The following is a 72,089-nucleotide window of genomic DNA, read 5'->3' as shown; positions in this document are numbered from 1 at the left end:
GGACTTGACAGATATATTTAGAACTCTGCATCCCAAAACAACAGAATATACTTTCTTCTCGAGTGCACATGGAACATTCTTCAAGATAGATCACACACTGGGTCACAAAACAGCCCTTCATAAGTATAAAAGAATTGAGATCATACCATGCACACTTTCAGACCACAATGCTATGAAACTTGAAATCAACCACAGGAAAAAGTCTGGAAAACCTCCAAAAGCATGGAGGTTAGAGAACACCCTACTATAGATGCTGGAGAGGACATGGAGAAACGGGAGCCCTCTTGCACTGTTGGTAGGAATGCAAATGGGTGCAGCCACTCTGGAAAACAGTGTGGAGGTTCCTCAAAACATTAAAAATAGATCTACCCTATGACCCAGCAATAGCACTGCTAGGAATTTACCCAAGGGATACAGGAGTGCTGATGCATAGGGGCACTTGGACCCCAATGTTTGTAGTAGCACTTTCAACAATAGCCAAATTATGGAAACAGCCTAAATGTCCATCAACTGATGAATGGATAAAGAAATTGTGGTTTATATATACAATGGAATACTACTTGGCACTGAGAAAGAATGAAATATGGCCTTTTGTAGCAATGTGCATGGAACTGGAGAGTGTTATGCTAAATGAAATAAGTCATACAGAGAAAGACAGATACCATATATTTTCACTCTTATGTGGATCCTGAGAAACTTAACAGAAGACCATGGGAGAGGGGAAGGGGGAAAAAAAAGGTACAGAGAGGGAAGGAGGCAAACCATAAGAGACTCTTAAAAACTGAGAATAAACTGAGGGTTGATGGGGGTGGGAGGGAGGGGAAAGTGGGCGATGGGCATTGAGGAGGGCACATGTTGGGATGAGCACTGGGTGTTGTATGGAAACCAATTTGACAATAAATTTCATATTAAAAAAATAAATAAAATTATTTTCCTGGCTGCTGTAAAATTTGCAATACTTATTTACAAATAATTAAAATTCACTTTTAAATAACACTACCCCATCATGGGTACTACAGGTATCTTATAAAGAATAGCCCCAATTCCTTCCTCCCATCTTTGATAACGTTGATGTCATTTATTTCACTTATAATCTCTAATATCACCCAATTCATTGTTTCTATTACTTGAACAGATAGATATCTATTACATCAATTAATAATAAAAATATCATGGGGCACCTGGATGGCTCAGTCAGTTAAGTGTTGGACTCTTGATTTCGGCTCAGGTCATGAACTCACTGTTTGTGAGACCGAGCCCCCCTACGCTACCAGTGTAGATCTTGCTTGGGATTCTTGCTCTCTCTCCCTCTCTCTTTCTCACTCAAAATAAGTAACTATTTTGAAAATAATAAAAATATATTTTTCACCTTCATATAGTCCTTCTTTGATCATCTTCCCTTCTTTATATATATCTGAGTTTCTGACCTACATCATTTTCCTTCTCTGAAGAACTTTTTGATATTTCTTGTAAGGCATGTCCACTATTAACAATTTTCTTCATTTTTCTTTCCCTGAGAAAGTAGTTTTTATTTCTCTTTTATTTTTGAAAAATGATATCTCTGGATACATAGTTCAGGGTTGTTGGGTCTTTAAAAAAAAAAAACACTTTAAACATTTCACTGCACTCTCTTGTTTGCATGGTTTCTGACAAGGAGTCCAACATAATTCTTATAGGGGTCCCTCTATAGAGAAGTACCCCCCCACCCTCCAACTTCTTTCTCTGTCTTTGGTTTTCTGTAGTTTGAATAAATATGCGTAGGTGTAGTTTTTTGGTGTTTATCTTGCTTGGGGTTATCTAAGCTTCTTGGTTCTGTTACTTGGTGACTGTCATTTATTTGGAAAATTTCAGCATTGTTACTTAAAATATTTCTTCTGCTTCTTTTTCAGTTTTCCAGCTGTTATCTCCATTATGTCTGTGTTACACCTTTTGTAATTGTCCTACAGCCCTTAGATATTCTGCTCCATTTTTTCATTCTTTTTTCAGTCTGGGAAGAGAGTATGGTGTTTGCTTTGACAGCATTTTTTATGAAGAAAATTTGATTCATAGATTTCACACTCATAGTCCTAACCCCCAGTATCTCAGAATGTGACTCTATTTGGAGACAGGGTCTTTAAAGAGGTAATTAAGTTAAAATGAGGTCACTGTGGGAGGTCCTAATGCAATAAAACTGATTCCTTACAAGAAGAAATTAGGACGTAGTTACAGAGGGAAAGCAACGTGAAGTTACAGGGAAAGGACATTCATGTACAAGCCAAAAAGAGAAGGCTTGGAAGAAACCAACCACACAGACACATTGATCTCAGATTTTTTGCCCCAGAGTTGTGAGAAAATAAATTTCTGTTGCTTAAGCCACCCTGTCTGTGGTACTTTCATGGCAGCCCTAGCAAACTAATACAAACACCAATCAGAGGATGTGCCTGAGGACCCTAAAAATAAGTTTTTCCAATGTACATTCATAGAACTACATTGCAGAAACAAACTCATTTTGAAACCATTTGTATTCTCTTTGGCTATGTAGAAATAAGCAGGGAAAGTAATAAGAAGCAGGGGGGAAAGTGAGACAGAAATGTGTCTGCCATCATACAGATTTCACATACCTCAAACAGCTGGCTGCTTCTGAGAGACTGGAAATTTTCACAATCCCCAAATAATACCACGATCAAAGCCAAGTCCATGAGAATAGCTGAGGGGCTATGCATAGGCTTTATGGTATCTCATCACTTTCAAAGTCTCACAGGGACTGGCCCACTTGCCCAAGCAAAAAGAGAAATCAGGTATAGGAGACTGGGTGATGAGGGGCACATGGGTGGCTCAGTTGGTTAGGTATCCAAGTTCGGCTTAGGTAATGATCTCATGGTTCATGAGTTCAAACCCTGCGTTGGACTCTGTGCTTACAGCTCAGAGACTGGAGCCTGCTTCAGATTCTATGTCTCCCTCTCTCTCTGTCCCTCCCCTGCTCTCTCTCTCACACACAAAAATAAATAATAAAAACACGAAAAAAAATTTTAAGAAGACTGGGTGATGACACTCTGAAAAATTGCAAAGAAAGATTTGCACTATTTCTGCTCAAGCTCTAACCTGCAGTGAGACTTCAATTCCAAACTCAACTACCAACTAGAGTAAGAGGCCAGACAATTCACTTCACTTTACAAATGGTGCCAGTTTTCTCATGTGTGAAACAAAAGGATCAATCCATTAGCCAACCTCTAAGGCTGTTAACAGCTCCCAAGCTTTACAAATAATAAAAGTAGAAGAGGATAATATCCAGTGAGAAAAATCTGGGATGACAGACTTAACAGAAGCTTGAGTCAACATGACTTGGACAAGTATGTATGAAAATAACCAAAGACAAAGCAGTGATCTCACTGCACTATAAGTCATGCAATTGAAGTGATAGCAGTGAAAATGTCAGAATAAGAACTTAAAATTTACCCCCTCATAAAAGCAATGAAAAAATAATGGCAAAAATGGTCAGAATCAACTTTTTTAAGCTCTGGATATTAAACAAAGACTTGTAGTAACCCAAGGAGTGTTTATTCAAGACAAAAAAAAAAAAAACTGCTAGACAGTCATACAAACAGCAAGCTTTGTGGTGTTTTAACTTACCCTAGAACTATCCTCCACTGCCCATCTCACGAGTAGCCTTAGAAACCAACAGTCTGCATCCCCGGTGCCAGAGAGAGCAAAGAACACCATCAACAGACACAACCCACAGAATGGGAATTGGCTATAATTTTTTTTAACTGGAAAATAACAAGTATTGACAAGGATTTGGAGAAATTGGAATCCTCATATACTGCCGATGGGGATGAAAACGTGCACAGCTCTGGTGAGAAATAGTTTGGCTATTCCTCAAAAAGTGAAACATAGAGTTACCATATGATCCAGCAATTCCACTCTTAGATATATACTCAAGAGAAATGCAAATATAGGTTCACACAAAAACTTGTACACAAATGTTCATAGCATTATCCATTATAGCCAAAAAATGAAAGCAAAGCAAAGCAAATGTTAATCAACTTATAGATGGATAAATAAAATGTGGTATAGCTAGTGATAGTATGGAATACAATCCAGCCATAAAAAGAAATGAAATATTGACACTTGCTGCAACATAGATAAACCTTGATGTTTTTGCTAAGCCAGAGTAGCCGGGCACATTATATGACTCAGTTTATGCAAAATGTCCAGCACAGGTAAATCCATTGCAACAGAAAGTGTATTTGATGGTCAACTAATCTTCAACAAAGCAGAGAAGAATATCCAATGGAAAAAAGACAGTCTTTTCAACAAATGCTGTTGGGAAAACTGGACAGCCACATGCAGAAGAATGAACCTGAACCACTTTCTTACTCCACACACAAAAATAAGCTCAAAATAGATGCAGGACCTAAATGTGAGACAGGGAGCCATCAGAATCCTAGACGAGAACACAGGCAGTGCTATCTTTGACCTCTGGCATGGGGGCATTGTCTTACTAGACACACTGCTGGAGCAAGGGAAACAAAAGCAAAACCGAACTATTTGTTCTTCATCAAGATAAAAACTTCTGCACTGTGAAGGAAACCATCAACAACACTAAAAGGCAACCTATGGAATGGGAGAAGATAATTGCAAATGACATATCTGATAAAGGGTTAGTATCCAAAATCTATAAAGAACTTATCAAACTCAACACCCAAAAGCCAAATAATCCAGTGGAGAAATAGGAAGAAGATATGAATAGACATTTTTCCAAAGAAGACATCCAAATGGCTAATAGACACATGGAAAGATGTTCAATGTCACTCGTCAGGGAGAGAGAAGTCAAAACTGCAATGAGATACCAACTCCACCTGTCAGAATGGCAAAAATTAACAACACAGGAAACAAGAGATGTTGACAAAGATGAGGAGAAAGGGAGAATCCTCTTACACTGTTGGTGGGAGTGCAAACTGGTGCAGCCACTCCAGAAAACAGTATGGAGCTTCCTCAAAAGGTAAAAATAGAACTACCCTGTGACCCAGCAGTGGCACTACTAGGTATTTACCCAAAGGATACAAAAATACTGATTCAAAGGGGCACATGCACCCCAATGTTTATAGCAGCATTATCAACAATAGCCAAACTGTGGAAAGAGCCCAAATGTCCACTGACTGATGAATGGATAAAGAAGATGTGGTATGTACATATACATACATATATATACACATATATATACATATATATGTATGTATATACACTCACATGCATACACACACAATAGAATATTACTCAGCCATCAAAAAAGAATGAAATCTCACCATTTGCAATGAGGTGGATAGAGCTAGATAGTATCACACTAAGCAAAATTAGTCAGTCAGAGAAAGACAAATATCACATGATTTCACTCATGTAGAATTTAAGAAACAAATAAAATAAATAAAACATATATATAGAATATAGAGGAAGGAAGAAAAAAGGGGGGCAGTAAAACCACAAGAGTCTCTTAATTATAGAGAATAAACTGAAGGCTGGTGGAGGAGAGGTGGGGGGGAGAAAGGGTGAAATGGGTAATGGGTATTAAGGAGGGCACTTGTTATGATGAGTACTGGGTGTTGTATGTAAGTGATGAATCACTAAATTCTACTCCTGAAACTAATATTACACTATATGCTAACTAACTAGAATTTAAATTAAAAAAACTTCAAACAAAAAGCGTATATTAGTGGTTTCATCTTTTTGAAATAACGAAATATTCTTCAATTAGTTACGACAGTTGCACAACCTTGTGAATGTACTCGAAATCACTGAAATGTACACTTTAAAATGATGACTCTTATGGTATGTTAATTACATCGCAGCAACAACAGCACGCAATTAAACCAAATACCACTGTGGATTCCAAAAGACTGACCTTAAGCCTGGGGCAAACCAGCCATATCAACAAGAATAAATAGAACACCAACACTGTGGCTTCTCCGATTTTGACACATATTCTCAATCTTTCAAAAGTCCAATAGTGTTGCCAGAAAAGCATTTTCCTTTTAAGCCTTATAATAAGCTAGTCCATTGTTGTCATCATTCCTTGCCTGACATGTGATTTTATTTTATTTCCACAACACAGTAAATTTTGATAGATCACAGTAATTTCAACCCATGAGGAACTTCCAACTGTAGGAGTGAATTAGAAAGATATTTTTATATTGCCTATTTAAGATAACAGGTCCTAGCACCAAGCTTCGGGCAAAATACATCAAAAGAATGAACTGAAGGTTAAGGTTCCTTTTAGATCTCAATTTTTATAACATCACAAAAATTCTTGCCTAAAAGCAATCCAAATTATTCAACTGCAAGATATTCTATATTCACCTCATTCAGCCTGAGGGAAAGAACAAAGTCAGTAGCAGGAAACACTTCTAAGGTTGAAGCACATTCGTCTTCTCATTATGTTCTTCTGAGTCACCAGTCCCTGAATACGACACCAGGGCCCCTCAGAGAGAAAACCCAAGGAAAAGCTCTTTGAAAAGTTTTCTATGATGTCGTATTTGCAAAGGTAATTCTCACGTGAAAAGAAGCCGTAAGAAATTCAAGTAATGAAATTGAACTACCATGCCCAACATTTATTGCCATTTTACCCTGCCCAGATCAGTCAATTAAAGTTAACTCTCTCTCCAAATTAGTGTTAGATAGCACTGAATCCCAATTTGATTTAAAAAATACTTTGTATACTTGTTTCTATTTTTAAAAGTTTCTTGCTGTGATTACGAAAAAAATGTGGGAATGAAGGGTGGTTTGTTTGCCTCTAATGCTGTTTATCACAGAACAGGGTTGATACTTAGTTTCAGGAGGCTCCGTGGGGATCTATACTCAAGAGTTTGTCTACTGAACTACCCAGACATCCTCATTATAAGTTGATTCCAAATATAAAGGAATCCAGTGGCATGTTATCCAGAAGCAACTTTGATGACAAGTTTCTGGTCGGGTCTTCCTGGTGTCTGTTTTGTGCAAGACCTCGTCTTTCACTCTCACACACACACACAGCCCAGTGGGGTTGTGCAACACCATAGCCCTGCTTAAATCCTTCTTTAAAAAGAAAAAAACTGTATTTGGGTATAACTGACATATAAAAAATTGCACACATTTAATGTATATATCTTGATGGGTTTGACATTTGCACACACCTGTCATACGATCACCACAACCAACGTATTAAACATAACCATCACCTCCAAAAATTTCCTTGTGCTCTTTTGTGGGCTTTTTTTAATTTGTTGCTGGTTTGGGGGTTAGAGCACTTAATATGAGATATATATTCTTAACATATCTTAAGCTTCACAACGCCGTACTGTTAACTGTGGGCACACGTGAATAAATGCTTCACGATATTGACGACAATGACAATGAACATGACATCAGGTACTATTACATATGTTCATTTATTTACATAATTAATGATTTCGTATTGACCACCGCATTTGTGCCAGGCCCCTGTCTGGGCACTGGTGACAGGACAACGAACAAGGAAAACGAGGCCCCTGACCTCCTGAAGTTCTACATTTCAGTGAAGGGAGGGAGAAAGTAAACACAGCACATATGAATAAAATCATTTGAAATACTGATAAGCGCTACGGAGAAAATACAGTTGAACAAAATGGGAAGCTAACAGGCAAGACAATTTACAAAGGTTCACTAAAGCACACAGAGAGAGCGGTCAGCTCATCGGGCCATCTTGCACCCACAAAAACCAGTGGAGTTCCTATGCAGAGAATATTGTGGAAACATAACATATTCCAATATCAGATGTTTGAAGGCCAGGCAAGGAATCAATGTACCAATAAAAACATTCAACTCACATCAGATTTAAACTGGGGTCAGCTTTAAAAAGTCTCCCATTAGATTCAGTGGGCATACCTTGATAACACAGGTAGTTCCCTCCTATTTCAGCTTTCAAAAGCTGTGCGCCTAAAGACTAGCCACAATTCTGATATTTAGCAACGAAGGGGAAAAAAGCACATTTTCAACTTTGTCTGGAAGACAGAACACAAAAACTATAAATCCTGAAAGGTCTCACTGAACTGATATCACCACCACACTCGGAAGTCAGGAAAGGGATGCGATTTTCCAATCAACAAATTAACAAAGTCAAAATGCGACGTGGCAGGGGCAAAGGTAGCTGCAAATGGTCTAGGTATGGATTGTTTATAACCATTTCTTTCAAGAGAGCTCTTTTTTTAAATTTTTTTAACATTTATTTATTTTTGAGAGACAGAGACAGGTAGAGCATGAGCAGGGGAGGGGGAGAGAGAGAGAGAGAGATACAGAATCCAAAGCAGGCTCCAGGCTCTGAGATGTCAGCACAGAGCCTGACGCGGGGCTCGAACTCACGAACTGTGAGACCATGACCTGAGTTGAAGTCGGACGCTCAACCAACTGAGCCACCCAGGCGCCCCAAGACAGCTCTTTTAATACTTCACGTGATATTAACTAAGAAACAAACCTTCTCTGAATTTATATAATGTCTTTCAAGTACTCAATGCAATTTGTAAACGGTAATTTATAAATGTTTTCGACAAAGATATCTGCAAAAGTGAGGGAGGGACGTGACACTCTTGCTACATGCAGGAAGCTCAGCCATCCTCAATGAAGCAACTGTGTTCATTAGAAGGATCAATGGATGGCAGCGAGCTGGAGACAGGGACGCCAGTTCAAGGTTCCTCGGCATCCTCTGTACCCCTGCGGCAGATAACACAGGTCAAATATTCCAGCTTATCTTTGCTCTCGGTCCTAGTCCATTTGAGCTCCTGTAACAAAATACCACTGTGACCAACGGATAATTTCTGTCTCACAGTTTTGGAGGCTGGAGGTCCGAGATCAGGTGCCGGCATGGCCAGGTTCTGGTGAAGGCCCCTTCTCGGTTGCAGACCTCAAATTTCTCGTTGTGTTCTCACCAGTTAAGAAGTCTCGGCCTTTCTGATCGGCCACAAAGTCTACTTTCTGAGATAATTCTAATCCATGTTCACTTGTAATACCAGAACTTTTTATTATTATTTGTGATATTTCACTTTGTTAATTGATAAGAGGCTGAAGTGAAACATATACTGTCATTCTTTACCTCGGTTTTAATTGATCTCTGCTCTAATTATCAACAGACAAGACATTCGTGTTTGGCATCCATGTTGGTCTCCCACCTGCACTCTGCATTCTCTCTGTGCTGCAGCCTTAGCCACCTGACCTGGGGGGGTGTGAGGGCACCTGTGTCCCAGGGCTCACAGAACGGTCCACAGGGGACACATAAAACAGTAAGTCTCCAATATGCACTAGTCTTATATTCATAAATAAGAAAGAAGCTGGACTTCTATTAATCATTGGGAGAACAATCTTAGTGTTTACGTGTGAAATGGTCATGCAGCATGTGCAGGATGCCAGGCTTGAAGAAAGAGTCAGAGTTCACTGCCATATTTGAGCTTCTTGACGTGATCAAGAAAACATCAAGACTCAAATGTCTTCAGTTCTACTTAAATTAGCTCCATTATGACAGAAAGCAGTGATCTCATGAGACCTGACTTATAATCTGCAAGAAATTCAAAATTGCCAAAGGCTATTTCATTATTACCACGACCTCCATAGTTGTGTATGTATGTATATTTTGTAACCTACATAATATATCTGCATAGTACCACATACGTATAATTTATATATATACATGTATGTACATATAGAGGATGTTTCTAACAACATTTTATTAGAGAGGCTGTTCAGTCAAAATAGTTTAGAGACTCTAGTCTAAAACACCATCTTAATCATATCAATCCCTTAATTGAAAACTATCATTTAATCTCCACTGGCTACAAGGTAGAGTCCCCACCCCCTTTCTTATCCTTAATTCCTACCACTCTTTTATTCCTGCCAACCACATGGACTCATTCAGTCTTCCCTGATCTGGTTATAGTACTTTGAGTATCTACTTCTACATGATATTTCCACAGCTGGGGACGACTGTTATTTCCCCCTTCTCAAGTGGCAAATTTCCACACAACTTTTGCACCCTGATGGAGGATCACCTGCTCTGTGAAGCATGCCATCTTAGCCACTGGGGATCCACATCTGTGTCTCCCCCATAAGGACAGGAGCCCTGTGAGGCAGGCAACACATCCTATTCTCTGCAGGTCTTCTACACCAAACAGGAATGAATGTTAATCAACGCCTTCGTAAATATCTAAATCCACTTAGAGGTGGCAAAGTATCCTTAACAACTGTAATATTTCCACTACTTGGTTCTGGTGAGGAGAATGTCATAAATCACTGCAATCTATGACGAGTGCTTGTAGGCAAAATATCTTTATAAATTTTACACTCAAGTAAAAATGCCATGACAAGAGATACAGGAATAAAGCAGAGCTCAACAAAACGGACTTGTGTACCCAAACTAATACCAAATATATAATTTCATAGATCTCTTAAAAGAATCTAGAAATTCTGGCACTGGGCATTTTCTGAAAAGCGTCTCAGTTGTACAACATTGCCACCTAGTGGTAGACTTCATAACACAGTAAGTCAATCCGATTTTCACGGTTTCAAAAATAATATATTAAGACCTTAGCTTCTGGCCATAGTGGAATAACACAGGATGAATTTGCCCTTCCACCAGGGGGGAAAAAACGGATAAAATATACCACACAATTGTTTGCAAGATACTGGATAACAGGCAATAAAGGACACTAGTTCTGTGAAACAGATAACAAACAAGGTCAGCCCCTCAGTTGTCCCCAGATTGATTGCCTCCCTGAAAGAGATCCCAGACCACAGTGCAAGGAGGGCGGCGGCAGAGGGAGAGGAGAGTCATTATTGATAATGTGTCAATATTTGCTTATCAACTGTAACTGTGTCGCACTAATGCAAGATGTTAATTATAAGAGAAATTGTGTTTATAAGAACGTTTTGTACTTCATGCTCAATTTTTTCTGTAAACCTAAAATTGCACTGCACAGTGTATGTGGGCAAGGTTTTCAGAGCTCTGGGGGTACCCCTGGGCCAGCTGCGGGGATCCACAGGTGAGACATTCCCAGCAGCCAAGGGGCAGACTTCTCGATGGAATCTGCGATGCAGTTAGTAGGATCACGTGCCTTTAATGCCCTCTAAGAGTCCTATCTGCCGCTCCCAGCCTCTTCCCGACCCCCAGCCCCACTCCCCTAGTCCTGAAGCTCATTATTTAGTCCCCTGGATGGACCAAGAGAGAAATGACTCCCTTTGGCAGCGTCCCACACAACCAGGAAAGCGGGTACTCACTCGTAGGTTCTCCCTTTCCCCATAGGAGAAATCAGAGGGAGGATGAGATCTCTCTTGGCCCTAAGCTGTGCAGCCTTGGGGAAGGTGTGAGGAAGGTCAAGCTATTCCTTCTATACACTCCAATGTGTCCAAATTTTTATTTGTGCCCCAACAGTGTGATGGAAATTCTCCTCTGGAAACTCAAACTTCTACAAAGTTCTCTCATCAGTGTTTTCCAGGGTCTCCTAGACTGGCAGCCAAGAGGGACTGGAGTGGGTTCACGGACCAATGCAGGGTCCACAGCCAAGACCTAGATCTATGTGCCTATTTGCCAATGGACAGGTGGGTGAGACTCCTCCTGGGACCCTTGGCATGTGGTGCTGGATCCAACAGCTCCCACAAAGCTCATCCACTTTTGTCTGTGGATGAATGCCAAACCGATGGGGGGGGGCAGGTGCAAAAACAAGGTACACTCCTGTGATGCTGGCACCCTGGATACATTTTTGATTGTCATGTTGGGGAAGGATGCTACTGGCATTGAGTGGGACAGAGAAGAGGGATACAGCTAAACATCTCATAACTGTATAGGACAGTTCCCATGAAGAATGATCCTTTACAAAATGTCAACAGAACCAAGGCAGAGAGATGATGAAAATTTTCCAAACAGTTCTGAAAAAGAAGAACAAGAGTAGATGACTTAAACTACCTGATTTCAAGAGTTAATATAAAGCCATGGTGACTGAAACAGTGCAACTGCTGTAAAGATAGACAAACAAATCAATGGAACAGAGTGAGGAATACAGAAATAGACTTATACATATACAGTGATTTTTCCACCAAAGCACCAAGGCCATTTGATGGGGAAAGGATCTTTCAACAAATTGTACTGAAACAATAAAACATATGTATGAACCTTTACCCTTACCTCACACCATATACAAAAACTAACTCAGGCTGTATCATAGGCCAATTTCAGGAGCTAAATCTATAAACAATCTAGGAGAAAACTGAGAGAAAATCTTAGTGATCCTAGGGATGAAAAAGTTAATTAAATACAACACAAAGAGAACAAAATTGTTTTAATTTAATAAATTTCACTTCAGGGGCGCCTGGGTGGCTCAGATGGTTGACTGTCTGACTTTGGTTCAGGTCATGATCTCATGGTTCATGAGTTCAAGCCCTGCAGCAGGCTCTGTGCTGACATCTCAGAGCCTGGAGCCTGCTTCAGATTCTGTGTCTCCCTTTCTTTCTGCCCCTCCCCCACTCGCACTCTGTGTCTCTCTCAAAAATAAACATTAAAAAAAAATTTTTAAGCTTCTTAATAAATTTCACTTCTTTCATAGGTATTTTGCACTCCTAGAAAAAGGTCTCCAGTAAAACACTGTATGCATTGTCTGAAGTCCGATGCCTAGTGAGGGATGAAGGCAGCGGCTGACAAGGATGTGCCCACCAGCCCAAGAACCTGAAATCCCCACCCCTGCCCCTTCATTCACAGACTGCACTGGGGCAACCTCACCCCTGTCACTAGCATCCTCCAGGGGAGCAGACGGTAGAATCCACACTTCCATCACCTGCCTCCATGCCCGCTCGGCCAGGGCTTCTGTTTGCTTCCTTTGCAGGTGTGGGTCAAGCAAGTGTCCACAGCACTCACACTCACTGTGTGTCATCGGTGCCATCTAAGCATCACATCCTTGGCACAGGGTCACCCACCCTTGGCAGGCCCCTGGGTGCAAGAGATTTAATATCACATGGATTTCCATATGCCCTGCCTGGAACCAGCTCCATTCTGGCAAGCAACCAGATCAGGTACCTAATTTGAGTGTTGTGACCAGCCTGGCCACACACAAAACCATGTCCCAGGTAAAGACAAAGTTCACTCCGATGTGGAGATGGTGAGTGTGGAGGCAGTGGCACCAGACGATGCCAAGAGAGCTTGACTTTGTCATCTGCCTCAGTCCGGGCCCTTGGCTGTGCTCCCACTTCCCTTATTCCTGACTCAGCCTGAAGTCTTCTTCCCCAGGAAGGACAGGGTCTGACAAAGTCAGAAGCAGAGGACATGAAGGACAAAGTGTTACTGCACATGAGGGTTCTCATCATGGTGATAAAAATGATATTCTGGATGTGACGTGACTTCACAGTGGCCTCTGGGCCACGGTGGGTGTGCCAGTATTCATGATGATCTGTGTGCTGCTGGTCCTGCAGAACTTCTAGGGGGCCTTAGGCCAGACCCAGCTCCCCACTCATTACTACGTGCAGTGGCAGTTGTGATAGTCATGGTCAGATTCACCGTTATCAAGATCTGACTTAAAATATATATCTGACTTCCTAGAGGGACAAAGTGGACACTGGAGACTCTGCCCCTCCAGAGGAAAGACAATACATTTTGAGAAGCTATGACTAAGTGAAAATGTGTTTCGAGGGCCTGAGTCAGAAGGGTTCACCGGAACCCTTTGGGGAGACACAGTATCAGCAATAAGAAAGTTGGAGACTACGAATAAAGACCTGTAGAGGAGACGTTCCAAAACTACCCAACGAGGAGAAATCTCAAGATCTGAAACAAGTCAAACAAATGGCTGACATTACCAGAAAAACCCAGTCTTTACAAGCAACATCAGAGAACCAAAATCAAGTCACTGTCGCTGTTAACCTCTGCAAAATCCATCAAGAAAATGAAGAAAAAAAAATCAGGGAGCTCTTAGAGATGCTCTGGACAAAAATCCTCAACTTCAAGGAAGCCTGATCAAGGAAGTCAGATCAAGCTTCCAGGTAAATATTGCAGAAGATGGGGGCAGGGCTGCTGCTGTCAGACTTCAGATGTTTTAGAAAAGCTTAAGCGGATAGCTCAGGGGGAATAGGACTCTCCAGTCTTCCCCCATGCCAGAAATTCAGAAAAAAAATAGCCTAGGAATCTTCTCCAACAAGGGGCTTCATGGCTGGGGGGAGCTTGGAATCAGATGAAACAAATTCACGAGAAAACAGAGGCCACGTGGAAGATGAACCAAAGGGAAGACAATGATCGATGTGGTTTGAGCTTACACACTCACTTAAAAACTCTTGAAGAAAAAAGAAACCAGTTGCATGCTAACTACACTGAAGAATATGACCTAATCGGTGCCTTGAAAGATCACCAGAAATGTCTCTAAACCAGGAAGGCTTCACTGCAATCAGAAACAAACAAACAAACAAAAACACAGTTGGAAACAGAGATACCTCAGCTCCAGGGGAAACTTCCCATCCTCTCTGAAGTGTATCAGCATAAAAATCATTTTCTCCAAATACCTGATTTAGAGAGGATGTACCCCTCGGGGATGTAGGAGAATCCTTCAAAAAGCCGATGGCGAGACCAGCCATTAATGTGAAGAGCTGGACACCTACAATATACACGCCAAAATTCTTTCAGACAAATTTGAAAGAATCGTGTGTTATTACTGAATCCTATTTTTAAAAGAGCCCGTGACAATGAGTTGGGGGCTCTGTTGGCTGAGAGTCACCTCCATAGGTTAAGAAAAGAAAGTGCATACCTGAGGGAGGAAAAAAAAAAAAACCACTGAGGAAGAATGTAAGATTTCTAAAAATATCCTTACGTCCCTGATGCTGCAAACAGAACAGGTGGCAGAGGGCAGAGACCACCAGGGCATCCTCGGGATGTCCAGATCCCCAAGGAAGGAGCAGAACTAAGCTGTGGTGGGTTGAGGAACCAGGGTCCCTCCAAGGATCAGAAGCCCAAGGGAAAGATCCCTCCGGCAGATCAACTCCATCTCAACAGAGCAGATCTTTCTCAAGATCTCAAGACAGCCAGGGTATCCTGGCACTCCAGGTGTACACAGCAGCTTGGGACTTTTCTTTTTATTCAACAAATCATAGGATCAAAATTCCATTGACCTAGACTCTGGTTTTCCCCTTTGTCCCTTGTCAGACTTCAGATGTTTTAGAAAAGCTTAAGCGGATAGCTCAGGTTCTTCCCCCATGCCAGTCTTCCCCCATGCCAGAAATTCAGAAAAAAAAAAATAGCCTAGGAATCTTCTCCAACAAGGGGCTTCACTGGCCCCACACTTTCTCCCCATCCTCCATCAGCCATAGGAAATGTCTCTGCACCAAAGGCTGTCCACACCACCTGAAAACAGAAGTGAATCACCACCCAGTTGACCCCATTTTCCATTGATCCTACAATTACAGAACCAGAACCACAGCAAAATGTTCTTATTCTCTCCACTAAAATCATTTTCTAATACTATTTAAGTTTTATTGCTATTAAGTGATTATGTAATGTCTAAAATGAAAACCACATGGGGTTCATACTTCGTAGATAATGTTCTATAGTTGTAGATTATTTCAATGTGACACTAAGTTAATTGCTTCATTTTATTCTATTTGCAAACAGCATAATTACAGTTTTTGTTGTTTTTAGGAAGTCTTCTAAAATAATCCAGGAAACCAGTATTTCATTTTGCCTTTCTCTTAAAATAATTTTGATGCTTCTCTTCTGGTTTTATTGCCATTGTATAAAGTGATTACACAACATCTCAATAGGAGACCTGACAGAATTACAACATTGAGAATTGTGGATTATTTTGTTCCTGATGTGAATGTGAATCAGATTTAACCCTGAGGCCACCTGCTTCCACCCCGCTCAACTTGCACTCCCGAGGGTAATGAGAGGCAACGTTAACCTGGACTCTGAAAGGCGCCCCAGGGGAGCCCTGACTGGGTTCAAAGGTCAAGCCCAGCAACTCTTCACCTAGGACCTGACCCAGGCAAAATTATGAAGGCGACAATGCCTTTCCAGGACCCCGACTCTCTTCCCAATCCTGTGTCCTGTACCACCCTACCCCATCACAAGCATGGATTTAGGGATGGAAAGGACCTCAGAGGCCAGCAGTCAACCCCTACTCCCTCCTTCCCTGAACCGTCTCCACTTTACAACTGTACAGCAAATGGAAACAGCTTAAGACCCTAAATGAGACCATGATGCTAAAAGCCCACCAATGCCTCTAAATCACACTGAGATTCAAATCCATGCTCCAGTGACCCGTGAGGTGATGCGTGTCCTGGTCCAGACATGTGCAGGCCCACGCCCCTCCTACACAGCCACTGACCATCCTTCTGTCCAACCAGCATCTCAAGCCCACTCGTGTCATTTCTTCCACCAGGAACACCTTTCCCCAGATGGGTGGGTGCTGCCTCCTTCATTTCGACACCCACTCTGGTCCTGTCTTCTTGAAGGACGCCCTTTCCTGACCCCCACAGACTAGTGGCTATGTTCATCCATTCCTCTCTATCACTTCACCCCACGTATGGCCTCATAGTGCTCATCCTTTCTGAAATCATCTTATTTCCATGTTTATTCGCATGTATTTTCTGCGTCACCCTCCGCCCTACAAGGACAAGTAGAACAGAGATAATCTTATTCCTGCTGAGCCCTCTCTCCTGTCTAGAGCATGAAAGGCACTCAAGGTTGCAGAAATTGAGCAAGAAATGAACAAGTGACTCCAGTGGGAAGACAGCCATGCAGCCTCAGACCTGCCCAGACGGTAATGGTGGGTCTCACATACGTGTGGTGCCTCCTTGGAGCCAAACCTGGACCCAGATGTTCCCACTGGCTGAATGTTCCCTGAAGAACGCAGGCTTTATCCTAGAAACGGCTCCTGTCTCATGTGTGGGTTTCAGGCCAAAGGCTCCACAGTAATGCAGTTCATGTAGAAGGTAGAGGAAACTCAAGGTTGTAGGGAAAGAGGAAGCAATGTTACTGAAAGAGACACAGTGGGGTGGTCACTGCCTCCTGTACTGAGTGTTGAGCAGGAAGGAGCTCAGGTGCTTTTATGGTAAAAGAAAACCCACTGGACTTCAAGGCCCAGATTTTCCACTGGTTTGGATAGTCCCTAGCAAGGAGGAACTTGCAAGCACTCAACACTCAGCTCTTCCCTAGAAGTCATGGCAAATATTTGCAAAGCACAGAACTCAAGAAAGCACAGACTTTCATAGGAACTCCGTGCTATTCTCCACTTCATGCCACTCAAAACCCACATAGGGCTCCCCTCTAGTGCAAGGGTTACATGTAGAGATGGGGAGATGGAAGTGCAAACAAGCTTCAAGTTATAAAACATTAAGGGGTGGTTGTCAGCTTGTGCTCTGAAGCCCAGGGACCAGGCTCCCCTTTGTACCCTCCCAGTTGGGTATCTTTGGGCACGTCACCTAGACCTGCTCCCTCAAACTCCTCACCTCTGACAGAGTTGTACAGGTTCAATGAGATGAGTTTATGGAAAACACTTAGCCCATGGTCAAATAAGTTGCTATTTTTACAATCACAAGTCTAAGTTAATGACATACCTGGCATTGCATCTGGGACATCCGTCCCCAAATCGCATTCATTTTCCATTCTCTGGAAAGCCGTTTTGCCTCTAAGTTTTACTGGCTGTCACACTGCACCAAAATGCAGTGTGAGAACCTCTCGTGGAGGGAAATGGTCACTTACTCAGGAAGAGGTGCCCCTGGAGATTGTGAACATGCATATGCTTGGGCAGGTGTCTGCTGGGAGGACACATCTGAGCACACTCTTCCAGGGACCGAGCCAAACACCGAGGGTGCAGGTGGGAAAGGGGCTCGGCCTTGAGCGCAGATCGCAGAAATAGTCCCTGGAGCTGGGAAATATCAAGGGAATTCAGGGCTGGTCATTCCAGGCTCACTGTGAGTGGGTAAGAAACAGTGGGAATGCAATTGGCAAATGTAGTCCTAATTAGAACCGGGGGCAGGGGTTGGGGGATTCTTTCTGGAAGTGGCAAAAACATTTTGGAGATAACTATAGGAACAAATGTGAGAGGGTCCATAAAGTAACATCAGAAATACACTCGTGAGTGCTTCTTGGCAACAGGAGCAGCTGAAACCCAGGGAATATTCCCTCTGCCCTGCTCTGACCACTCGATCTAATTTGTGTCACCATCTGGTATCACCAGCATTTGAGTCTGAGCCTGTCTTCCAGTTCAGAGTGTGGCAAGGTCTCTGCCTCACTCCTGGCCACTGGTGACCTGCAGGCCTTTTACACAGACCACTCACTGCTCCACCTGCAAACCGGATAGGGCTGTAGTTCTCAGATAATGTTCTAGAATTATAGGTTTTTTCAGTGTGACTCTTGAAATCCAGTGTCTCCATGTTGTTCTATTAGTAGGTGTAATGACGGTATTTTGTAGCTATTAATAAAGTCTACTAAAATAATCAGAAACACAGAATTTTCTTTTTTCTTAAAATGACTGGTATTTTTTTCCTCTTCTGCTTTCTTTTTTTTTTTTAATTTTTTTTTTCAACGTTTTTTATTTATTTTTGGGACAGAGAGAGACAGAGCATGAACGGGGGAGGGGCAGAGAGAGAGGGAGACACAGAATCGGAAACAGGCTCCAGGCTCCGAGCCATCAGCCCAGAGCCTGACGCGGGGCTCGAACTCACGGACCACGAGATCGTGACCTGGCTGAAGTCGGACGCTTAACCGACTGCGCCACCCAGGCGCCCCTCCTCTTCTGCTTTCATTGCTAGTATATAAGTAAGAACAGTATTTTGGTTGGCTATATTTAACAAGGCTCAATAACACAGACACTAAGTGGCAATGTTATATGAGTGGACTCACAACCGGGAGATGTGAAACACAGAGTTTATTTTAGTTGAGACAAGAGCCGAGTTACTCTAGTTATAACACTAGTATGTTTAACAAAATCAATGTTTGACTTAAGAAAAGGTAAGGCTGTGAAACATTTTATATGGCCAAACACCCCTTCAGCATTCATCATGTGTAACTGTAATGAAGGCTCCAAAGAGACCTGCCTATGAATTCTGCCACCTTCATCCTTCATCCTCAGAATGGAGCTTTGGCCTCGATTAGCAGCCCAGAGAGGGAGCTTTGCTCCAGGAGCAACCCAGTTTCCCACACTTATGAGTCAGTGCTCTCCACTCACCCTCTACCACCACGACCCTGACTAACACCTACCAGAACCAGCCTTTCAAAGAACACGTTTCAGTTCAGTTTGGTACAGAAGAAATGGGAATCATCAGAATGTGTAAGAGAAGCACTGAACTCATATTTAACCCTAAGGCCACAAGCTTTTTACCTTCTGCAAGCTAAAGTACCTGGGATGATCCTTAAGACTCAATCTTAGTCTTAACTCTGAAAGGTGCCCCAGGTGGGCCCCTTCTGAATTCACAGGACAAACCCAGTCCTCTTCAGCCAGGCCAGCCCCCAGAAGAAAATTACTCTAACAGAGACATTTTCAGGGCCTTGATCCCCGGCTCTGTTCTGTGCCCTTTACCTCCTGTCTCCATCACAAGTCTGGACTTGGGGTTAGAAAGGACCTCAAAAGGCCAGTCTGTCAACCCTTGTCCCTTCCAGACTACCAACCCTGTGACCACCTGCCACCCAGTGACAACTGGAACTGATGTCGATGGACAGTTTAGAACTCTGTCTTCCATCAGGAAGGGCTTCTTAATGTTCTGTTAATATGTCAAGGTCAGGTTTGTTTGTTTGTTTGTTTGTTTGTTTGTTTTTCAGAGCCTCACACTGGCTATTTCCTCTGCCAGGAACACCTTTCCCCAGACAGGTGGTGGCTGCCTTCTTCATTTAATACCAGCTCTGCTCCTGACTTCTAAAGTGACTTTCCTGACCACCACACCCTACTGACTGCGCTCACTGTGTCCCTCTTGATCCCTTCTCCCTATTCACGGCCTCATAGAACCCATCCTCTCTGAAATAATTTTATTTTCGTGTTTGTTGCCCATGTAGTGTCTGCATTTCCCTCTGAACGGTAAAGGTGAATCTTATTCTCATATTCTCACTGAGCCCTCTCCCTGTCCAGCACATAACAGGCACTCATTAAGGATCTGGGGAATCAAGCAAGAAATGAATGGATGAATCCAGTCAGGCAGGACCAGAGACCTCATACAGTTCTGGCAGTTCTGGGCAGAACCCACACACCTGTGGTGCCTCTTTCAAGCCTTACCTAGGACCCTGTTGTTCCCCGCTGCCCACACATTCCCTAAGGAACCTCAGCTTTATCTTACAGACTGCTCCACCCTCTCGCATGGGTGATGGGCCAGCACCTTTGAGGTTGACCCTTGACGGTGAGTCATATACTCCACATTAATGTGGGTGTGGGAATGGTTGTGAACCAGGGTTGTGGGAAAGTTGGAAGAAGATGCCAAGGAAAGAGACATGGTAAGGATGGAACTCCTAAACCAAAGTTGAGCAGCAGAGAGCACGGGTGCTGTTGTGTTAAAGGAAAAGCCACTAGATCTCAGGGACCCAGATCATTTCTCTGGCCTGGACAGTTCCAAGTAAGGAGGCGGGAAAGTGCATGCACTGATCAAGTCTTCCCTGGATGCAGGAATGAATGTTGTGGGCACACGACTCCCAAAGCACAGAGTGCCATATTGTCTCCACACCAGGTTTTTATTGATCTCACTGAAGCTCACTCTGGCTCTCCTTGAGGAAGGGGATGGCATGTAGAGGTGAGGAAACTGATGCTCAAACTCAAACAAGCTCCAAATCACACAACATTCAGTTGGTTGACAGCTCAAGCTCTGAAGCCAGGCTTCCTGGGGTGAGCCTCACCTCTGCACCTTGCTAGCCAGGTACTCTGGACAGGTGATTCAAGTCTGCGTGCCCTCAACCGTCCCAGCTCAAGCACGGATTAGGGTTGTTGTGCAGGTTACCGGAGAGGAATTTACGTAAAGCCCGAGGCACATGTAAAGCCTCCACTAAGCTGTTCCTTTTAGCATCACAAACGAAGCTGAGGACACACCTGGTATTGAATCTGGGATTTTTACCCCCAAATTCCATTCACTTTCACTCTCTGAAAAACTGTCTACCTGTGTTTAAACTGTGCTTGCCTTGTAGATGGGTTCAAAGCGTTGGCAGTATGAGGATGTTTCCTGAAGGAAAATGGTAAGCATCGTTCACTCAGAAGAAGGAAACACGGCGACTGTGAGTAAGCATGGGCTGGAGCCAGGTGCATGCAGGCTGGAAGCACATGGGCACAGCTTTCAAGGACAGAGTCAACCATTGGTGGGGACATGGTAGCAGAGAGGGGTTCAGCAGAAAACTCTGAGTGCCAGACAACAAGAACTGCACCTGGGGTGAAGGAAACCACAGCTAGAGGGGGCTTTTCAAGCTCTGTGAGAATGGGAAAGAAATGCTTAAGAAGTCACTACCATGTGGGATCCCGGTTAGGCACCAAGGGGACACTGCTTACACACCGACAAAAGATTTTAGAGCTCACTATCAAAATAAACACAAGGGGGTATCTTAGGTAGTATTAGAAGAAACATTTCGGGGCTTCTCTGAAATAATAATATACATCTCAGTGAGTGATTCCCTCCCCAGCTGCCCTGAGGACAGCAGGGCAAAGTCACTAATTCGTGTCACCATCTGGTATCACCGGCACTTGAGTCTGAGTCTGTCTTCAAGTTCAGAGTGTGACAAGGTCTCTGGCTCACTCCAGGCCACTGGCGACCTTAGATAATATTCTAGAACTGTAGGGTTTTTTCAGTGTGACTCTCGAAATTCAGTGTTTCCAGGTCGTTCTATTTGGAGGTGTTGTAATGACAGTTTCTTTGTTCTTGTTAACAAGTCCACTGAAATAATCAGAAACACAGCAAGAATTTTGTCTTTCTTCTGAAATAATTTCGATTTCTTTCTCTTTGTTTTCTTGATTTAAGTGATTGTACAATATCTCAAATGGAGAACTAACAAGATTATAATTTTAGGGTAATTTTTAATAAATGTTCATTACATAAAATATGAGTTACATTTTTGTCATTACTATAGAATGACAACAGGAATACCTTTTCCCTCTTCTGATGTCAGTTTGGACTTTGTTGTAATTGTTTTCACTACTGTTGCTAAGTAATTGTATATTTGCTCAAAATTGAAGCTCAGAAGAATTACTATTTTGAAGATAGTGCTTCATAAATGGATTTCGTTTGGAAGTAAATTTGGTGAGTGCCTTGTTTCTTTGTCCTAGGCTGTGTAAGGACAGTATTTCAGAGATGGCTGTTTCTTAAGATCCCATAACGAGAGTTTATCTTGAGTTGATGCTACTTATAAAGACTGATACAGCTAACTGATAAGTAATTTTTGAAAGAAAGTGGTCTGTGAAACTTCCGTAGGCCCAGCATCACTTCCTTCAGTATCCATCACGGATTTAACTGTATTAACAGCTCCGAGGAGACCTGCCTGTGGATTCAGATGCCTTCAGCCTCCAGCCTCAAAATCCAACTCTACACAAAGATTTACCAACGGAGACAGGGAGCTTTCCTTCAGAGGCCATCCAATTTCACATTTTTTTTCCTTATAGCATCCTACTCCATCCCTGCTGACCCCACTGGCCTTGACTATCATCGCTCAGAACCGGTCTCTCAGGGTGCACACTTCAGTGACTGAGAATTTGGTAAAGTGGAGTCCCTGGGGTGCCTAAGAGGGAATCTGTACTCGGATTTAACCAGTGGCCTCAGGGTGCTTCACCCTCCTAAGACTAACACTTCAACCCAGTGTTCTTCTACCAGAGCTAGCCCAAGGCCAAAGTATGATGGTGAAAACACTTTTCAGGACCCCTAATTCCCTTCTCTGTTCTAATGTCCTTCTCCCTCCCCATCTCAAGGCCTATCTTGGGAATGGAAGGGACCTCAGCAGAGCTGTCGACCCTCCCCTGCTCCCAGATTGTCACCTCCATCCTCAGCCCCGGCCTGGCCAACCTGGTGACAGGTGGAGGTGACGTGGACAAATAGTTTAGAGCTCTGTCTTCCACCAGGACAGAACAAGAGCACGTGACCCGAGAGGCACTGGCCCCTGTTGAGGACCAGCCCACCACAACTGGACCTTGGGAAGCCCTACTTCTTCCGGGATCATTTTCCTCTCACTACCGCAGGGCTGCTAGGACACTTACACAAGGCTGTGGGTATGCAGCTGCCCTTCGACCCTTGGAGTATTGCTGGTGCAGAGTCACAGGCAGAAATAACCATCTACACATGAGCTGGGCTACAGCAAGTCACTGGCCTGATGACCCCGAGGTCCTCAAGAATGGCTGATCTTAATGAGGTGGGTGGTCCAGGAGTAAATGTATTCTGTTGCTCAACTTATCAAAATACAGAGGACTTCCCAGTCTGGGGAATGGGATGGGCATAAAGGATGCACTTCTCTGCCCTTGGCCACAGATGAATGAGACTATTATTAAAAAATTTCCAAAGTGGCTCTTACTTAGTTAGTTTCTGAAGACAAATTACCCAGTGGCCATTTGGAGGGAAATAGTAGCCCAGAGAAAGCACCCTCCTTCCACAGCCAAATAAGCAGTGTGAGCTTTTAGCTACATGACATTTTTCTTGATCATATGACTTTGGGTTTTCTTTGATCATATTGAATTATGAATACTTTGGAGATTGGCAGATTTGTCCCCAACTAAAGCAAGTATATTGGGGCTTCATCAGTTAATGCTCTAGAACCGCCTCTGCCCAGAGGTTTCCCAATACATCCTGAACCTAAACAGACTGTCCATGTAGGCTGGGCCTAAGGCTCTGACCACCAGCATGACCCAAGATGAGACGTGGCCCCTGGACACATCACTGAGTATTGATTTACTCGAAGTGTTCTTCGATATCAAATGTGCCTGAGGGATCTAATGATGTCCAAGGCAAGCCCAACATGGGTCCAGGCAAATCGCCTCTCAGCAAAGATCTGTTTGTCAGCACACCATACTGGGCACCAAGTCCACCAATCTCTTTGGTATCTTGTTTCCAATTATCTATCTCTTTAGAACTTGAGTTTTTATTCCTCTTGATGTTATGAATTTTGTTTACGAATTTTGATTATAATGCTGGATCCAACCTAAGGATGTTTTAGAATTGGATCTGGGAAGGAAAGGCATGTAGCAAATGAATATACATCCCATAATAAATTGAAAGCATAATTTCCTAAAAAACATAATTTTGCTAAAAAACAAAAACTTTTTTTTCTGTTAAATAATTGCATTAACCAAGGTGCCTTAAAACAAAATAATGGAATCTGAGTTTCAGCCGATAGGAGCATTTTCTTTAATAACACTTTGTATTTCCTCAGTGGACTGAGAGATAATTAAGGAAAACAAAATTAGAACAGAAGAAAGATTCTAGCATTGAGGTCTGATTATTTGGTTAGACTATTCATTTATCTTTCTTCAGTTAGCATACCTAATTTATAGAATTGATAGACTATTTGGGACATTGCAGGTTTCGGAAAGGCAAATAGTCTTTTTTTTAAGTTTATTTATTTTGAGAGAGAGAGAGAGAGAGAGTGATGGGGAGGAGCAGAGAGAGAGGAAGAGACAGAGAATCCCAAGCAGGCTCCACAATGCACCACAGAACCTGATATGGGGCTCAAACTCACAACCATGAGATCATGATTTGAGCCGAAACTAAGAGACGCTTAACCGACCGAGGCACCCAGGCGCTCCATCAACAGGTCTTTTTCTTAGACAAAATAACAGAATATAAAAATAATAATAACAGAAGAATATCATCAGAACATATAATAAGTACATGAGTATATTATAAATAATTTATTCTATAAATAGAAGTGAATGTATATTTATTCATATTCATGTATAGTATGTGTTACGAGGAATATGAAGAAAGGGCTACACTAGATAATTAGCAATAAAAAATGAAGTATGTGCTATGATGAGTCCAAGATTAGAGGTAAGAAGATGTGCTATGACATAAAATTGGTGTTAAGGAAATCTTAAGATCTGAATACATTATGAAATTTCTGGCTACTTCTGTCAGGTTCCCAGGGTCTCACACTGTCTTCCATGTCATTAGGATCCCAGCGGTGACAGCTTAACTAATGTATTCACAGAGAACTACCACTGGTTCCTTATGACTATATGCATGTGAAATAGTTCTGAAAAGGACCCTAGGATTGAATGAGAAGAAATACACTTTGTATGTACCCATTTCCCTCGTATTTAATAAAATTTACATTCTTGGGAATTTCACTTTTTATTTTGAACTTTTTCTTTAAGTTCATTATTTTGAGAGAGAGAGAGAAAGAGTGAGTCGGGGAGGGGTAGAGAGAGAGGGAGAGAGAATCCCAAGTAGGCTCCACACAGTCAGTGGTTGGGGCTCAAATCCATGAACCATGAGATCATGATCTAAGCCAAAGTCGGACGCTTAACCAACTGAGCCACCCAGGGTGCCCCTATTTTGAACTTCTTAAATTGAATACTGGAAATAAAATATGACTGATACTAAAACTTACTTTGATTTCTTCTTGTAGCACCCAGACAGCAAGGAGCCTCAGATTTTACAACAGCAGGATTCAGTGATAACGTTGAATTTTATCAAGTCTGGGAGCCAAGAGAAAAATGGCATGAATATCTTAGAATACCAGAATGATGTGAAAGCATCTAAAATAAAAGGGTAACTTTAAGTGATACATTAATAACTACAATTTAAGTCATAGAATAATTAACAAAAATATTAAACATCAATTATAATTGAGTGTTCTAATAGTAAACATATTATAAATTCCAACTTTGTTAACAATTTTATATAAACTGGGCTCATTGATACTGGGTTATGAAATAATTATTAATAGAATAACTATATTTTATCAATATAATAATTATGTTATTATTCAAATATTGATTAACAGAAACTTAATTTTGAATATTATTACCAATATTACTGATTGATAAAATATTATTTTTCATAATTTTTTAGGGCAATACTTTTCTAAGTTTATCATTAATACTTATACAGAGTCATATGCAATATCTCTTGGCAAATAAAGTAACATTCCTTATACTGATGTTATTTTCTGTTTGACTGAAGAAAGAAAGTGAATCATTGGAGATGAACGGACGCTTTTGCGTTACTTTTTAATGTTCTTTCATTTTCAACATAATCAGATCTTATTATTCATGCCACGCTTTTGAAATTTCCCATATTGGTTTATTTCTTCATTTGAAAATTTGTTGAAGTTCATCCACACAATTAAATGCATACTTTAAAATACCTTTTTTCTGGCCAAAGATATGTTACATAATTATTCAAATTACAGTGAATCAGACAATTTTAATCTAAAACGTGTGGTCTGTCAATACAATATGTTGACAAGCATTAATAGCACAGACCTTAAGTTTCACAATAGTGTGTGACTTTTTCATTTACATGTTCATTTGAAGCAATTTTTCAATGTGAATTGTTTTTGAAGTTTCCTCTGCACATTCACTTACTCGGGTGGTAAACATTTCATGACCCTTTCCATTATACTGTCTTTTTATAAGTTAATTCTCTTTTTTATAACAGTTTTATTGAGATATAATTCATTCACCAGAAAAACTCATATCCTTTTACGGTGTGCAACCTGCTGGTTGTTAGTATATTGGAAGAGTTATGCAACTATCAACATTAGCTAATTTTAGAAAATCTTCATAATCTTTAAAGAGAAACCCCCTATCAGTCAGCACTCAGTGACGTTCTCCCTCCTCCCTTAATAGTTAGTAGAAACTACTAATCTACTTTCTGTGTCTATGGATTTGTCTATTCTAGACATTTCAATATGAATGGAATCAAACAATAGTGGCCTTCCATGTCTGGCTTCTTTGACTCGGCATAATGTTTGCAAGGTTCACCCATGTTAATAGCATGTATTTCATTAACTTACATGTCTGAATAATATTGCATTATAAAATACACCACATTTTACTTATCCATTCACCAGTTAAAGGACATCTCATACGCTAACATTCAGTAATTGCCAACATCTTTCCTTGTCATTCTTCTTAAGTAAAGAGTATGAGAATACAATCTGGGAAAAAGAAAGGTGTGCCCTCCTGGAGGAAGAAAAAAAGTCCTCACATTCCCCCCCAAATGGGTAAGACTTCTTTTATAAAGATGCACTTTAAACCCACGAGGAAATTTGTCTCCAAGAGAGTCGGTTCAATGTGCCCAGTGAGAATGACTCAGTAGTCAACTTGGCACCCAACATTTATCCAAGGACTATGTGTGTACACATACACACACCCACATGTACATATTGGATCCACTGTACAGAGCGCCATTTTATTCTCTTAAGTCATGAATGGCTTAAACATTTTCGGAGGAACAGCTAAATTTTTTTTTTTTCTGAATTGAAGTACTTTTTCAGTACTGTGAATGTTTTATGCAAAATGCTTTCCATAATAGAAATTTCTGTTTTGTATCAGTTCCATTAGCTCTTTGGAATATTCTAGATGTGCTGTAGGACAGGCACCGTGGTGCTCAAATGGGGGTCATTGTACCACCTCTTCTACTTCCTCACCCTCTCCAAGATGGCATCTGGCAGTGAGGGAAGCCCTAAGCCCTGTGGGACTGTCCTTTAAGCATTTTCTGGGACTGATATGGCTGATGTGAGGATGGCAGGGGGTGGCAATAGATGGAAGTAAGTTGGAGAGAGGGGAGGGTAGACAGGGGTCAGACATCTGGAGAGAATGGAAAGGAGGCTGTCCTCAAGGGAACGCCCTAGGGCACCCTGGCTGCCTGAGTACTGGCCCTTCCCTTGGCAGGAGGTCTAGACTGCCACCAGCCCAAGCTCTCCCCCTCCCCCAGTCGGACTCCTCATGGCTCCATTATTTTCTGACAATGCTTTTCTTTTCCTTCTGTCTAGCCCGGACCCCTATTTGAGAGCAGACACCACAATGGATCCAGCAGCTGGGCTGCATTTCTCCAGCTCACCTCCTGCCCCACCTCTCAAAGCAATGTATGAGAAAGAGTAAAGCCACACCTGATAGCCAGGACTGGGCCTGGTACCCTCAGTTATATCTTGGTGTCCTTCTGCAGAACATAAATGTTTTTACAGACTATGAACATCAGACACATCCACTCTGTGGCCATGATGGATCAAGACACAAACAAGATCACTTTATGATTCTGTCTAAACACAGATAAATTGCAACATTGTCTAGGCCACAAAATGCCACTGCTCTCTCTCCTGACCAACATCAGTGAGTGACTGCTGCTCCTTCACAATTATGGCACCAGCCTTGTTCAAGCTTCCCTCCTTACAGATGATTAAAATACCAATCATAGAATGACCCCGTTTCAAGGCAGCACAAAATCCAGAGAAAAAATCTTTTTCCATGAACTCACCCCAAAATCACTGGGCATAAGTGGAAATCCTATAAGGTCCTTCTGCAAAGGCAACAGCAGCCAAACCATGGAGGACTGGGGGATGGGGGGGATCAGCAAGGAACAAGCAGGACCAGGAGCAGGGTTTGACGGTGGCCCCTGGAAAGGGTCAGAACAATCCCTTCAGCCACTGCAGACTGGAGTAAGGCTATCAGGAAAATGCTAGGAAGGTGCCCTTCCTCTCCCCTCCCGCCCTGTGGAGTCTGGGCCATGCAGGCTCCTTGTCACCCTCATTAGGGGAGCAGGGTTGGATTCCATTCCCCCTATCCACCTAAGTTTTCTTTGACCATGGTATCCATACAAGTGGATCTTCCTTCTTACCTGGCACCCCACTCAGGGCTGAGACCCTCCAGGCTACAGCTGCTGTGAAATGAGAGCAGATGAGGGAGTAAAATGAGAAGTTAAATGAAACAGGGTGCTACAACAAATCTGTAGTCAAGTAACAATTGCATGGTGTGCTTGTGAACATCAATGACCTAAGAATTACATGCATATATGTTTTCACTCATGTGTGGAATCTGAGAAACTTGACAGAAGACCATGGGGGAAGGGAAGGGGAAAAAGTAGTTTCAAACAGAGAGGGAGGCAAATCATAAGAGACTCTTAAATACAGAGAACTGAGGGTTCATGGGGGGTGGGGGAGGGGAGAGGCAAAAATGGGTGACGGGCATTGAGGAAGGCACTTGTTGGGATGAGCACCCGGTGTCATATGCAAGTGATGAATCATGGGAATCTACTCCTGAAGCCAAGAGCACACTGCATACCCTGTATGTTAGGTAACTTGACAAATTATATTTAAAAAATAATAATTATGTGCACATAAGAAATAGAAATGTGAAGTGTCAGACAGTGTGCCATTCACCCTGGTGGGGCTTGGTGATTTGACTTAAATGTAAACCAGTGCCTCCAGTGGAAGAGGTTGTGGTTCTAGAAAAGTGCAATACACAACCTCTGTGATTATATGTGCAACCCTAGGAAAGACAGCCTTTGTTTCTCACACACTCACGCAGTCAGGAGAAAAGCTTGTCTTGATTTCCCCTTGTCCCATCTGCTACCAGGGTAGGAGTACCTCACCCCGCTCTGACAAAGCCCAAGTCTCTGCTATCTCAGTCAACTCTCCGAATCAAAGTCCCCCTGATATCGGCCCTGAAACTGTGGCTTTCTATCCATTTTTTTTCTTTTTTGTTTTAATACTTATTTATTTTTGACACACAGAGAGAGAGAGAGAGAGTGTGTGAGCAGGGGATGGGCAGAGGGAGAGGGAGACACAGAATCCAAAACAGGCTTCAGGCTCTGAGCTGTCAGCACAGAGCCCAAAGCAGGGCTCGAACTCACGAACCACGAGATCATGACCTGAGCCAAAGTTGGACACTTAACCAACTGAGCCACCCACGTGCCCCCTGTCTCCACTTTTGAATAAACAGATAGGGTAACTGGATAACTAAATCCAGGAGGTCTTTGTTTTACCCCTTTATGTCCTTCCTTCCTACAGTACAAATAAACCTCTTTCCCAGGATGAAGGAAACACTCATTTCATGTAGGCAACATTCTGAGTCTTGCTTAACAGGGACATTCCTTAGTTTCTGTGTGTCACGTGTCCACCTGTGCACATAACTTCACATGATCTTCAACAGAATGGATCCTGTCCTACTAGCACTCTTACGTTTCACACCTGAGATAAGAACAAGTCTGTTGGCACTTTTTGTTTAGAAAATGGATCTCATGCCCTTCTAAATTTCATGAAAACTTCCCGCAGTTAAAAGAAGGGGGCAGGCACTATAACAAATGGGTTTCTGGGAATATTCAGATAATTATTTAAAAATGAAGACTTGGGCGTCTGGGTGGCTCAGTTAAGCATCCCGCTCTTGGTTTTGGCTCAGGTCATGATCTCACAGTGGTGAGCTTGGGCTCTGTGTCAGGCTCTGCGCTGAGAGTGCAGAGGCTGCTTGGGATTTCTCTCTCCTTTCTCTCTGCCCCTCCCTGGCTTGCTCTCGCTCGCTTTCTCAAAAAATAAACATTAAAAGATTAAAATAAGTAAATAAAAAGGAACACTTAACCCTGATCACAGAGCTTAAGATACAACAACGAAATCTGTATATCCACTTTAGTCTCAATTATGTCATGGTAATAAATGACCTCAAAACACTAGTGGCTTACCTCAACAAAAGTCTCTCTCTCATCCTTCTGGGATTCAGGTTAATGGGATCATCATTATCTAGGACAGGCTCATAGTAGTGAGAAAAGAGGAATGGCCCAAAATGATGGGAGGATTCTGTTCAGAGATGGTAATAGACTGCTTCATTAGGCCGCTCATATCTCACTGGCTGAAAGAAATCACAGGGCAAAGACTAAAATCAATTTGTTAAGTATAGTCCCCTCGGAAGATATGACCTGACTGGGCTGGTGTCATGAGGGTGGATGTGAAATAAGTGGCCCTTCTTCAATATATGGTGGCTCATTTAGTTTGTCGAGATTAGCTTCCATCCCTAAAGTATACAAAATTATCTTACCTTTCTCCACCAGACACAATATGAAGTATTTTCCAAGCCAAAACCTCCACTGACACTCAAAGCAACTAGAAGATCCCAATATAACTCCTTCATCAAGATATCAAAGAACGGGGCACCTGGGTGGCTCAGTCGGTTAAGCGTCCAACTTCGGCTCAGGTCATGATCTCACGGTCCGTGAGTTCGAGCCCCATGTCGGGCTCTGTGCTGACAGCTCAGAGCCTGGAGCCTGTTTCAGATTCTGTGTCTCCCTCTCTCTCTGACCCTCCCCCATTCATGCTCTGTCTCTGTCTCAAAAATAAATAAACATTTTTTAAAAATTTTTAAAAAAGATATCAAAGAACAGGGGCACCTGGGTGGTTCAGTCAGTTAAGGGTCCAACTCAGGTCATGACAACACTGACCATGGGTTCAAGCCCTGCGCCGGCTCCACGCTGATGGTGCAGAGCCTGCTTGGGATTCTCTATCTCTCAAAATAAACAAATAAACTTAAAAAAAAAAAAGGCATCAAAGAACAAAAGCCCATGCTACGAGCCAGTTGGAATAGAGAACAGACCCTTGTAGCAAACACCCTCTTATATATAAAGAAGACTGCACCCATTGGAACAGAGCAGTAACAAGATTCAGCTGGGAAGATGTTTTGGGGTAGATTTTTAACTGAGCATTACATCAATTTCTGCTTCCTGGCTGAAGTCCCCACACCAGATCCTTGAATGTCCCTTATCTTGCTTGGCCTCATTTGTAGGGACCCTAGAGACTGCAGTAAAGAAAAACACAAAGGAAAACACACACAAATACAAACCAATTAACCTGATTCCATTTATTTCCAGGTGGAATTAGCCAATCCCCCAATTCATTATGCCTAATTTTTCTGTCTCTCAGCTAAAATATCTTGAGCTTATCAGTTGTCTGTGACAAAAGCATGCTTCATTTTTTTCTGTGGCAATTTACAAGGATACTTGAGGAATGATTTATTGGTAGAATTTTTAATGTGATCATTGCCATAAACCAAATTTTAAATCACGACCCAGGTTTGATTTTTGCGTTTCTTAACTATGCATAAAATTTTTGTTACAAAGTGTGTCTCCAAGTTCTTATTTCTTCATTGAAATGAGTAGAAATCTACCTGTACACCTTACCTTGAAGTTCACGCATCTTTTCTATCTCCTACCCTTCTTCCCGCTGAACAAGACATTCATTTTTTTTCACCAGTAATAGAATGTACCTTTATTAACACATTTCTTTCTGAGCTCATTTCTTTCTAGATGTTCCCAGGCAACAATGGCCAAAAGCATATGAAACATGACAGAGATATTTTGTTACCCATAATTCAAAGCACAAGAGGGTTTCGCCCATTTTTTGCTAAGCTTTCACAGCTAATGTAAATTTTTTCTTTTTATAAAGATTTTTATATTTTTTCAATGTTTATTTATTTTTGAGAGAGAGAGAGAGAGCACAAGCAGAGGAGGAGCAGAGAGAGAGGGAGACACAGAATCTGTAGCAGGCTCCAGGCTCCAAGCTGTCAGCACAGAGCCCCATGGGGGGTTCGAACTCACAAGCCGTGAGATCATGACCTGAGTTGAAGTTGGACGCTTAACCACTGAGCCACCCAAGTGCCCCAACAGCTAATATAGTTTTACCAAAAACTTTACAGAGGCATAACATGAGTAGCCATCTTTCTAGGATTCAGTCAAGTTTTCCATCACCCGTGGCTTGTCTCCATGACAAATCCACATATACACTTTTTTTTCCTGTTAAATGTCATCATTTAAAAAAGAAACCATTTGTGGGGTGCCTCTTAGCCGGTTAAGCATCCTACTCTTGATTTTGGCTCATGAACTGTGAGATCGAGGCCCACGTCAGGCTCCATGATGAGTATGAAGCCTGCTTGGGATTCTCTCCCTCTCTCTTTGCCCCCCCCCCCCGACTCGAGCTCTGTCTCTCTTAAACATTTAAAAAAATAAACAATTTGGTGATTGTATTAGGCAGAGTTCAACTATTCAACCAGAGATACAGAATCAGTACATATAGTGATTAATTGCAAGGAATTGGTTTATGTGACTATAGAGACTCACTAAGCAATTCCAAAACTCATAGTATGGGCTGAACTCTTGAGCATGGGCCAAGCATCTATCAACAGGAAGAATGTTTTTGTTTTTGTTTTCTTTTAAAGTTTATTTCTGAGAGAGAGAGGGAGAGAGAGCATGAGCAGGGGAGGAGCAGAGAGAGGGAGACACAGAATCCAAAGCAGGCTCCAGGATCTGAGCTGTCAGCACAGAGCCTGATGCGGGGCTCAAACTCACAAACTGCGACATCATGACCCGAGCCGAAGTAGGATGCTTAACTGACTGAGCCACCCAGGTGCCCCAGGAAGAATGTCTTTGAAGGGAAGCCTCCACTCTGACCTTTTGGCCCTTCAGTTGAATGACTTAGGTTCAGCCAGATTATATAGGAAAATCTCCCTTAAAGTCAAGTGATTGTGGACTTCAAACACATCTACAAAATATGAATACAGAAACACCTAGATGAGTGAAAAACTAAGTTCTGTAGCTTAGCTGACACTTAAAAGTCACCATCTCAGGCTACACCTTGCCTAGCTATAAACCATACACCTCTCCTAGAACCATAAATGATTTCCAAATTTAAAAAATTACAACAAAGTGCAATTTCTGCCTAATACGGCACAACTATCCTGATTACAATAGAAACAAGCTAATCCTTTCTCCAAAAAAAGATGCAACACCCTTGGATGATGTGCATCCTTCTTTTTTGATGCTCCTTAAATATGATGATGTAAAGTTAACTATTATTGGGACGCCTGACTAGCTCAGCTGGTAGAGCTCGCCACTCTTGATCTCAGGGTCCTGAGTTCAGACCCCATGTTGGGCGTGGAGCCTACTTAAAATAATTATAAAGTTAACTATTATTAAAGCACCTTATACTGGATCATTAGGGAATAACTGTGAGAAGAATACAAAAAAATATTTTAATATATGTACAAATTCATAGCAAAATTCTCATAACTAGTATGTCCTCACTTCTGCAAATGGTCCAAGATAGTAGCTATTTTCTTCCATTGCTAATTCAAATTTCCTTTGACCTCAGCAACACACCTCACATGGTGTCGATTCTTTGCCTGGTCAGGTGACCTGAAGTACTAACTTCTGTATCATTTGGTCTCAACCAGAGAAAGAGGATCAGTAGCATTCTGAACTCACAGGAAACTAGTGAAATTATACATACATGTGTGTGCACATGTATATATACATATGTACAAATAAAGACATTCGTTATAAAGAATTGGCTTATAGAACTGTGGCCTTTGGATAGGCAAGAATGAGATTTCTGGGGGGTGGCTGGGTGGCTCAGTCATTTAAGCATCTGACTCGGTTTCAGCTCAGGCCATGATCTCATGGTTCATGGTGACAGTGCAGGGCTTGCTTGGGATTCTTTCCCTCTCTATCTCAAGAAAAATAAACTTAAAAAATGTATAGGGGTGCCTGGGTGGCTCAATCAGTTAAGCATATAACTTCGGCTCAGGTCACGATCTTAAGGTTTGTGAGTTCAAGCCCCACGTCGGGCTCTGTACTGACAGTTCAGAGCCTGGAGCCAGCTTTGGATGCTGTGTGTGTGTCTCTCTCTCTGCCCCTCCCTTGCTTGCACTGTCTCTCTTCCTCAAAAATAAACATTAAAAAAAAGATGAAAAATATAGGGGTGCCTAGGTGGCTCAGTCAGTTAAGCATCTAACTTAACCAGTTCGTGAGTTCAAGCCCCACATCAGGCTCCGCACTCACAGTGTGGAGCCTGCTTGGGATTCTCTCTCTCCCTTTCTCTCTGCCTCTCCCAAACTTGTACTTTCTCTCTCTCTCACAATAAATAAATAAACTTAAAAAAAAAAAAAAGAAAAAGGAAAAGAAAAAAGGGTGCCTGGGTGACTCAGTCAGTTACACATCCAAATTCAGCTCAGGTCACGATCTTACGGTTACTGAGTTCAGGCCTCGCACTGGGCTCTGTGCTGACAGCTCAGAGCCTGGAGCCTGCTTCGGATTCTGTCTCCCCCTCTCTCTGCCCCTCCCCAGTTCATGCGCTGTCTCTCTCCCTAAAAAATAAACAATTAAAAATTATTTTCAATAAATAAAAAATATATATAATGTAGGTAGATCTTTCCAAAATTATAAATAATATCAAGCCAAAATTAAAAAGCATGAGTACAACATGGAGAACATAATGTTTTAAATATATAAATGCATATATGTATTGCATATATATATATAAATTGCATAGTGTATGTACACTAGAGAGCACAGATTCTAAGACATATTTGGAAAGATATTAGGGTATCTTTAAAGTTTTAAAACTGCCTGGTAGAATCTGTATTTCCTCTTAATCTGATTACTTCAAGTTTCTTTCTAAAATAACAATAATGAAGGGATTAGATAGAAAGGTATATAAGAAATGGGTGGGCCACCCTTGATGTTGATAAGCCTGTCGTGTTCCAGAGCTGCTCAGTTGCCCAGTGACCTCCACGGAGTCCAGGTACCTCTTCCCAAGATGGGTTTGAACAGCACTGCGAGTGGCAAATTTTCATCTGCAATTTGCTCTCTTCTTCAGTAATGCCATGTGCTTTATTTCCCAGAGTTTATAAAAGTTAAATCACAATCATAATTAGAGGGACAGATGGTTGGAACAGGAGCTATTTTGCATTGATAAGTTGTTAGAGGATTGATGGGTGCTTTAAAATTGGAGATTGGAATTTTCCATTTAAAGTAACAGCCAGGAGTCCCACAAGTAGGTTGTCAAAAGTTTCAAAGTTGACATTATAAATGGAGAAAAGCATATATATGGAACACCTACCTTTAAAATGTATGGGGCACCTGGTTCTCCTCTTGCTTTTTTTTTTTTTTTTTTTTTTAAGAGAGAGAGAGAGAGAGAGAGAGAGAGAGAGAGAAAGCATGAGGGAGGGGGCAGCCAGGGAGATAGAGAATCCCAAGCAAGCTCCTCACTGATAGCACAGAGCCCAATGTGAGTCTCATTATCAAGAACTAGGACTCAATCTAACTGTGAAATCATAATCGGAGTCAAAATCAAGAGTCAGACACTTGCAGTGCTCGGGCAGCTCAGCTGGTTAAGCATCTGACTCTTGATTTCGGCTCAGGTCATGATCTCATGGTTTGTGAGTTTGAGCCCTGAGTTGGGTGCCACACTGATAGTGTGGCACCTGCTTGGGATTCTCTCCCCACCCCCACCCCCACCCCCACCACAACTCTCTCTCTCAAAATGAATCAACTTTTAAAAAAATTTTTAAAAATATATAGAATCATTGATGAACCTACAGGCTTTCATCCTAGAAAAACATATGACATATGTTCACACAGAGTTTTTAATCCATAAACATATCCTTCGTACGCCTCTTCCCATTTTCTCTTGACCAGGCAGACTACAAAAAGAAACCTGGCAAGGCAAGACTGTTTACAACCAGAGTCAAAAGGATATCCTCCAAGGGGGGCCTGGGTGGCTCAGTTGGTTAAGCCTCCAACTTCTGCTCAGGTCATGATCTCACAGTTCATGAGTTTGAGCCTCACATCGGGCTCTGTGCTGACAACTCAGAGCCTGGAGCCTGTTTCAGATTCTGTGTCTCCCTCTCTCTCTGCCCCTGCCCTCCCAACCCCCGCTTGCACCCTGTCTCTCTGTCAACAACAGATAATAAAACATTTTTTTAAAAATGTTTAATGAAAATAAAAAAGGATAACCTCCAAGCATCGTTTGAACAAAACCCTTATGCTGATAAAGCTACCAGGAAACAACGGGGCAAGGAAATTGGCATTCCAGAGTGTAAAATTCACATAAGCATTAGGTTTCTATTTCATGATCTGTCAGATTCCAGGTAAAGAGAAATGCTGGGATCAAGACTCTCAGGTAATTCTTTGATGTCAGGTATGTTACTCAGAAGATTTTTATTGTTGTATACTAAAAGCAAGAACTGTGTATCTTTCACCAATTGTGGAAATACCGACTGGGTATATTCACTGACAGGAGAAGAATATACTGGTTCAGGATCTCCCAATGGGAGATACATCAATTTTTGAGATTTAGGCAATTTAGGAAATTAGGACACTATAATAATATGGTATCATTAAGTATTGATACATACTGGGGCACCTGGCTGGCTCAGTCACTAGAACATGTAACTCTTGATTTCAGGGTTGTGAGTTCAAGCCCTACACTGGGATAGTGATTAAAACATTCCATGCTCATGGGTTGGAAGAATAAATATTGTCAAAATGTCAATACTACCCAAAGCATTCAATGCAATCCCAATCAAAATTGCACCAGCATTCTTCTCGAAACTAGAACAAGCAATCCTAAAATTCATATGGAACCACAAAAGGCCCCGAATAGCCAAAGTAATTTTGAAGAAGACCAAAGAAGGAGGCATCACAATCCCAGAATTTAGCCTCTACTACAAAGCTGTAATCATCAAGACAGCATGGCACTGACACAAAAAAACACATAGACCAATGGAATATAATAGAAACCCCAGAACTAGACCCACAAAAGTATGGCCAACTAATCTCTGACAAAGCAGGAAAGTATATCCAATGGAAAAAAGACAGTCTCTTTAACAAACGGTGTTGGCATAACTGGACAGCAACATGCAGAAGGATGAAACTAGACCACTTTCTCACACCACTCACAAAAATAAACTCAAAATGGATAAAGGACCTGAATGTGAGACAGGAAACCATCAAAACCCTAGAGGAGAAAGCAGGAAAAGACCTGACTTCAGCCGTAGCAATCTCTTACTCGACACATCCCCAAAGGCAAGGGAATTAAAAGCAAAAATGAATTACTGGGACCTTATGAAGATAAAAAGCTTCTGCACAGCAAAGGAAACAACCAACAAAACTAAAAGGCAACCAACGGAATGGGAAAAGATATTTGCAAATGACATATCAGACAAAGGGCTAGTATCTAAAATCTATAAAGAGCTCACCAAACTCCACACCTGAAAAACAAATAACCCAGTGAAGAAATGGGCAGAAAACATGAATAGACACTTCTCTCTAAAGAAGACATCCAGATGGCCAACAGGGCCTGTTGGCATATGAAAAGATGCTCAACGTCGCTCCTTATCAGGGAAATACAAATCAAAACCACACTGAGATATCACCTCACGCCAGTCAGAGTGGCCAAAATGAACAAATCAGGAGACTATAGATGCTGGAGAGGATGTGGAGAAACGGGAACCCTCTTGCACTGTTGGTGGGAATGCAAATTGGTGCAGCCGCTCTGGAAAACAGTGTGGAGGTTCCTCAAAACATTAAAAATAGACCTACCCTATGACCCAGCAATAGCACTGCTAGGAATTTACCCAAGGGATACAGGAGTACTAATGCATAGGGGCACTTGTACCTCAATGTTTATAGCAGCACTCTCAACAATAGCCAAATTATGGAAAGAGCCTAAATGTCCATCAACTGATGAATGGATAAAGAAGTTGTGGTTTATATACACAATGGAGTACTACATGGCAATGAGAAAGAATGAAATATGGCCCTTTGTAGCAACATGGATGGAACTGGACAGTGTGATGCTGAGTGAAATAAGCCATAAAGAGAAAGACAGATACCATATGGTTTCACTCTTATGTGGATCCTGAGAAACTTAACAGAAACCCATGGGGGAGGGGAAAGGAAAAAAAAAAAAAAAAAAGAGGTTAGAGTGGGAGAGAGCCAAAGCAGAAGAGACTCTTAAAAACTGAGAACAGGGGCGCCTGGGTGGCGCAGTCGGTTAAGCGTCCGACTTCAGCCAGGTCACCATCTCGCGGTCCGGGAGTTCGAGCCCCGCGTCGGGCTCTGGGCTGATGGCTCAGAGCCTGGAGCCTGTTTCCGACTCTGTGTCTCCCTCTCTCTCTGCCCCTCCCCCGTTCATGCTCTGTCTCTGTCTCAAAAATAAATAAACGTTGAAAAAAAAAATTTAAAAAAAAAAAAACTGAGAACAAACTGAGGGTTGATGGGGGGTGGGAGGGAGGGGAGGGTGGGTGATGGGTATTGAGGAGGGCACCTTTTGGGATGAGCACTGGGTGTTGTATGGAAACCAATTTGACAATAAATTTCATATATTGAAAAAATAAAAATAAAAAATCTTTAAAAAAATAAAATAAAATAAAATAAAATAAAATAAAATAAAATAAAATAAAATAAAATAAAATAAAATAAAATAAAATAAAATAAAATAAAAATATCTTTGGGGCAGCTGGGTGGCTCAGTTGGCTAAGTGTCCAACGTGAGAAAGGTCATGATCTCACGGCTTGTGGGATCGAACTCCATGTCAGGCTCTGCATTGACAGCACAGAGCCTGCTTGGGATTCTCTCTCTCTCCCTCTCTCTGCTCCTCCTCCACTCGCATTTTCTCTCTCAAAAATAAATCTTTAAAAAAACTAAAAAACAAAAATCTTAAAAAAATGTTCTGATATGTCCTGCAGAATGATGATTAATACGTAATTATGAGGAAACTGTGGGGCAAGAACTCACATAAATTCCCAATTTTCAGGCTAGGTTTTTTTAAACACCTGAAATGTGATTTTCACACATACATATGAAGTAGAGGTCTGGGTCAGACGGTTGGGCATCTGACTTACGCTCAGGTCATGATTTCAAGGTTCATGAGTTCGAGCCCCACATTGGCCTCTGTGCTGACAGCTCAGAGCTTGGAGCCTGCTTTGAATCTGTGTCTCCCTCTCGCTCTACCCCTCCCCTGCTCATACTGTTTCTCAAAACTAAAAAACGAACAGGGTGCCTGTGTGGCGCAGTTGATAAAGCATCTGACTCTTGATCTCAGCTCAAGTCATGATCTCAATGTCTGTGAGTCTGAACCCCACATCAGGCTCTGTGCTTGGAATTCTCCCTCCTTCTCTCTGCCCCTCCCCAGCTTGTGCTCGCTCTTTCTCAAAATAAACAAATTTAAAAATAATTTAATTAAAAAATTTTTAAGTATATGAAAATCCCATATTGTATTATTTTGAATGGTACTGATGTAAAAATTAAACTAAGTTGGATTTCTTCGATAGCTGTAAACAATTATACCAAACAGCATTTAAAACAATGAAGATCAATAAAAGTGTGCTTTTAGAAGAAAATTATGAGTTCCTAGTTTTGTGTCTGCACAGAGCCTCCAATAAGCCATTGGCTAGAAGGTCCTCAGTCTGAGGGGATGCTGGAGAGAAATGTTTTACTCTTCTTCATGCATTAGTTCTGGGTGTGAAGAGATAGCTTATTCAATTCCCAGTAATAAAAGTACATACTATGGGACTATCTGGTGATGTGCTTAAGGCTTACCTGCAAATATTCTCATTTATTTTTTTTATATATATGAAATTTATTGACATATTGGTTTCCATACAACACCCAGTGCTCATCCCAAAAGGTGCCCTCCTCAATACCCATCACCCACCCTCCCCTCCCTCCCACCCCCCATCAACCCTCAGTTTGTTCTCGGTTTTTAACAGTCTCTTATGCTTTGGCTCTCTCCCACTCTAACCTTTTTTTTTTTTTCCTTCCCCTCCCGCATGGGTTCCTGTTAAGTTTCTCAGGATCCACATAAGAGTGAAACCATATGGTATCTGTCTTTCTCTGTATGGCTTATTTCACTTAGCATAACACTCTCCAGTTCCATCCACGTTGCTACAAAGGGCCATATTTCATTTTTTCTCATTGCCACGTAGTATTCCATTGTGTATATATACCACAATTTCTTTATCCATTCATCAGTTGATGGACATTTAGGCTCTTTCCATAATTTGGCTATTGTTGACAGTGCTGCTATAAACATTGGGGTACAAGTGCCCCTATGCATCAGTACTCCTGTATCCCTTGGATAAATTCCTAGCAGTGCTATTGCTGGGTCATAGGGTAGGTCTATTTTTAATTTTCTGAGGAACCTCCACACTGCTTTCCAGAGCGGCTGCACCAATTTGCATTCCCACCAACAGTGCAAGAGGGTTCCCGTTTCTCCACATCCTCTCCAGCATCTATAGTCTCCTGATTTGTTCATTTTGGCCACTCTGACTGGCGTGAGGTGATACCTGAGTGTGGTTTTGATTTGTATTTCCCTGATAAGGAGCGACGCTGAACATCTTTTCATGTGCCTGTTGGCCATCTGGATGTCTTCTTTAGAGAGAAGTGTCTATTCATGTTTTCTGCCCATTTCTTCACTGGGTTATTTGTTTTTCGGGTGTGGAGTTTGGTGAGCTCTTTATAGATTTTAGATACTAGCCCTTTGTCCGATATGTCAGCAAATATTCTCATTTAGAAAACAGATAACCTTTTAGCACAATGCCTGGATAAGAGAGTGATTTGTTAAATATTGGTTGTCATTAATACCCTAATTCCTATTGCAAATTATCAAAATAAAACAACTAATTAGAAAGTACACTGCAAATCTGACTCCAATAATGAGGAAACAAAGAAAGAGTTCAAATGGTTGTATTAGTGAGAAGAGTTTCACAGCAAGGTGTACTGGGTCCTAGAAGTCTCCTTACTTATTGCTGATTATGGGATAAGAGGGAATGTGGATGAATGTTAGTACAGCTCTTGGACCATGGCTAATTTACTCCCCATCTAAAGAAATTCTTTTCACAATCAATTCCGTATGTATTATATATAATAAGATGGTATTTCTTCTGTGTTTATTACATAAAATAAAATGGTAACTTCTTATGAAGAGATGATAGGGCCCAAGAAAAGATATCCACACATAGAAGACATGTTATGAGAGAGAGATGGGAGGAGGGAAAGGGAGAAAAAGAAATATCGATCTCCTTTGATAGAACAGTGTCTCTTCAATCAGGGAATTTTACTTGGGATACCATGAGGATGACCATAAAAGAAATGCTGTCTTGAATTGTATGCTCATAATAACTCCTAGGATAATACATCACTTTTTTTTTATGGATGTTATCCCAATGGCAGTTGATCAAATCAATTTCATTTAATTGCCTTGCCTTGATACTTGGAACAACACAGATTGAGTTACATGACTTCAACATCTTCTTCTCCCACTTAGATTTGACTTAAAAACCTCAGATCCAAACAAAGACAATTGGAATTTGGATGCTCCTTAAGATGAAACCCAGGAACAAAATCAGCTGCCTCGGTCTCAAGGTAAGAATCCACTGGTCCAAATGGGTTTCTTCAGTGGATCCCAGAGAAAGTGAAAAAGGCTCTGCATGTTGTGCCCATATTCTCGACAAAAAAATCATTATCTTAGGAGGCATTTACAGCTTGTTCTGGGCACCCTAGCGTCAGAAATAAAAGCATGGCCCCACAGCTGGGTGCGACAGGCAGGTTCTTAGCACGCAAGGCTCTGGGCCTTTTGTCTTGCTGCTCTAAGCAGGGTGGCATCCTGTTCTGTCAACCTCAGGGATTCAGGGGGAGTGTCAGCATTATCTTCCTAGGTTCAAGTTTTCAGTTCAAATATGAGAACTGTCCTAAAAGACACCTTCTGTTCCATGTTCTCTTTTAGAATACTTACCAAAAGCAGCCAGAGAAGACTGGACATCCATCACAAGACCTCAATCACATATCCTACTTCAAGCTTTTGAGAGGAACCAATTCCCTGATATTACAACCAGGAAAAAACTGGCTAAAATAACAGACATTCAGGAATCAAGAATTCAAGTAAGTTCTGTCTATGGCACCAAATATGTTCTACCTGTAAGTGATGTTATATTTCCCTCTGATGGGCTGCTGAAAAACCGACCTGAGATTATCACAATCATCATGGGTAACAGTGTGGATTGGTAAACATCTAGCATTGCAAGTCAGATTCCTGCAAAATGAAGAATTCGGTCAGTGTGATAACCATAATCTCCAGCAGCAAAAATGGGGGGAAATATGAAAGTTAATACTATCTATTTGGGGAATACCCTGTCAGGTTTTCTACAGCTTGACACTGCTTGGTCATTTTGGTCCAGATAATTCCTTTCTTATGAGGTTGTCCTGCGCCTAATCAGTATTTTTAAGCATTCCCGGCCTCAACCAAATACCCTACCTACCCCTCCACCAACTTGTGACAGCTTCAAAAATCTACAGACTTAGTCCAATGTCCTCCAGTTGAAAGAAAAAAATCACTCTCACTGGGTACCTTCTAAAATTATGAGGACAGTGGTTTAGTGTATGTTAAATGCTCATGACTAGGAAACACATTCATAGCTTTACCAGTACAGTGTGTTAATTAATCCTTGATCAGATTTATTTATAACCACGTATATAAGATTGGGATTCTTATACACATGTTGGCAAAGAGATAAATGTCAACCTGGTCAAGAAAACTTATTTGCTGATCCAATGTTGAAATTAAAGGGAAGAATCTAAAGCATATGCCTTTTCAACCAGTTTCAATCCATCTATAGTTGATTGCTAAGTGTGTTAGGACCTCAATTTTTGTGTTTGTATGTGTATACACACATTCATATGTACACATATATACATACACACCATACACAGGAATCAGAGTAATTAATGACATATATATGCAATAGTTCTATTTCACATGAAACACACCCACACACACCCCATCCTGATAATGGGGCCTGTATTAATAGCCCCTTTGCTTTACATAGTATGAGAAACCGAGCCAGAATCACTTGTCTTATGACAGTTTTTTTCTTCACATAGATGTGGTTTCAGAATTAAAGATCTCTATACCCAAGGCAGAGAAGTGAGTCCATGAATTCCTTGGCAGACAGCCCAAATGCAAGACCAGGTCTGACAGCTCAGCACCACCAAATTGATCTGCCCACTTTCCCAGGCAGGTCTCATCATTTTGCTTCCTCCCATTTTTTCCGTAGGAACCAAACATTTCTACCTGCTCCTCTCCCATCCCAGGAGTCCTCTGTCTCTTGTGTGAACCAAGCACCAAGCGTCATGATGGTACAGCCCATAAAGACTATGCAGAGAGAATTCTCTACTCTCCTCGGAATTACCGGCCAATACCATCAACTCTGCGAGTCTCAGAAATTCAGGCTCCTTTCTGGCCGCCAAAGCAAGAAAAGTGCCAGAATCACAAAGAATAGAAGCACACAGGAGTACTACAGTTGAAGGACTACTCTCAGCCTCATCCTAAGCACCAAAACCACCAACTGCAGGATCTGGGGCAGGAGACATATATTCTGCAATGGTGGGATGAAATCTGCCAGACTCTGATTGCAAAGTGGGATCCTCGAGGAGGGACACACTGAGACACTCATCTGCAGCACAGTCAACTGGACAACCATCTCATTCCCTTGGCCAACTCACCAGCAATGTGCAGAAACCTCAAACCTTTATGTCAACTGTTATCCACAGATTTTCAGGAACAGGTACCTTTTCCGAGTCCTGGCCCACAATAAAAGGACACTCCAGGACCCCAACTGTGATTCAGTGAAGATGCTTTTCAGGCTGTGTTCCATATGCTACAAAGCTTACCAAGGCCTGAGATTCCAGAAAAAGAAGTCATTCTCAGAACCTGGTCCAGACCTCTCTTCTTTTGATGCAAATCAGTGCAATTTAAAGGACAGTGGATAATGAAGTCATCCTGTTTGGGACAAGATTAATGCAAGAGGAAGGAGAAACCACTTGGAAACACAAAAGGCAGTTTTAACTGTTTTGTGGGCAGTGGTTATCTTCTATATTCACTTCACTGAATAAAGAAAGGATGGTTTCTAAGGTGCATACAGCCTCTGGAAGCACCATAGGCCAGTAGACAGGTCTGCTGAATCCTTCTGAACAAAAGCATTTCACTAACAAACATGACCTGCTCTCTAATCACCATGTCTACCAATCTGGAATTTGCATGAACTATAACCATACCCAAGCAAGAACATATCTACGTGCTGACACATTAGCACTCCTTTGCTTCCTAGCAAGATGGGAAAGCCAGCTTGAAATTAGTTTGTCATGCAGAAAATGAAAGGACAGTATATTTCCTGATAATGTGAATTCATAAAAGTGAGCTTTTCACCAAAGCTCTGAGGGTTTCAACTGGGAACCAGAAACTATCCCACTATCTACCAATAAGAGAACGATTAAATGAATTACATTAAATCCACAATACTGAGTATTCTTCATTTATATTGTTTTTCCTTTGACTACTTAAAACATTACAAAAAAAAAAATCACAATGAAAATACAGTAGCAACACCATACAACCACTTAGTCTAACATGTTAATCTAAAACTGGGATAAAATTTTCAGTCTTCTCTTTTCTTCTGAAATGATAATACATCTCAAAGTAGATTTTGGTGTTTGAAGATGTATGTGGATTTACCTTAGTGCTATAAAAACATCTTTGAATTTTATCAATTTGCATTGTTTGAACCAACTCAAAAGGTTAGGTCCAGGTTTGATGAGAACAGTGATTAACATTCCACTCCTGGATGGATCGTCTTATTCCTGGAGAAGGTGACTAGAATTTGTACAAGTTTTTAGCAAACTCTTATTTGGGTATTCACCTTCCCTTTCATGTCACATTCTCAGGGAAGGTTACACAAACTGCAACCCAAGAAAAATAGACTTTGATTGATTTAAGTTAACCCAGTCAATTTCATTTAGGAAGAGTTAGGAAGGGGCATGTGCCAAATTTCTGGCCAATGAGAAATCAAGGGGCTTCCAAGAAAGATTGCACCCAACTTTTGACCATGAAGGAAGCAGCCTAGAAGACAAACCAGGGACAGCAGAACAGAAAAAGAGAGAGAATCCTGAAGGTAACTACCTCAGGACTTACTATACATATAAGATATAAATCCCCTTTTTATTTCCCTTATTGTTTCAAGTCCTTTAGATGAAGTTTTCTGTTACAAGCAATTAAATACAACTTACAGGTATAGGCAGAGGGGGCATATAATCCAGCACACAGCATTAGACCAAAACAAGAGAAAAGCTCAACAATCCAAGTGTCAGCTTAAACTTTTAAAATGCAACCATACCTGGTTAAAGGGATACGGAACAAAGGAAAACCGAATACCAGGAGCAGAGCCCACTGCTGCAGTTTGCAAAGAGGAGACAGAAAGAAATGTTTCTGCCACTAATGAAGGTGTACAAGTTATTTAAGACCTAGAGAATTTGAAAAGCTCAACTGTGGGGTTAGTGGAAAATAGTGACGAAGGCATCTAACTCAAGAGCTAAAATGAGTAACAAATGATGTTTCCCAGAGCACAAGCCTCAAGAAGTCAAGGAAAGAAAACCCAAAGAATAAGAATCTGGCAGATTAAAGGAGAGGTATCCTAACTTTAGGAATTGAACAGCTGGTCTATGGAGCAGATGCAGCCATAGCTCAATGCCATTAGCCATTAAGATCCAACTCATTTTCCTTGCTTAGATTTGTGCTCCCAAAAATACTTGATAATTTATTTCCCCACATATTATCTCCCAGCCTAAAAAGTAAAACACCAGATAAATGACAAAAACAGATATTTGGAAGTTACTGGTTTATAATGAGTACTTTAGTTTAAGTATCTTTTCAGAGTCTAGATATAATGAATCAGACCCTTTTGCACATGCTTTGACAAAACAAATTTCTAGGCTTGTAAAGCCGTACGAACTTTACTAAGGTATAAACATCCCAAATGACATCTCCGTTTCACACACGAAGTATTGATTTTCAACCACTCTAGAGTCATATCTGATTGGACGACACATTTTAAACAAATACCTACCACCCAACCCTTCCCAATATCCACTTAAAAGTTACTCCTGGAGTGAGCTAGGTACTCCTGGGAATAGTTTTATGCTTTCAACATACTCAAGGGCAAAGTGAAGCATTTTGATTTAGAATGGGTTCCTCCAGAAGCATACTCTAAGAATTCGTGTTTAACTGAGGATTCCACGATGCATTTTATTAGGAAAGTGCAGATGTGAAACCACAGAAGGAAGCCTATGCAGAGTGCATTCATAAACAACTACCATTCTGGGCAACCATGCTGGTTTCTGCTGGGGACCTTTAAAAGATGGTATGGAACCCATTATCTCACTCAAGGGGTGCGTCTCAAATATTCAGTTGTGTCATTTCTCTGGACAGCAAGGAAGCTGGATATGCATCCTCTAATTCTCATCTGCCATCAGCCGAAAGCCACTCCCAGCAGCATGAACTCCAGAGCACTTCAAGCAGAGGGGAAACCTCAAGAAGGTGCTTGCAGCAGGACCCCTATTTGTGGCATGTGCGGGAAGGTAAGTGCCCAAGGGATACGGGTAGGGCAGAGACACCTTCTGTTACACACCTGATGGTTCCTGATTGGCTTCTCACCCTTCGGCTTTCAGCAGCTCATGGTGTTCTCCCGTCCCTCACAGTCCTTGACGCAGATCTTCTCTCTGCTCCATCCAGAAAATCTAGCATCCTTCTAGTGGCCTACTAGTTCTAATATGGAACCATTTTGTTCATTATTGACCTAATTAAGAGCCAAGAAATGTCAGTTCCTTTATGGTTTTTATATCGAAAAGGTTTCATGAATACAATCAAAGAAAACACTTGGAGATTCAAAGTTCTTTTTATTTTCAACAACAAAAGTAACACAACAAAGAGGAATCAATTCACTAATATATAAATCTAACACAGTCCTTAGCACAAAATTGTCTTTAATAAATAAAAACACATCACTGATAACTGAGTAAGACTGTTCTTAAGACTCTCTAGGGTTTTGTGTGCGTTTTAAACAAAACTGGGTGGTAGATAAAGAAACACGTGCTACAAGTATGACTGACAAAGACTGAAAGAAAATAACAGCCAAAGGAGCAGGGTCCCCAAGTATTAAGTTAGCAAAGGGAATATGGGATTTTCAAAGCAGTCTAGAAATCAGAGCTCACTAGGTGATGCAAGGGTTTAGGATCGTCCAAGTTCAAAACCTTGTAATTAAATCTTTCCACATATCTAGATCCTTGATTTGGAATCTATCATAATCTAGAAGAGTTTCTGCCAAAAGATAGAGGCTCTTTATTTTCCTCCTTTGACTTTGTCACTAGCTCCTGAAACCAATATATAGCAAGGGTTCCGTTCAGAAAAGGATTACTACTACAAAGACCAACCTCTGTCTGGTGTGGATTTCCCTTTATGAACATAGTGATACTGCCAGGGACAACTCTAAATATGTCAAATGTCTTTTACTTTTATCCTCCTACACAACTCTGCTTGGCTACAAAATCTAAGACTCATAGAGCAATGGCAGCATTGGTCAGAAGACAAGTGTCAGTTCCAACGACAACGTTGACAAAAATTTTTTTTTAACCTCTCTTGCCACATCTTTTTTCTTTCCTCATTGTCTTGCCAATTACTTCTTTCGGAATTCAATCCGCCGAGCTACATTCTGAGCACCAAATTTTTTGACCAATGCATCTCTGGCATCCTCGTCATCTTTTTGCAAATCTAAGTCATCCTGTCGGGACCAAATGGGATACCCATCAGCCCTCTGACCGGACTCTAAAAAGGAGGAAGTAGCCTCCAACTCACCACTATTTTTTAGGAATGCCTGTGTAACTGTTGACAGATCCAAGTTAAACTTTTCCATTAACTGCCTGATGATCTTAATGGCAGCTCCCACCTCTGGTGGAGAAACTTTTTCTTCTTCTTCTTCTTCCTCATCCTCATCAGGCTGTGTCTCAGAGTCTTCCTCGGGTGTAGGTGGATCATCATCACACATTGTTATGTGTATTTCAAAATCGGGGCTCTCGTCAACCTAGAGAAAGTGATGAATACGACCAGTTCCTAATTACCAAGTCCCAAACACTCTTGCAATATCTAGTCTCTCCCACCACCTTGCTTGCCCTTTTCACCCCAATCACATTGGACTTCCTTCAGTTCTTCCAATACGCTATGCTCCTTCTTATACTTACTCATGTTGCATGTGTGTATGTAAGTTTACGTACATGATGGGTTAAGGGGAGGGGTGTGTCTGTGTATGTAAATGGGAGATATAAGTGTGCTTATGTGTGCATTATGTGCATATACATGTATACATACAACTATGGTATTCCAACAGAACATGAGAAGCTACAGTAAATAATGAAAAATATGTGTATGTGCATACATGTCCACGTGTACACACACGTTCATTAGATCATTTTTTAAAGTTTGACTTCAGGGGCATCTGAGTGGCTCAGATGGTTGAGTGTCCAACTTCGGATCAGGTCATGATCTCACGGTTTGTGGGTTCAAGCCCCACATCCAGCTAGCTGCTGTCAATGCCAAAGTTGTCAGCACAGAGCCCACTTTGAATCCTCTGTGCAGCCCCTTCTCTCTCTGCCCCTCGCCCACTCACGCTCTCTCATTCTTTCTCAAAAATAAAAACATTTAAAAAACAAAAGAGGCGCCTGGGTGGCTCAGTCAGTTAAGCATCAGATTTGGCTTAAGTCATAGCTCGCAGTTCCTGAGATTGAGCCCCACACTGGGCTCTCTGCTGAGGCCACTTCATATCCTCTGTCCCCTTCTCTCTCTCTCAAAATAAACATAAAAAAAAATAAATAAATACAATAAAAAATAAAGAAAAAAACCCAAAACTTTGGCTTCAGTGTCAGATTGTAAGCTCCCTAAGGACAGGAACTGTATCTCTTTTGCTCTCATCACTTACATCCCCAGTACATACCAATGCCTTCACTTAACTACTCAAAACACACAGATGTATGAGCAGACTAGGGTCTCCGTACTATACTACATTTAGGCACATTACAAAGCACGTTATGTGAGAAGAAACCTACGTAGACCATGCTTGCATTTCAAAGTTTATGGAAAATTGACCAAATATAAAACAAAACTCAGACTTCAAAAGGCAACAATCACTAAATTCTGCCAATTCTTGTGCATTCCTTCATTCACCAATTACAGATCTTTAAATTATTTTCCTAACAATGAGGCCTGATCACTTCCCTTTACAATAAGAAAAATTAATTTAAAAGATCCTTTTTCGTGGAAAAAATATGCGCATATAATTGAGTCTTTCTTTTAAATTACTCCTCACTACTTTATAGTTCCTGCCTTTCCCTGTAACTATGATCAAATATAGGACTCCAACAGAGTATCAGAAGCTAGACCAAATAAGTAAGCGTTAAAAAATCCCAAAACCACTCTAGATACACAAAAAGCTAAACTTGCTTTTAAAAAAAAAATTAAACTCCTTCAAAAATTGCATTTATTTTCCTGAGAAGCACAAAAATATTTTCAAAAGATAAATCCACAGTCTTAACTTTGAAAACCTTACACTGGGATCAAAGTATCCAAAATAGGATGCTGTCTCCTGTTTCAAAATAATTTTCATCAGGGGCACCTGGGTGGCTGAGGTGGTTAAGCATCTGACTTAGGCTTGGGAGTCAGAATCCCATGGAGTCTCCCTGGGATTCTGTGTCTCCCTCTCTCTCTACCTCTCCCCCACTCACACTCTGTCTCTCTCTTTCTGTCTCAAAAATAAACAAACACTAAAGAAAAATTTTTTAATAATTCTCCCCAATTTTTCTCCCTCTCCCCCTTTTTTCTAAGAGACAGAGAACACACATGCACACATGTGCAGGAGAAAGGCAGAGGGAGGTGGAAAGAGAGAATCCCAAGCAGACTCCATGCCCAGCGCAGAGCCTGACGAGGGGGCTCGATATCACAAGTGAATCATGACCTGAGCCAGAATCAAGAGTCAGATGCTTAACAGCATGAGCCACCCACACGCCCCTCCCTCAAAACTGCATGCCTGAAACCAAGATCAGTCCCACTTTCCATTCTCCCACTCCGAACCTTACCTTTCAGGGCCTTAGGTGTACAAAAACTAAATGCCATAACCAATTTTAAAGAAGAAGAATAGAAGGAGAGAAAATAAAAGTTAAATCTAGTCTACATACCACAATCTCCTCAAACTCCCGGGTGGCTTCTACAAGCATCTTTTTGACTGCTTCTTCATTCTCCTTGATCTCTTCCTTTACATATTCTTCTTCAGGTAAGTCTGGAGTTCTCTTATTCTGTGGTTCTATGAAAGAAAAGAACAGCACCAGATTACAATTAGCATCTTTTGCAGAAACCAAAAATACAGTGCTCTGCGAACTCTGAGCCAAAAGTGGGCCTGTCCTTTTTTTCTATTAGAAGAGATCAGTTTTTGATCAAGATAAGAAAAACATAAAATACACATGTTCGGAAATGTCTACTCTTGCTTCTGAAGAGCTGTACTATCCAAATGGTGATATATTCCTTAGATTGTAATATGGAAAATAAAAATACTCTTCAAGCATAATTCATTTTTTGCTTTGTATTTATCCATAGTGCAAATTAACAAAACTGCCATAAACTGGATTCTCTGGGAAGCAGATTGTGAGATGGAGATTAACACACGGTGTTTAGTAGGGAGTGACCCAGGGAAAACCACTGTTGAGAAGAAAGCATGAGTGGGCAGAGAGGGAAGCTGAGCTGTCAAAGAGTTCCAACAAAGCCTCAGCTGAAACCATAGGGAAGTCTGAACTAGGAAGTCCCTTCAGAATCGACTGTGTTGGGATGTGGGAGCCATGGCAGAACTCCGCACAGATCAGTCCCTAAATGCTAGCCAACCTAAGATGTCAAGACTTTGGGTGAAGCAGCTCTCCCAGCTGAAGACAGATGTGGAAGGTACATCACAATCTACCACATACCATCTAACAGAAAGGAGGCCCTCCTAAAGCTCAGCATCCTCCTCTTTCTGTTTTACTTTGTTCTCTTAGCATTTAACTGTGCTCTCTTTTCCACTTAACAAAAACTGACTGCTATGGGGCAGCAGAAAGAAGTTTTTTATAATGGAACTGTTCTGTATCCTGATTTAGGTGGTGGTTACACAAACTATATAGGGACTAAAACACATAACCAGAAAATACCATGGTGGTTCCTCAAAATACTAATCATGGAACTACCACATAATCCAGCAATTCCACTTCTGTATACTCAAGACAAATGGAACCAGGGTTTCAAGCAGGTATTAGTACACCCATATTCATAGCGGCATTATTCCTAACGGCCAAGATACGGAAACAACCTCAGTGTCCATCAATGGGTGACCACATAAACAAAACGTAGTATACACAATGCAGTGGAGTATTATTCAACCTTATAAAGGAAGGACATTCTGACACACGCTACAACATGGATGAACCCCGAAAACACTGTGCTAAGTGAAATGAGCCAATCACAAAAGGACAAATATATGACTCCACTTACATGAGGTAGCTAGAAAGACCAAATTCTTAAAGACAAAAAGTAAAATGGTGATTGTCAGGGGGAGGGAGCAAAGGGGAGTCAGTGTTTAATGGGTAGTTTTCCAGTCTTAGGAGAAGAAAAAGTTCTGGAGACGGATGGTGGTAATGGTTCCATAACAATGTGAATATACTTAAGGCCACCAAACTGACCACTTAAAAATGGTTAAAAGGACAAATTTTACGTAATGTCTATTTTACCCAGTATCTGTAGATATTACCCACTTTGTTAATTTTTGTCAATCTGATAGACAAAATACAACATTTCCTCGTTCACTTTCCTGAAAAACATCACCATGCACGTTTGTTATTTCATTTTCCATGGGTCAGAAGTCCATGGCTTATATCATGCCTCTGTTCAGGGTCTAATTTACTTTTATTTAATAACCATATTCTGCATTTGTTTATTGCCATTTATTTCCTTTTCTAGAAACTTCTTGTTCCATTTCTTTTGTTCATTGTTCTCCTAGATTTTCTTTTACTAACTTCTGCAAGATCTTTGGACGTTAAGGAAACTAACTCTGTTCCAATGTATTAGGAATATTTTTCTGGTTTGCTGACTTTTATGATGAGAAGTTTTTAACTTCAAGTAATCACATATATACAACTTTTTTTTTTAAATCTTCTTGGTTTCAGGACTATCACCATGCACATATTAAAAAATATACTCAAGGCAACCTACTGAATAGAAAGAAGTATTTGCAAGTCATATATCCAATAATCCAAAAAGAGGTTAATAGCCAGAATAAAGAACTCATAACAAGAAACCCCAAACATTCCAATTTAAAAATAAGCAATCTGAATAGATGTATTCCCAAAGACATACAAGTGTCCAACAGGCCCATGAAAAGATGCTCAACATCACTAATCATCAGTGAAATACAAATGAAAACCACAATGAAGTATCACCTCACACCTGCAAAATGACTTATCAAAAAGACAAGAAATAACAAGTATTAGGAAAGATGTGGAGAAAAGGAACCCTTGTGCACTATTCGTGGGAATGTAAATTGGCATAGCCACTATAGAAAATAGTATGGAAGTTCCTCAAAAAATTAAAAATAGAACTACCATAGGATCTAGCAATACCACTTTGGAGTATCAAACTGAAGGAAATGAAAACACCGATGTGAAAAACTACATGCAACTCTACGTTCACTGCAATTTCACTGTATTATTTACAAGAACCTAGATATGGCAACAACCAAAGCGTCCACCGATAAAGATGTGATGTGCATATACACTGGAATACTACTCTGCCACCAAAACAAGACAAAAAACAACAAAATCTTGCCACTTGGAACAAACATGGATGGCCCTAGAGGACATTATGCTAGTGAAAAAAGTCAGACAGAGAAAGACAAACAGCACGCTGATAAGTGGAATCTAAAAAAACCAACCACACAAAACAAAACCCAAACTCACAGAAAAAGAGAACAGGGAGGGAAGAGGGTTGGCATGGGGGACAGGGCAGCAAAATGGATGTAGGGGATCAAGAGGTACAAACTTCCAGGTACAAAGTAAATAAGGCAGGGGGCTTTAACATGCAGTAGAGGGAATACAATCAGTAATACCGTATTAACTTGTATGGAGACAGACAAAAACCAGACTTACTGTGATGATCAGTTTGCAACATATAAAAACGTAGAATTACTAGGTTGTATACTTGAAACTGACACTGTAGGCCAAATGTACCTCAATTTTTAAAAAAGATCAATAAATAGAATTTAAAAATAAAAAAGTATACTCATCCATATTGTTTGTTTAAATAATACCTACACCCAACGGTAGGGCTTGAACCTATACCTACAATCCTGACATCAAGAGTCATATGCACTACTGGCTGAGCCAGCCAGGTGCCCCTCATCCTTATTTTCTTAGTGATTTTAGAATTTTAATTTTTACAATTAAATTCTGATCATCAAAATTAAATTACAGTAGGATGAATCCAGCTTAATTTTCTCCAAGGTTCCAAATGGCCTGCCCATAGTCCCAACCCTACTGGATTTCAAAGCAAAGCCCCATGCGATCTACTTCACCCATACACATAACCTTGTCCTCTCTCCTAGAATTCTCCCCCTTGCTTTAGTCCATTTTAGCCACACTGGTCTGTTGCTCCAAGAACACACCAGCCATATTCCCACCTCCAGGCCTTTGCACTCAATATTCCCTCTGCCTGAAACACCCACTGATAACCACCTGGCTTGCTCTTTCCTTTGGTCTCTGCTCACATACAAGCTTTTATAGTGACTTGCCTTATCACCCTATAGAAAACAACCTCCTCCCCAGCCCTTACCCTGATTTTATTTTTCTCTATAGCACTTACCACTGCCCAGCTAGTATGTTAAGCTCCATGACCGCAGGGACTTTTATTTATTGTTATATCCCAGCAGGATAACAGTGTCTGGCACTCAAATATCTGTTGAATGAATGAATCTGAAATGTCACTTTTACCAAAAACAAAATTCCTACTAAGCATGCTGAACAGGAGAAACAGATTTACCTCCCCATCTCGAAATGTTATATGGAATAGCCACATAAGGGGGGGGGGGGGGGACATGCTTCTTTAAACAAAAAGGTCAGTTTAACCTGTCGATACCGGTTACATGAAAAGCGAAACATCTTAACAGTTTTGCACTGACGCCCTAACCGCACCTGAATCCCAACGTTCAGTTCAACTACATTAAAAACGCACTTCACCTGAGCGAGACCAGGAAGATCATTCCAACTGACGAGAACCTTCTGTGAATACGCATAGACGCCAAAACATGAAAATAAACTGGTCTGGCATGCCTTTGAAAAAGCTTACACTGACTCTACCTGAACAGAGAGAAGTATTTTTGGAAACCGGCCTCTGGAAAAGATACGGTTAACAACACATTGCCTCCGGGGAAGAAAACTGGGTAGCTGGTGGCCAGAATCAGGTGGAATGTCTACCTAGCCTGTTTGTACCATTTGAGCATCAAACCACGTCAGCTACCGGAAAAAAGTAAATCGAAGTGCGAGTAGAAAATGGTGCAATTTTACCCGGATGTCTAAAGGGGAGGGGGGAGGGCCGGGCGACGCTACCGGAGACGCCAACATGGACACCGGACCGAAGGGGGGAGGAGCCCCGCCCCCACCCGCACAGGTGCAGCAAGAGCTCCCGCGTTCGCGGCAGAGACCTCACCCCCACTATCGGCGGCCTCGGGGTCCTGCTCAGCTTTCCGCTTGAGTTTCTGGGAGGAGGGGCTCACTGGGGCGTCCCCCAGCAGGTACTTATGCTCCTGGCCCCGCAGATGCTTGAGGTAGCGGTCCTTCATGGACTGCCACGAGTGCTGGGTGAGCGAGCTTTTCTCCATCGCCTTCCACAAGGCGGTGCCGGTGACGGAGCTGGGCGAGCGGGCATTTTCCTTCACGTACGTCAAGATGGCCACGTCGTCCGCGTCCGTGAAGACGATGCGCCCCGTGGGCGGCTGCGGCTCGGGCTGCGCGGCGACCGCGGCGGCGGCGACGGCGCCCCCCTTGGTCGGGGCCGCGGGCTTCGTCTCGGGGGCCTGGCCGGTCGTCGAGCCCAGCCGGTAGGCCTCCAGGTCGAGCCTCTCGTTGCGCTCCACGCAGTCCAGGATGTACTGCGTGGAAATGAAGTCGCCCGAGGCCTCGGCCGCCGCCTCCCCGGGCTGGGCCAGCAGGACGGCCCCAGACTCCTGCACCCGGCATAGGGTGCCGCCGCCGTGCAGGATGAGCGTCGACAGCCGACGCTTCGCCGGGCTAGGACGCACGTAGAAGGACATGGAACTGCCATCTTCCCTCACGAACAGAGTCGAGGAATGGGTGGGCCCGTTGGGGTCTTTGCCCAAATCCATCGCCTCCGCCATAGCTGACACCAGGCACCACAACAGCGCTCCCCCAAACAAGCCTCTGACGCACAGAGCGAACCCGAACGAACGACGGTTCTAGACGCGTCGGCCGCGAAGCCCCGCCCTGCGCCTGCGCAGTAGCAGCGCGCGAAGAGCGCCCGCCCCCTCCTCTAGGAAGAGGCGGAGATTCCGGCCGTGACCTGGAAATTGCTGTGCGACCCTCGTCCCTTTTAGGTCGGGCCCTCGGGAAAGATGGCTGCGGTGCAGGGGGCTGAGGTGAAAGTGGACGGCAGCGAGCCAAAACTGAGCAAAAAGTAAGTGTCGCCATGAGTCTTTAAGGTCTTTGCGCCCGGACAGTCCGGGCTAGGATGCGCCTCGAGGCTCCGGCCGAGGCGGCTGTGCCTATGGCCTCCCTACCGGTTCTCGTGGGTCTGGACACGCCGGACGTAGCCGCTAAACCGCGAAACTACATTCCCCAGGTTGCTCCGGGGCCCGGCTCTGGCGGAGTCCTATCGTCGCATTCCTGGAGTTAGGGTATACAGAAAAATGAGAATTGACTACAGAAAAACGAAATTTACTCCTTCCTTTACCTCCTTCTGGAAAAAAAAAATGCTTTCTTTTATTGCCGAGCCACGCCTCGCTACCATTGGAAGGAAGTTAAATACCCGAGCTTTTCGGGAAGACCTTGAGATTTTCCTTGGCCTCACCTCGGCTTTTCTGAATCTTAAGTATTAAATGGATCATTTCTAAAACTGTATTGTGCACCTAAATATGTGGATTATTTAAAGGATCTGTGAGTATTGAGTGAATGACCGATGTCCAGTAATAGAATATGAGTCCACCAGTCTACTAGGTGGCACTTTCAAGCCCTGCTGGATAGATCTTAGTTACCCACTCAAATCCTTGGTGTGTGAAGATAAATATGAATGTATCAAGACTAGCCGCCCTTTAACTGGCTATGTTTTATATTCCTGGATGTATACCCTCTCAAGCAGGGTTCTTCAGTTGAAGCACAGAACACCAGCAATGATTTGTTTTTTCAGTACTCCCAAGGAGGGGCATAACTAGACTATTCCAGAGGCAGGAGAAAAGTTAATTCATTACAAATAATGGCTGCCTTACCGTATTTGGGCTCCGTTCTTTTCTGAATCCTGATGGAATAGGCCCTTAACCAGTAAAAATTAATTTTCTTTTTGTGTCTCTGGATTTATGCTTAAAATATTCAAGAAAAATGAGAAAGGAAACATTAAATTTAATGGTTTGATGGCACCCTTCTGAAGGTAGGATACACATCTCTATAAATTTTTGGAACCTGGTCTCATACTTCTGCCTTTGGGAAAATTGATTCGACTTTGATCTGTTACATAAATATAGTTGACCCTTGAGCAACTCAGAGGTTGGGGCACTGACCCACCATACAGTGGAAAGTTTGAGTGTAACTTTGACTCCCCCAAAATTTAACAGCCAACTGTTGGCTGGAAGCCTTATCAATAACCTTAAGAGTAGGGGCACCTGGGTGGCGCAGTCGGTTAAGCGTCCGACTTCAGCCAGGTCACGATCTCACGGTCCGTGAGTTCGAGCCCCGCGTCAGGCTCTGGGCTGATGGCTCAGAGCCTGGAGCCTGTTTCCGATTCTGTGTCTCCCTCTCTCTCTGCCCCTCCCCCGTTCATGCTGTGTCTCTCTCTGTCCCAAAAATAAATAAACGTTGAAAAAAAAATTAATTAAAAAATTAAAAAAAAATAACCTTAAGAGTGGATTAACACACGTTTTGTATGTTATGTATGTTGTGTGCTTTATTCTTAGAATTAAGTAAGTTAGGGAAAAGACATCTCTTAAGGAAACCATAAGAGGTGGGCGCCTGGGTGGCTCCGTTGGTTAAGTGTCCAACTCTTGATTTCGGCTCGGGTCATGATTTCACGGTTCCTGAGTTCGGGCTCTATACTGACAGCACGGAGCCTGCTTGGGATTCTCTGGCTCTCTTTGTCGCTGGTTCCACCCCCACCCCCGCCCCCAGCTTGCTCAACAAACTGAGCCACCCAGGTGCCCCCACCCTACTACTTTTTAAAGCAACTTCTATATGTCAGACATAATGCTAGAACCATACAAACTTTCTGTCTAATCTCAATAATAACCTTGCAAAGAAAATATTAATGTCTGTTTTTCAAATTAATAAACTGAGGCTCTGGGCGACTGAATACGTTGAAGTGTGCACTCCTAAAGTGTGGTCTGTCACTGATCGAGGCTCTGGAGCAGAGATCTAAAACCCAGTCCAGAACTCCACAGCTCATGCTCTTTACACTGCCTGCACCTTACCTCCCCACATTGTCTAAGAAAATCTGTTAACGTATATAACTCTAGTGACCATGGGCTGAAAGAATTTTTTTTAACGATTAACATTTCCTTCTGTATCTTAATTGTTCTTGGGACTTCCTTGGTCTGCCTCTTCATGAGTACCATTTTATGCCAGTTATCTTCTTCAAGTTTAAAAAGAGATAGGCTGCCTGCCAGGTGACTCCTTCCCAAATGAAGGGTCAGATTACTGTAGTCCAGGATCCTTCCTGAAATTCTCCTTTCCTCCTTGTTCCTAGAGCTCAATTAAGTCTTATCTTTGACTCAGAGGTGCTTTTGTGTGGCTTGCTTTTAGCTTCATCTAGAGTTTGCAATTGATAGTGACATTTCACGTGCTTCCCATTGCCATCTTTGTCACCAGGGTTTTTTAATCTCCGAGAGAGAAGCCACATGTCAGGGGCTTCGGAAACACCGCCTCAGGTCCTGTCTCCTATTTTCTAGGTTGTTGTGATCATTTCTACCTTTAAACTATGGGTTGCCTTACTCCTGAGTTTTAACCCAGATATGCACCTTTTTACCATAGCAAGGACAGAATGTTGTCAGTTACGGTTGCAGCACAGTGAGTTACAGGGTTGTCCTCAGTTAAGAGGGTCTTCAGTGGAACACTAAAAGGTCGTGCAACCTCCCCTACCCAAAAGAGTAGGACTGCTGGTTGGGTATATATGTACTGTTTTGTCCCATCTGACACCACATCTCTGTTTCCTGTTAGGTGGTGGTAATCATTAGTTCCGGGGTGTTCTGCCATGTTGACGCAAGCTGCTGTAAGGCTTGTTAGGGGGTCCCTGCGCCAAACCTCCCGGGCACAGTGGGGGCAGAGGGAGCTGCGACTGTATCAACTTGCTCCTTTCACAGCGCTTCACAAGGACAAGCCACTTTCTGATAAAAGAAGGTTGGTGCCCTTACCTTCGTTGTTGCTCTGGGAGCAAAAATCCTTCCTTACTTGGGTCCTTATTTGTTAAGCCTCTGACTCTTTGCACTTGTTGCTAAGGAAACAAAGAGCTCTACTGCCAAAACCAATAGTGGTTTCTCCTTTTCTCTTTAGTAAATTCAGATTCTCACTCTAAATTCTTGAGATGACTTGTGGATCTTATTCTACAACAGTGCCGAGAACAAACGTTCCCTTTCCTGTCTTTCTGAACTTGGTTTGCTCCCGAGATTAATTTGGTTTCTAGTCTTTGTTCTATCTCTAGGATCTTTTTGAATTTCCCTTAGGATTAATTTGATTTTCCTTAGGATTAATTTCCATTCCTAGTTGAATGGAAAACAGGTTTTTTATGTTAATGCCAGGAAGAACCAAATAGGCTCTGATGCCTACTGACTGAATTACAGCACAGTAAGCCTAGCACACAGTTCTGGAATGATTGTATTTAAAACTGTTACAAGACAGATTACATCCAGAGACGCCTACTTTGAAGCCCTCAGAGTCCTTTTCTTAAAAATTAGTATTTCACATCACCAATTTATTTTTTCGATTGAGTCACTCTAAATTCATACTGAAAATTAAGAGTGTGCCCTAAAGCCAGATAATATACAAGCATGACTTGGTATAATTTGCTATGGTTATTATATAATATTCAGCTAACATTGGTGGTTTGAAAGAATGACCAATTCTTTTTGAATACTGAGGATATCCTCTACACAAACCTGTTTGGTTTCTGGGTTCAGATAGCAAGATTTCAGATCAGAGTGTAGATAGTGAGGGATTGGACCAGCAGTGTATCCAAATCTAAGATTTCTTTCCTGGGTGCAGAGAATAAAGGGTTTAAGACAGTAAAGGATACCTAGAATGGCTCTCATTTGCATGTTAACTAAATGCTAAGGGCAGGTCCTATCTTTGCATACATTATTACAGTCTTCACATTTGGGGAGGGGAGTGTCCTCTGTTATTTACATTTTACAAATAGGAGGTCATGTGCCCAAGGTCATGTAATTGCTAGGCAGGTATGTCAGGATTAGGTCCCAGGCAGTCTGACTCCAAGGATGTTATATTACCCCCTACTCTATGCTGGTTTGTACACTGCTCTGCCCCATTTGTTTTCTTAGGTCCGGCTACAGTAGATGGGGAGATCAACACTGAGAGTCACTGTTAATACACAGACCAATGCTGAGGGAGGGATTGTCAATGGTGCGTCTCCTTGAACTCAGAAGAGCCACCTCTCCGTTACCCTAACCTACCCCAGACTAACCCACTCCTTGGAGAGGTGTAGGGAAGGGTGGCAGACAGAGCCAGACCATGTTGCCTCTTCGGTTTTCCTTTGTCCTGGGGTATCCTGATTTTAGTTTGGGATCTCATGTTGGAAAGCAGAGGGTGAGGAAGATCTTTCACACCTTTATTCTAAGCTTACTTTTTCCTTTGTTTCATTCACGTATAGAGTTGACTAAGAGACTAGAAGTGGAGGTGTAGCACCAGGCAAGAGCATTTCCCCCCAGGCTGTTCATATTTTTGATCCGTGGTTATGGGGCAGAACATAGTAGAGGACTCTTCAGGTATCTGTCACATTGAACATTTGCATCTTGCCAACAGTGAGCTAAAGAGACGCCTGAAAGCTGAGAAGAAAATTGCAGAGAAGGAAGCCAAGCAGAAGGAGCTCAGTGAAAAACAACTAAGCCAGGCCACCACTGCCGCCACCAACCACACCACTGACAATGGTGTGGGTGCCGAGGAGGAGAGTCTGGACCCAAATGTGAGTCCCCTGGACCACCACTCTGGCTGGGCAGGAGGAAGCTTCTGATGAAGCTTAAGGCAAATTCCTTGGGACCAGTGACTAAGAAGAGAAATAGGAACTGAAAACAAGCTGTGAACCCTGGGTTGCTGCAGATGGGTTGGGGGAAGGGGCGGTGGGAGGGAGCTGCCACTACGTCTGGTTAAAGGCACAGTCAATGAGCATTTCTCTAATCAACTCCCAGTAGGTGGTTGGGAGAATCAGTACTTCCAAGTGACTGATTATTCTTCCCTGAAACTAGCTGCGCCTCATAACAAATCCAGAAAAGGTATCTCCGTAAAGATTGACTAGGGTTTACTCTGGGCCAGAGATTCACAAATTTTAGTCCATAGACCGGATCCACCTTTCCTTGCTTTTAATCTCATCTGTCCTCCCTGGTTTTGAAAATTGTATTGGAGCACAACCATGCCCATTTTTTTTATATGTCTAAGGTTATTTTCACACTACAACAGCAGAGTTGAGTGGTTGCATCAGAAAAGGTGTTCCTTTTTTACATCCTCCAGGCCCCAGAGTCTTGTCTTGGGGAAAAGTCTGACATGTAGCCAGGGGTAGGAAGGGAGGAAAAAAGGTAAGTAACTCACTGTGCAGATGCATCCGCAAAAGTGGCAACCAAGGCCACCTGTACAAATTAAACTTAGTATTTTAGGCAGAATTCCCATTTTCCTTTTCATTGAATCTTGCATTTTGGAATTCTGGCCTTCGTTTCCACCTATGGATTTAGCCACTGTGCATATTTTAAGTGCAAATCTCACTCCCATCTTGGGATTTCAAAGGTGTGGAGGGCTCAGTTAAGGAGACCTCACTGTATTGGAGCCACTCTGGGGCAAAATACGGTACTCTGCTAGGTGGGCCACTGGTCTGATCGGTCAGGTTCCATTTCTCAGAGGCTCTTTTTTTTTTCCTTTTTTTTTTTTTTTGTTAATAGCAATACTTCAAGATCCGCAGCCAAGCAGTCCACCAACTGAAGATCAGTGGGGAAGACCCGTATCCACACAAGTTCCACGTAGACATCTCGCTGACTCATTTTATCCAAGAATACAGTCACCTGCAGCCTGGGGACCACCTAACTGACATCACCTTAAAGGTGGCAGGTAGGAGGATTCCCTGGCAGTATGCTGAGCTCTCACAGCAGACAGGCCGCTGCAGCAGCGCAAAGAAAGTTCTGGGTTGGTCTTGCTTTCAAGTAGCCTGTGTCGCAGGCTCCTACTTCACGAGGGATGGTGCAAGTATATCCATTCACAGAAAGAAGTAGAGCAGCCCCGAGACACGAGATTGTGTTCCAGACGAGGTGATGCAGCAGAGGAGGGGGCATTCTCTGAGGGGAACTCCTGACCTGATGCCGCTGCTACTTCATCGTCCTTTATGAGGACGTCCCCTTACCAGTGGGAGCCACAACCCCGTGTTCCTAAAAATTCCCACCTGTGGCCTAAGAAGTTTTGCACCGGGACTGTATTTTTAGAACATTGTTATTTTGGAGTTCTAGCATCTTGCACAGGATCTTTTCCTTAATTAAAAAAAAAAAAAAAAAAAAAACCTGGGCCACCTGGTTGGCTCAGTCCATACAGCATGAAACTCTTGATCTCAGGATCATGGGTTCAAGCCCCACATTGGGCTTAGAGGTTACTTTAAAAAATCTGTCTTTATTTGCCCCCCAAAAATAATAAAACTACTAATTGTAGAAAATTTGGGACGTTCTAGGAAGCAGAGAGGAAGTGAATTACCCATAATCCCACTACCCAGAGAGAACCTCTGCCAGTACCTAAATGCCCAAAGCTTAAAGTTCAGTAATTCTACTAAAATATGTCTTGATGTTAGTTGCTCTGAGTCTACATTCTCAGGTACAGAGTGCCCTTTAAAAATGTGTTTTCAAGTTTTTTAGGAAATTTTTCTTCAATATAATTTTTTTGTTGTTGTTGTTAATTTGGGAGGGAGAGCAAGCACAGGAGCAGGAGAAAGGAGCAGGGGGGGGGGAGGGGGGAGGGAGAGAAAGACTATCTCAAGCAGACTCCGCACTCAGCTTGGAGCCCAAGGCGGGGCTCGTTCCCAGGACACTGGGATCATGACCTGAGTTGAAATCAAGACGTGGACACTCAACCGACTGAGTCACCCAGGCACCCCTTGAATATATTATTTCTTTGGTTTTCTTTTGAGACTCCTTTTATTCATATGGTGGATTTTCAATATGTCACTTTTTTCTCAAACCTTTTGTACCTTTTTCTTTACACTTTGATGTTTAAATTTTGTCTTTCTTCCCTCTGGGTTTCTCTTAAAGCATTTCTGTATTCACTCTTATTTTCTTTTAGTTCAGTCTTCATTCCTGAAATGGTTTTTTACTTTATTTCTGATTTTTTCATGTGTCACCTCATTTCTTAGTTTCAATGATTCTAATGTGGGTATTTTTGTTTCATGGCATTTTCTTAATGTCATTCAACTTACTGTGAAATGGAATTTTGTTTTTTCTGGGCATGTCCTTCCTGAGTGCTTTTTTATTTAATAACTGGTATTTGATCTCAATACTTTTATGTTGCTTATTTTTATGTGAAATTAGTTTTCCTCAATGTTTTCTTTTTTAATGTTTATTTTTGAGAGAGAGACAGAGTGTGAGTGGGGGAGGAGCAGAGAGAGGGAGACACAGAATCCGAAGCAGGCTCCAGGCTCTGACCTGTCAGCACAGAGCCTGATGCGGGGCTTGAACCCACAGACTGTGAGATCATGACCTGAGCGAAGTCAGGCACTTAACTGACTGAGCCACCCAGGCCTCTAGTTTTCCTCAATGTTAAAGGAAGCTTGATTCAAATAGCTTTTCCAGCTTCACTGAGCTACCTTTTCTGTTGTTTTTGTGAAGTGTTCAGAATTACAGCAGCTTGCTTTCTGAGATACCAAGGCTCTCTTCCCCTTCCTCACTTTTGTCGGACCCCTTTGTGGTTTCCTGGTCTTTTCCCGTTTTATGGGGCCTTGTCCTAGAAGGGAGCCCTGGTTAGTAAATTAAGAATATTCCTGGGGCTATGCTGAAGGGCTTCAGCCCCTTTAGACCTTATGCAGCCCCAACTCCCTCTACTCACCCACGTGGCAGTGGGCACATCCCCTCCTGGGTTCAGCTGCTGTCCTCCAGTTAGCTGCCACGTTTTCCAGTGACTACCTATGGCCGATTTGGAGATTTCCAGTTCTCAGACTTGGCAGACACCCCACAAAGGCTCCCCTACAGCTTTCTCCCATATGGGGATCTTTGGTGGTTTGCCCCACTGCTTGTGTTTGGGGATTCTTGGGAGTATCCTCCCACATAATTTTGTTGTAAATGTTGTCCATAGCTTTTTGGCCTTGCCTGTGTAGTTGTGCTTTTTATTTTAATGGGAGGATTGAGGTAGAGCTGAAAACTATGCTGCCACCAGCGCTGCCGTTTTCCGGGAGTCCAGTAAACAACTTTAAAGCCAGGCCTTGCTGCACTTCTTTAACTGGTTTAAGTGAGATTTTTGTCATGAAGGAAAAGACTGGGCTTAAGTCTTGGGCTAAAATCGAATTGTTCTCGTCTATGTTGATAGGACATTCTACCTAGATGTAAACATTGCAGAGGGAACTTTTTGGGCACTGGTACCACAAAATGGCTTCTCGTTCTATCAGTGTTTTTGTTGTACTTTTTCTAGGTAGGATACACGCCAAAAGAGCTTCTGGGGGAAAGCTCATCTTCTATGACCTTCGAGGAGAGGGGGTCAAGTTGCAAGTTATGGCCAATTCCAGGTATGTAGAAATACCACGTTGCGGGCCTTTCTGGATTGACCCAGGGCGACATGGTTGGGGACCACGTGATCTTCCTTTCTCATTGGCATTTAAAGTTAAAAGCTGGTTATGGTTGGGTAAGGCTGAAAAGAGAATAAAAAGGCCATTTGGTCACCTAGAGAATAACAACTGCCCTCAGGTTGTGCAGCAGTTACAGGTAAAAGATAACACTCCAGCAGTTGACAAAAGAGTCTAGATTCTTCCCGGGTTTTTATTTGCACCAGCAGTTTAGTGAGGATTCCAGAGGGCAGTTTTAAAGAGTGTTTTTTTTTTAATTTTTTTTCAACGTTTTTATTTATTTTTGGGACAGAGAGAGACAGAGCATGAACGGGGGAGGGGCAGAGAGAGAGGGAGACACAGAATCGGAAACAGGCTCCAGGCTCTGAGCCATCAGCCCAGAGCCCGACGCGGGGCTGGAACTCACGGACCGCGAGATCGTGACCTGGCTGAAGTCGGACGCTTAACCGACTGCGCCACCCAGGCGCCCCCCAGAGGGCAGTTTTAAAAGCTAAACCAGTGGTTGGTTTTAATTCGGAATATCATACACTGAAGTACGGTTTTCTTTCACTCAGGAATTACAAATCAGAAGAAGAATTTATCCATATCAATAACAAACTGCGTCGGGGAGACATAATTGGAGTTCAGGGGAATCCTGGGAAGACCAAGAAGGGTGAGCTGAGCATCATTCCCTATGAGATCACACTGCTGTCGCCGTGTTTGCATATGTTACCTCACCTCCACTTTGGCCTCAAAGACAAGGTAAGCTCTGTGGCCTCCTCGCTGTGGTCTGTCATAGCGTTGAATTAGACTTGGCAATGATTTCTGTCTGTTGCTTTTGCTTTAGGAAACACGATATCGTCAGAGATACTTGGACTTGATCCTGAATGACTTCGTGAGGCAGAAGTTTATCATCCGCTCTAAGATCATCACATATATAAGGAGTTTCTTGGATGAGCTAGGATTCCTGGAGGTAAGAGAGTTCTTACCTGTCACGATGAGCTAGCTGCCTTGCTATGCCTGCCTCTTACTATTCCTTCTCTACCCTTTTCCATGTCCTGTATCCATACTATTCGTGTTTAGCGAAAAGTCCCTTTGATGGCCAGTGTCTTTGTCCCACCTTGTTTTTTTAGTGCCCTGATGAGGAAGGCAGGATTTGAATTCTAAGATAATGGACAAAGTGTAGAGCTGTCTACCTACTAATGATGTCATGTTCATTGAGTTACCAACTCATTTTGCTTTTTTGTAGCATTGAGAAAAAAAAAAACCTTTTAATTATATGAAGAAAGGTAAGTACACGTGTAAAACAAATTCAAAGAAACAGAAGCAAAACTGAAAGTCCCCTTTTGTATCACCCAACTCACTTTCTTCCCCAAACTTGAGTTTGATACATAACGTTCCACACCAGTTGCTATGCATATATAACTACGTACTGAGCATGTACTACATGAGGTATGTGTGTAAACATTTTGGAAGCGTTTTAATTTTTGTTTTAAACATAAATGAGGTCACACTACATGTATTCTGACGGATCTGCTGTTTCCTACCCCCCCCATAGACATTGGACCTTTTTGCATGTCTATAACTAATTCAAAGAACATAAACAGTTCAACTTACAGTGTTTATTAAAATATAATTTATAATTTGTGGAAGTTTATGGTACTGTGTTAATGGTGTTTGGTATTAATGGAAATTGAGACACTTCTAGAAAATCAGGACATCTCTACTTCTTTTGTCAAGCACTTGCACATTACTGTTAAACTTAAATTTCACTTAGGGATATAACCGGCTAAACTATATCCATGCACAACATGAGCTACCTCCAAGGCCTCTGGTTTGCGGACCTCTGTCTGCGGACTCAGTGTATCTCCCTGTCTTTTAGATTGAAACTCCCATGATGAACATCATCCCAGGGGGAGCTGTGGCCAAGCCTTTCATCACATACCACAATGAGCTGGACATGAATTTATACATGAGAATTGCTCCAGAACTCTACCATAAGGTAATAAGTAAGAAGATGCCCTGTTCCTAGGAGAAACAGAGGCCGGAAATCCATTGTCTAGATAGATGTAGTTAGAAATAAAAGGAACAAAAAGAGTAGAACAGCTAGGAGAGTATTCTAATTTGGCATGCCTGTGAGCGTTAACACTTCTGGAAATTCTCTACAGGATCAGTAGAGCATTGCAGGTCAGAGGGCAAAGGGATTGTCTTTCTTAGGTGTATAGCTCCTCCTAACCTGCCTTGGTTCTCATAATATTTTAGGTTTATTGTCTTCCTTAAATTAGGTCTGATTTTAGCCTTTTCTAGAAAGCTTGATATCTGTCCAAAAAATTGGAAATAAAGATTTATAAGTCACCAGAGTAAATACCAGAGACTGTCATTCAAGGTTCTTAGTTGCAGACAACAGAACCTGGTGTAACTAGTTTAGGCACAAGAAAAATGTATTCAAATACATAAGGAAGCTCACAGTCCCAGGAGGATCAGAGAATCAGGCTTGGAGACCACAGGACTAGGAATGATTCTCAGGTCCATCTGGGCTCTTCCCATGGAGAGCCCAGATTTTTCTACTTGGGACAGCTAACGCAGCTCAGAACCACAGCGCTATCCATTAGGACCTCTGCAGTTACTACCTCTAAAAGCTAGATATCTCTGGCCCCCTTCTCCAGGAGGAATTCTGCAATACCTACATCTTCTTTCAGTAGCATTTAGAAGTTGCATGGACATGTCTGACTGGTGGGGAGCTTGAGTCACATGCCTGCATCCTAACCCCAAAAGAGGCCTCTTTCTTGGGGAGGCTCACACTCACAAGATGGGGTGCTGTCCTGACAAAGGAAGAGTATTCAGAGGTCCTGGGCAGCCAAAACGAATGGTGACTATCCACTACGAGGGTCTAAAGAGAGTAGGGTGTTCGACATTTGGGTAGAGATCTGAAAACATGCCTCAGCTATGAAAACCAAATTAGTTTTGTAGACGGAAACTTTCCAGAGTCATTGAGATTAGCTGCCATGACCTTGGCCATGTGTTGTTAGATCCTGGTGGTTGGTGGCATCGACCGGGTTTATGAAATTGGACGTCAGTTCCGGAATGAAGGAATTGATTTGACTCACAATCCTGAGTTCACCACCTGCGAGTTCTACATGGCCTATGCAGACTATCACGATCTCATGGAAATCACGGAGAAGATGATTTCAGGTGACCTCTCCTATTCCCTTTTGTCTTTCACATGTGTCTCAAGGGCTGGTGTGCTGCTTGTAGGAGGACTTCTTGTTGGTCCTTTTCAAATGGTAGATTTCTTTCCCAGGGATGGTGAAGCATATTACAGGCAGTTACAAGATCACCTACCATCCAGATGGCCCGGAGGGCCAAGCCCATGAGATTGACTTCACCCCACCCTTCCGGAGAATCAGCATGGTTGAAGAACTTGAGAAGGCCTTGGGGGTGAAGCTGCCAGAAACCAGGCTCTTTGAGACCGAAGGTAAAGTGATGCACTCCTCCACTGAATGGCCCTCCTTTCTCTTCAGCTTTGAATTAGATGAGATCAGGGCTAGAATTTTCCCACACTATTCTTTTCATACATTTTTTTTACTGGGGTAATGTGATTCTTCTGTCCTGACTTGTACATTTGTATTACAGAAACTCGCAAAATCCTTGACGATATCTGCGTGGCAAGAGCTGTTGAATGCCCTCCACCTCGGACCACTGCCAGACTCCTTGATAAGGTGACAGACCGTGCTCTTTGAGTACATGCCCTCATCCAGTGGTAACCAGCCCCCTGCTCCCTGGGAAGGTGAACTCCACTGTGGAGAACTAACTTACACAGCCTCACAGGAAAACCCTAATGAGAGAAGTAAGAGAATTAACCAGTTTTGAACTGCTCTTCTAAGCTCTATACCGAGTAGTTACATAATCTCAGTCAAACCTTACCAGCCATGGAGAGACTTATGATAAACCCTTGTAGCATCCGGTAGTGGGTAGGAGCAGAGTCCTTCTGCCAGGACTGGAACAATCAAAATGCCATCAGAAGGGATCTGTAGCTCTGCTTTGCTTTCTCCTTAAGCTTGTCGGGGAGTTCCTGGAAACAACATGCATCAATCCTACGTTCATCTGTGATCACCCGCAGATAATGAGCCCTTTGGCTAAATGGTAAGATACAACGTGGTTTCCCAGTTACCTGTTGCTACATAACAATCTCAGAGTTATAGTGGCATAAAACAACAGTTCTCAAGATTTTGTGGGCTCACTGGGTAGTCTTTCTGCTCTACAAAGTGGTAGGGTAACCCAAGCGGCTGTAACTGGGAACTCGGGCACCTTCTTTCTCCTCCACTGGGTTCTTGTTCCTCCAGGGCCTCTAAATGTAGCTAGCCTCTGTCTGGGGCAGCATAGCCTGAGCTTCCTTACATAGTGGCCGGGGTCCAGGAGGAAGGGTTCCAAAAGAATAAACCCCAGTGTGCAAACACGTATCAAGCCTCTGCTGATGTCCCATTGTCCAAAGCAAGTCATATGGGCAGCCCAGAGTCGGTGTGACAAGGCACAGAAGGCCATGAATTCAGGAGGTATGGTTCAATGTAACCATTTACCACCCACGTGTGTTGTGAGGATGACTAAAGCTTCCTTGTGTCTAACCCTCCTCACCGTTGCACCAAATGGTTTGGTGCTAGAGTGCATACAGGCTTCGGGTCTCATCCGTAACAGTTTGAGTCAACTAGAATCCAGGAACTCTTGTGTTTGTACCAGATGTTATTAGAGAACCTGTATGTTCAGCCTCTCCTTTGGTCTCCTATCTCCAGGCACCGCTCTAAGGAGGGTCTCACTGAGCGCTTTGAGCTATTTGTCATGAAAAAGGAAATCTGCAATGCCTACACCGAGCTGAATGACCCTGTGCGGCAGCGGCAGCTCTTTGAAGAACAAGCCAAGGTAAGGAAGGAGAGTGCGAGTCAAAGGCATTTACTTCATCCTGTGCCCACTCACTAGAAAATATCAGCCTTAACTCTGGTCTGTGTTACTGTCTGCATCTCTTAATGACTTCAACAGAAATGAAGGATAAAGCCACAGTCTTCACTAGAGGAGGTCATATTTCAAGATGGAGAACTTGACTAGTTTGGGCCTTAGAATTTCCACATAGGAGCTTAGACATGATAGTGTCTGTGTGAGGAGTGTGATACTTGCCTTGAAAATACGTTTGCGTAAAAAGAACATAATGTTTCTTTGATGGTACATTTATTAAGGTGGGTTGGGGATAAGAGGCAGATAGATTAACGAAGATCAAGCCCTCACAGGCTGCCTGTGATGGCTGGTTTCAGGAAATGAGGGAAAGACTCTTAGGAATCCTTAGTCTCTGAAAATCAGTCTCCTTGGACTCACCAAGTTGTCCGGGACAGTGGAGGTGTTTTCATTTCACAGAGAAATGCGCTTGTGTTCTGAAGTGGGGATCGCCAGACTTGACCGGGTCTTTGAAAGAAACAGGTCCATCCTGAAGTTACTGGGAAACCAGTTCCCAACAAGTGCTTGGTTTCCAGAGCATTCCTGGAATGGTCATCCCTCTAAACATGTTAACGTGCTTACTCAGACACTGAGAGACAGCGTGGCCTGAGACAGTGTCATTGTTTGGTTCTCTTCTAGGCCAAGGCCGCTGGCGACGATGAGGCCATGTTCATAGATGAGAACTTCTGCACTGCCCTGGAATACGGGCTGCCCCCCACAGCTGGCTGGGGCATGGGCATCGACCGCGTCACTATGTTTCTCACAGATTCCAATAACATCAAGGTACGTAGTGGTCTTCCTGCCACACCCACTGCCCTGCAGGAGCTCTGCTCTCAGGGGCAAGGCGTGGTGGGCCTGGAGAGCAAAGGAAGGGCTTCAGGCAGAGCAGTTATACATGACTCTACAGGATGACGACCAGAGGATCTGACATTATGAGATTTGGGTTTTTTTCTACCTGAGGCAGAAGGAATACTCATTGTTTGCATTTCTTGAGGATCCAAGGAACACACCAGGCCCTCTGCAGCCATTATGTCATTTCACTTAAGTCAGCCCTACGAGGTAGAGAAACTATCGTTATCTCCTTTTTGCAGATAGGGAAATCCTGTTTTAAGAGAACTTTGTGTTCACTCATTCTTTTTTATCTTCTAAGTTGAAATACCAGCACAGATCTCTGGATTTGGGTGGCAACAGTAACCAGAAGCAAAAGGAATGGGTGGATGGCTGTGAAAAAGAGCGTGCTTCTTCCTTCAAAGTGATTTTCTCTCCTGTAGGAAGTACTTCTGTTTCCTGCCATGAAGCCCGAAGACAAGAAAGAGAGTGGAGCCACCACGGATACATCAGAAAGTACAACAACTGGTCCTTCTGTCTAGAAAATAATAATTGCAAGTTGTGTAACTCAGGCTTCTCTGCGTTTCTGCACAAGATCAAGGACTGCAGGGGAATTTTTGTGTGTTGCTGTCCATTTGACGATCACCGTTCAGTTGGGCCGCCAGACGAGAGAAGAGGAATTAAGAATTCCTTTTTACTCCTTGTTCCCAAATAAACCATTTGTCTCTACTCTTGTCTCCTGACTATTTACCATGGAATGTCAGCTTTTACTCAGACAGCTGGCCTAGTGCATGGTTAGCATTATATCACTTTATTCATTCAAGTTTATGTTAATATCTGCTCAGTACCAGGCATTTTTCTAAGGGATTAAGGACACAGCAGTGAACAAAAGGCAAGTCCCTGCTTTGGTGGAAATTTCATTCTTTTTTTAGGGGTTTAGGGCAACTAAATAAAAATATGTATTTCTGGTAAATACTAAGAAGAAAGGGGGGTAAGGGGACAGAGGTGCTATTCTAGAAAGAGGTGGATGGGGACAGTGCTATTTTAAATATGTGATCAGGGAAGACTCTTCTAGGTGACATTTAAGTAGAGAGCTGGAGACACGTCTAAAGGGAAGGGCAATCCAGACCAGAGGACTGCATTTTCAAGGACAGGCAAAGGGTCTGGTGTGGCTGGAGGAGTACGGAAAGATCCCTGTAAGCCATGCTGAGGAGTGTGTGTTTTATCATGAGTGATGTGGGATGCCATTGGAGGGTTTTGCATAGAGGGCTTTCAAAATACTGTTCTAGTTAGCACAGGGAGGGCAACAGTGAAAGGGAGATGACAGTGCCAATGGTTTAATGTAACAGAGATGCTTACAAGTGACGACCCTACCTGTTCCTCAAGTCGATAGAATTTGGTGACGGGATGTGGATCAGGAGAAAAGAGTCCAAAGATGATTTCAAGGTTTGGGGCCTGAAGAGTTGTC

The 72,089-nt window shown here is 42.4% G+C and overlaps 3 protein-coding genes across 4 annotated transcripts; 2 read left to right on the top strand and 1 right to left on the bottom strand.

Moving 5' to 3' along the window:
• Positions 1–35,464: 35,464 nt before the first annotated feature.
• On the top strand, positions 35,465–44,153 carry DUXB (double homeobox B). Its single transcript, XM_047077415.1, is given in 7 exon segments — positions 35,465–35,468; positions 36,346–36,432; positions 36,671–36,745; positions 42,037–42,075; positions 42,437–42,591; positions 43,591–43,668; positions 43,764–44,153. Coding segments are annotated over 7 exon segments (828 nt in total).
• A 3,263-nt stretch (positions 44,154–47,416) lies between these two features.
• TERF2IP (TERF2 interacting protein) lies at positions 47,417–56,066 on the bottom strand. Its single transcript, XM_047078794.1, has 3 exons — positions 55,301–56,066; positions 50,761–50,885; positions 47,417–48,617 (listed from the first exon to the last, which is right to left on the bottom strand). The coding sequence occupies exons 1-3, from the start codon at positions 55,986–55,988 to the stop codon at positions 48,213–48,215; spliced, it is 1,218 nt and encodes a 405-aa protein (XP_046934750.1). The 5' UTR covers positions 55,989–56,066; the 3' UTR covers positions 47,417–48,212.
• A 110-nt stretch (positions 56,067–56,176) lies between these two features.
• KARS1 (lysyl-tRNA synthetase 1) lies at positions 56,177–71,350 on the top strand. Of its 2 annotated transcripts, XM_047078792.1 has the most exons (15): positions 56,201–56,284; positions 59,029–59,208; positions 60,844–61,003; positions 61,968–62,133; positions 64,684–64,777; positions 65,389–65,575; positions 65,661–65,786; positions 66,696–66,815; positions 67,843–68,005; positions 68,115–68,288; positions 68,447–68,532; positions 68,871–68,956; positions 69,601–69,727; positions 70,433–70,576; positions 71,065–71,350. In XM_047078792.1, the coding sequence occupies exons 2-15, from the start codon at positions 59,063–59,065 to the stop codon at positions 71,161–71,163; spliced, it is 1,878 nt and encodes a 625-aa protein (XP_046934748.1). In that variant the 5' UTR covers positions 56,201–56,284; positions 59,029–59,062; the 3' UTR covers positions 71,164–71,350. The 2 variants fall into 2 exon arrangements, with proteins under 2 accessions (XP_046934749.1, XP_046934748.1); XM_047078793.1 differs by lacking the exon at positions 59,029–59,208 and having other exon boundaries at positions 56,177–56,284.
• The last annotated feature ends 739 nt before the right edge of the window (positions 71,351–72,089 follow it).

Source organism: Lynx rufus, unplaced genomic scaffold, assembly GCF_022079265.1.
Source record: "Lynx rufus isolate CCGP_SWC_20201006 ecotype Redwood Valley unplaced genomic scaffold, mLynRuf1.p SCAF_16, whole genome shotgun sequence".
In the NCBI taxonomy this organism is placed as follows: Eukaryota; Metazoa; Chordata; class Mammalia; order Carnivora; family Felidae; genus Lynx; species Lynx rufus.
This window is presented reverse-complemented; position numbering and strand designations above follow the sequence as displayed.

Bases quoted from the DNA above. Each gene is read 5' to 3' on its own strand.
- TERF2IP (XM_047078794.1), bottom strand. From the start codon at position 55,988: ATGGCGGAGGCGATGGATTTGGGCAAAGACCCCAACGGGCCCACCCAT. The intron at 50,886-55,300 runs GTGAGGTCTCTG...TTTCTTTCATAG, and splicing joins CGAGGCCGCCGATAGTGGGG to AACCACAGAATAAGAGAACT. The intron at 48,618-50,760 runs GTATGTAGACTA...CACTTTCTCTAG, and splicing joins GGGAGTTTGAGGAGATTGTG to GTTGACGAGAGCCCCGATTT.
- KARS1 (XM_047078792.1), top strand. From the start codon at position 59,063: ATGTTGACGCAAGCTGCTGTAAGGCTTGTTAGGGGGTCCCTGCGCCAA. The intron at 61,004-61,967 runs GTGAGTCCCCTG...TTTTGTTAATAG, and splicing joins AGGAGAGTCTGGACCCAAAT to CAATACTTCAAGATCCGCAG. The intron at 65,576-65,660 runs GTAAGCTCTGTG...CTTTTGCTTTAG, and splicing joins ACTTTGGCCTCAAAGACAAG to GAAACACGATATCGTCAGAG.